A 60,948-nucleotide genomic window follows, 5' to 3' on the forward strand; every position below is an offset into this window, starting at 1 on the left:
CCGCATTCCGACTGCCCATGTTGGCTGCATTATGATCGGATCTTTGCCTACGATCGTATAAGACGATTGGATCAGCCCGATATTGCCCACCTCAATATCTCTACGTGTACGGCCACCTTAAAGCAATCAAATTGCAGGCAAAAAGTGGCTGCAAGACCCTTAGTAAATGAATCTCTCCTCTGTAGAGATTAATAGGTGTATGGGGAAATTAAAACAAATATTCATTCTGATGGATTACATAATACAGAGTCACATTAATTCCAAGACCCCACGGATCACATTCTGTCTACATTTTTTAATCAAAGCTCCTCATCCATTACGGCTTTTAAAAGTTGCCTGCAAACTGTTTAATCAAAAGCCTTTTAGCGTAGCGTAATGTTATTACAAAGCCCATTGGTTTGCTCTACATTGTTACTTGAGAAAACATAATATTTTATTTTTCAGTTTATTTATGAATTAAATGACCATTTTTCTACAGTAAGATCAAATGGATGGCTCAAACCAGGAAACCAAGTATAATATTATCTTGATGGGGTGCCATAGAAAACACAGGTCATTAGCAGACATTTCCTGACCAGAAAAAGTTATTAAGGTCATTCATTGTCCTTAAATATCCCCATTGTTATTACAGCAATGTGTAACAGCGGCCAAACCGTCATTCACAATTTAACCTAAAATCAATGCAGTCTGTGCAATCATTCCTGTTAAACACCATTACCAGCCAACCAGACAACAGTGATTTATTAGAAATAATGATCTTCAACCAGCACATTTTCTACTTCTTTTCTAAATTCTGTCAGGAGCCACTAGCTAAATGCTTTCCTAAAAGCAGCAGACTTTTAGTCCCAGCCGGGGCTGGTGCACTTATCTGTAGGAAGGGGTACAAAGGTACACGGCGGCCATATCTGATGCACACAGGTCTGACAGTATTATCTTCATTGCCAAGACTGATTTTCTAGTTTTACTTGCTATATACAATGCATGATCTCAGCTATAATAGGTAGGACACATCATGAACATTTCCACATATTTCCACATTTAAACAGCTATTAACTATAAAAAAATGAAGCATATTTATTCAAATTGACATTCATATTTGTTATAGTCAGTACATCTAAAACAATTTTTTTTAAATAGAGTTTCTGGTTTTATAATGATGTGTTTGGTATTAGTTCTGCTCACAGATCAGCCAATATTCATAAGTTATCTAACAAAAACCCATCCCAGTTTATGTTACATCAATGACACATTCATGTGTACACCATGAAAGGTAAAACAGCATCAGAAATTTGCACCTGCATTGGGAAATGTATTTATAAATGTATTTTGCAGATGCAAGCTGTTATTCTGGAATTCTGAGAAAACACACTGTACTTTGAGAAAAAAAACAATGGCTGTATGTGTTCTGAGAAGCTAACAATATTGATGTCTCATTGTACTGTATGTTTATATGTGTAACTGGCATATTAGTGTTCATCAAGCATCATCCATAATCTCTCCATAGGCTGCAGGGAAAAAGAACTGTTCAGTGATCTTCAGACAAGGTGGTTGAGTTGCTCTCCCACTGCATTTTCCATCACTTGTGAAGAGCTTTCAGCTATAAAAATGTCAGCTTCATCATGTTCTGCCAGTAGGCCTATACAACTCTGTTTTTTATTGTTAGTCTAGGGCCACATATAGCGGATCTTGGCCTGAGGAGAAAAACAGCCCGTGAATCCGATCGTCTGCTGCCACTGGAACACATTGCCTCAGGTCGGGTATAGACAGACGTAGCAGATTTTGGCAGGAAATGCAAAATCTAGTATTTCAGTGCTAAAAACCACCTAGTCTCTCTGTACCCAGATGAAGGCAATGTATTTGAGTGTAGGCACATGGAGCAGCAGAGCAGCCTTAGAGAGAAACATTTTCAAAATCCTCAAAAACATAGTTTGAATTCTGGTGAACTGGGAGTGCCCAAAATACCAAGGACTGTGATTCATGATGATTATGCCATACAATTTTGTTGAAATTTTTTCTAAGTCCCAAAAAACGCAGGCGTCTTTTACTTTTTATAGGGTGATAGGCTGAAAAAGATAGAATTTTTTTTTTTTAGGGTACCCTCCTTCCCCCCTACATTTGATAACATATGGCGCCTAAACTATACTGTGGGCACATGTGTAGGGCATTAGAACACATTTATTAAGGTTCCCTGGCCTTGTGTAGTGTAATGTGTTTGCTGCTGCATATACAGCCATTGTACTTTAACTGCACGCCGTATGCAAATTTGCCATCGCTAGCGTAACTTCGAACCACTGATCATAATATCGCTAGTGAAACTTCGCAAACGATCTGTAACTTGTGAGCAACTTTGGATCTTCGTCAATTTGCACAGCCCTGGCGAATCTACGCCTGGCGAAGTGCGGCGAAGCCAACGCTGGCGCAACTTCGGAGGTAAGTAAATTTGCCCACATGTCGGATCTCTAAGACTGGGGAAGATATAGGTTGGACTACAGTGGACAGTGGAAATACAAGTACAATTCCAGCTGCTTAGACCCTAGTCAAGTGTAAAACCAAAGTTGGTCAGACTGCATTTCTATGCTGAAATAGCCCATGCTTCCAAGTTTTCTGATAAAATGATTCACTGGAGGATATTCAGCAAGCCTCTGAGCAATTACAGGTCTAGACAAACCTGCATAGTTAGCATAGTTCTTAATAAAGTAGAATTTGTTGGGTTTGCATATTCATTACAATTAGCCCAATTCCCTATATATACTTTATATGCATAGAAAAGCAAATAAAATATGAAACAATACAAAATTATTCGGGAAGTTATTCTCCCTCTGAAATATTGTATGGAGAAAACAATTTACTGCCTCCAAGTCAAATTATTTCATTTTATTAAACTACAGGAAACAATTTTTTTTTTTGCTGAGGTCAAAGCTCCATAACCTTCATACGTTTCCCATGCAGACAATGCGCATGTTAATCTGGCAGCATTTCTTCTCCAATGCTTGCAAGATGTTTCCAAACTAATTTCCCTATTGCTTTTTAAGACAGATTTGTTTTTATTGATTTTACAATGAACAAAACCGGCAGCAAAAAAAAGACAAATATTTGCCAACTGGGCCTCTTTATGCCAGTGAACTAACTGCATTAATTTTAAATTTTTTATGTACTTTTAATTATAATTTTTTCATATAGCCAGACTCTGCCCCAGTGTTTGTTTTCAATCAGCTGACCATAAATATTACCTGGTGATTGGTCAAAATGCATTAGTAGAATAGCATCAAGAGAACATTATATATATTTCAAAGAGAACTTTATTTGTCATCCTAATCTTCTTGCCTGTTAGAATTTTTTGTGGGAGTTCATATAAATGGTCATATTAGGTGAAACTCAATCTTTACAAAGGTTTGTCATGTTCCTAGATATATTTACTATATCCCACACTTATAAGTTTTAGGATTTTAGAGTTGATTTATCAAAAGAGCTGGAGCACTATGACATGCAAAATGGCAGCCCTTACATAAAAAAATCCTGCACACACATGCAAAGACTGCAACACGTTGTGCCTCAGTACAAAACCTGTATTGCCAGGAACCATTCTAAAGTAACCCTGAATAATTCTCAGATGTACACGACTTGAAATTTTGGTTGAAAGTTTCAGATCAGAAACACCTTGTGCCTTTTCTTGCTGTCCTTATATGTGAGGGCATCCCTTTTGGGCATTTTTATCAAAATATGAGTTTAGAGCTTAATAAATAAAAATAAATACGATTCTAAAAATGCCATAGGAATGAATAGAACGTGGGCATGTCTTTATTTTTTAAGATCTGAACTCACATTTTGATAAATTTGCCCCTTAGTGTTCCTGCAGAGAGCATCTCTGGTCGGGGTCTGGGTACAATCTGCACCTTGCACTGGATAAAAAATCTGATGCGAGGTGCAGAGCACAGCATCTGTGGGTGTAGCCCTGTCAATACTGCCTGCCACCACTTGTAGTGTACAAAGAGTGTTCATAAGTAAATATATAATAATAACAGTGTCACCATCATAAAACATATACTACTGGACACATGACCCCAAATTTGATCCTGTGGTGTCCCGCATGCTCCTGCATCCTGTGGATTCACCTTGAACCCCCTTTCTAAAAAATCATGACAGCCAAGTTCTGATTGGCTAACAGTAGCATTATGGTGTCACTGTGTCAAGTACTTTTTTTCCAGATCCAAGATGAGAGTAAGCCTTTCCTGCACCTCTGATAATGAAACAGCTGAGAGTAAATACAGGAATGATCATGTGGAAAAGTGGCAGAAATGATGGAAGAGTGGCAGATGTGTAGTAGTAGAAGAAGCACTTGAGGTCAGTGAGTTGATGTCAGGGAGTTGAATATGAAGTTAGACAGGAGGTGAAACCAGGAATACAATGCAGATCAGATCCAGGGAACAGGCCAAGTTCAGAAACCAGTATAGTCAAACAGGAGCACATGGCACACTTTTAAACTGGTAATCTACTTAGCTGGTGCTTTAGCATCGAAGTGCATAAATAAGTAGGGAGCATCATGATGCAGGTGGATACAAGTGCCAGGAAGGATGTGAGCATGATGTAAACACCAAAAAACAGTGTGTAACTGTTAAGATGGACACCTAGATTGTATCTGGATCTCAATAACATCCCATCATGCATGTAATATATAACTGCCAAGTGTTCAGAGAGCAAAGACATTTGCACAGCGGCCCACTATTAAACTGCTGATTATTGAACCAGCTCCTTGCCTCTCCTCAACCTTGCTGTCTGTGGCTAAACTCCTTGGCCCACCTCTGATTGCAGGTATCCATCTGCTCAGTGCCCTTCTCTGGTCTTTCTGCCTTGGCCCCCCTTGTGTTTCCTGCTAGTCTTGCACCCTGACTGTTGCAGGGGGTTCTAGTAGTGTATCATTCCAGGTAATCTGCCAAGCATTATGAATTGAAATGAAAGAGGTTCTTTGTGCTCTATTTACATTTTTTTCCATTTTCAGTAATTAGAGCATGTTTTACCTACATTTTATAAATGAATCTTGATTTTTTGAGAGTCTCCATGAAAAACATTTTACTTACATTTTATGCAAATACTGTGCAATAAGTTAAGTGCATCACAGTTCAGAGAAATGACCACTCATTCCATCCCCTGCACAAATGTTGATCACTTGCCATGAAAGGGACTCAAAATGTTCTGAGCACTTAAACTGCTAAATTGTGCTCAATACAGAGAATTACTTATGCTAGACATGGTTGGATGAGTGTACAGAGATGAGGTTCAGCAGCTGACGGTCTGGTGAAGTAAGAACAACCTGTCACTGAATGTGGATAAAACGAAAGAGATGATCGTCGACTTCAGGAGAACTCACCCTGCTCACATACCACTGAACATCAACCGCTCCATGGTAGAGACAGTAAAGAACACCAAATTCCTGGGAGTCCACATCTCTGATGACCTCACTTGGACCACCAACACCGCCTCCATCACCAAAAAGGCTCGGCAGCGTCTTCACTTCCTAAGGGTTAGTCCTATCTATCATAGCAATATTTTTTTATTAAAGAAGTAATGCTTTTTCTTTCAGGTTTTTAGCGACTGGACAGTCGTTTGCTTCTTTGTATTTCCAATTCCTAATTGGTCGAAGTACTATAGGCAAGATTGTAAGAGAAACTTGTCTGCTTATTTGGACTGAGCTGCAAAGAATTGTGATGCCACCCCCAGATGGAAATACATGGATTAACATTGCAGAAGATTTCTACAAAAAAAAACAATTTTCCTAATTGCTTGGGTGCCTTGGATGGAAAACACATTAGAGTTACAATGCCTTTCAAAAGTGGGTCAAAGTACTTTAACTACAAAAAATACTTTTCAGATTCCAGATACTTTTCATTTACTATAATTGATGTGGGATCCTATGGAAGCACAGGTGATGCCAGTGCTTTCCGGAATTCAGCAATGGGACGCAGATTATCAGAAGGGGCACTTCGTCTACCTCTTCCTAAACCATTGCCTGGGACTGCTGTACCTTCCATGCCTTATGTTTTTGTGGGTGATGAGGCATTTGGTCTAACAGAAAATAATGCGGCCTTACCCAGGGTCACAAAGGGCCATAGAGAAACGTGTTTTCAATTACAGATTATCAAGAGCACGCCGCATGGTAGAGTGTGCTTTTGGCATTCTCTCAAACAAATGGCGTGTATTCCATACCACTATGCAACTGGAACCCGATTTTGTGGATATTATAATAAAAGCTTGTTGTGTCCTACACAATTTTGTTCATCTTAGGGATGGGTATATCTATCAAGACACCCTGACCGATGATATCCCAGAAATTGATTGGGCCCCTGTGAGAGGTCCTACAGGAGGAATGAGAGTCAGAGATCAGTTTGCTAATTATTTCATGTCTCCAGATGGAGCGATACCATGGCAGTTGAACCGAATTTAGTCTGCATACAGTTGAATTGTGTTGTATTAATAAAATACTCTTTATTTTACAAACTATTGTGTACTCTGTTGTTTTTCATAAAATGTAACTAAATGACAATATCTAAATCATATAGATATATATGTATACACATATACACTTACACCCAGGAAGTAGAAAGTATTTTTAAAAAAATGTTTTAGGGACTATAAATTAATATGCAAAGAAATATAAGGAATATAAAGGAATAAAATTGTTGCCATGCGTCAACTCACAGGTGTCAATCACCATTTCGACAATTGTGGGATAGCCGCTACGACAAAGTTTATAACATTAGCCGATGCGACAAAGCGCAGAGTCGTGACGTCATGTGGCGTGCGTAATGCGTCATTTTACAGCCTGCGACGTAGAGTTTGGTGAACATGGTGGGCATCAACTCACAACCAGGCCTGGGAGATTGACAGTTTTCTGCAGGCAGAAAACTATGATAATCTCGCCCTGTGGATACCCAAATAAAAGGGCACACAAGCAAAGCCTGCTGCGCAGGTTGAGGCTCAGATTGAGACACAGGCACGGGGTTGCTTTTGACCACCACACCTTGCAGAGGCTGTGGTCAGATTTGAAGCGCCGGGAGCCTGAATTTGTTATGCAGGTACATCTGCATGAAAACTGTGAGTATTTAGTATTTCGTAACTAACCTTAAAAAATTACATTACTGCCTGCCCTCCCACTACATTCCAGACACACCTGAACTGTGAACTTAACTTTGTGAACTGTTAATTTATTTGCACAATTATAAAGGTTTACACATGTATATATCCAATTATTGCACATTTCAAATGTTTACATATTTATTGTGTGTTCTAAGTGCCTTTTTGTGATATGTACTAGCTGGAGCCACGTCGTCTCGTCTCACTGTATATTCGTATACTGCTGAGATGACAATAAAGTTTACTTTGACTTTTGACTTTGACTTTGAAAGTGGATTTTAGGTGGTCTTGGACGTGAGAGGACTTAGGGGTATATTTATCAAAGAGTGAAGTTAATAGTGAAGTTCCACTAGAGTGAAATTACACCACTCTCCATTCATTTCTATGGGATTTTTATAGGGGTATTTATCAAAGGGTGAACTTTCACTTCACCCATTGATAAATACACCTTTCAAAATCCCATAGAAATGAATTGAGAGCTACGAAATTTCACTCTAGTGGCGGAACTTCACTCTTTGATAAATTTACCCCTTTAAATGAACAGTAACACCAAACAATGAAAGTGTTTTAAAGTAATGAACATATAATACACAAAAGCCATGAATATCTTGTAAATTATATCCTCATAATTGGTGACTAGCGATGTCATAAACAGTGAGTAGTGATGTCATTTTTGTCACCTGGCTCACTAAAACTTGTGTATTATAAAAAAATAAAGTACCCCTTGTTGGAAAATACCTTTGGAGTTCCATGACCTGTATAAAAGCACTCGGCCTTCGGCCTCGTACATTTATATGGTCATAGAACTCCTCTGTGACATATAATATCCTTATATTTTACAATAGGGGGTACTTTATTCACTATATCATGTACTGTTGCGCTTTATTGGTATAACTGGTGTGTTTGCTTCAGAAACATTATTATAGTTTAAATAAACAAGCTGCTGTGTAGCCATGGGGGCAGCAATTCAAAACTAAAAAACGAGAAAAGGCACAGGATACACTCTGTAGTATAACAGATACGCTCTGTAGTATACAATGGGATTCTTCTGCACTTATCTGTTATCTTTTGTGTGTCCTGTGCTTGAATGGCTGTATCAGCTTATTTATAAAAACTATAGTAGTGTTTCTGAAGCAAATACCCCCGTTTTATCAATGCATGCTAACAGTATATTATATTGTCATTCCCCTAAAAACACTTTAATTTTATTGTTGTTACTGTTCCTTTAAGGGGCTGTTTCTGTTGTACATTTCCCATTTTGGAAATTCATAATTTTGTTTAGTGACTTTCCGTGGGAAAATTCACTGAAATAAATGGCCTGTGGGTGATTCTACTGGTTTCATTGCATTGCAGTGTCCTTTAACTACTCAGACCTGTAACTCCATCAGACTACATGGTACTAATGGCACACTCTCATAGCCAGGTCCCTTGATGACAGAAGGACTTATACAGAGTTGATGACATACTAGAGAAACATTAAAAAAACACTAATATTATTATTACATGTATAAAACATTAGTGCTTTGTTTTCGACGGACTTCCAGTTAATGTATAATTTGCTACGGTGTACACTAATACTAAGTGCTATCATCTTGAAACAAAACATTACAAATGGTTGCAGAACGTAGCAGGGATATAAACAATAGAAATATGCTTTAATAAATATCTCTTAGACAAAGTATAAAGTTATCTCTGGGAACTTTATGGGCCTCTCTGAGAAATAATTCTTTACAAATTACATTAAAAAGCAAAATATTTACAATCTTTTTATCAATATGTCTTATCATGTTTCAGACAGCAGATGTCACTGTTCTTTCACATTGTACTAATCCAAGGGAATGACTAGAAATATGTTTTTGATCTAGAACAGTAATATAAAAATAAGAAAGAACATAGATTGTTTATATGTTTATTGTGTGATTATCATCGTTGTTCTTGATAATAATAATAGTTTAAAACAATAGCATCGTTTGGTATCTATTCAAAAATAATCACTAGAAATGCTGCTTGGTTTACTCTAGGCTGCTGCTATAGTGCTGTGTTTTAGACCCATGCAATGTACAGAAACTGGGATAGTATTTTTTCACATAAAACCAAAAAGATCTTTTAGTTAATAAAGTGATAGCCCTGGGTATTGTACAGGTATGGGACCTGTTATCCATAATGCACAGGACCTGGGGTTTTCCAGATAAGGAATGTTTCCATAATTTGGATTTCCATACCTTAAATCTACTAGAAAACAATGTAAACATTAAATTAATCCAACAGGATTGTTTTGCTTCCAATAAGGATTAATTATACAGTATTTTATTTGGGATCCAGTACAAGACACTGTTATTATCAGAAGAAGAAAAAAATGGAAATTATTCTTAAAAATTATTTTCTTATAATAGAGTCGATGAGAGTTGGCCTCAGTGTAATTCTGAGCTTTCTGGATAATGGGTTTCCAGATAACGGATCCAGGGGCGTAACTAGAGAGGAAGCAGGGGGGCAGGAGATGTAGGGGCCCAATTAATGAGCATTTTAAATATATGCTGGTAAAACAGGATGACCTCTAGATGTGTTGGGGGCCCTAAAATTAATTTGAGGTGGGACCCAGTAACATCTAGTTATGCCACTGAACGAATCCCATACTTATATACCATTTATCTCCATAGGCTGCAGTTCAAGAACTAGAGTAAAGCTTTGCAAACACAAGTAGATCCCAGCACTAAACACCTGTATGAATTTACTTTACTTTTTACTGCGGGGAAAAAAAGCTCACTACACAAACTCCTCTAGCTAAATAAAACACAAATCTCTCACTATCCTGCTCTCTCTAACCTCTGCCAAAAACTTAATGGCCGCCTCTGCACTCCTTATATGGACAGTGGGAGGGCTCTGCGTCACACCTTGGCACGCGACAAAAAATTCGACACAAGGTGAAATGAGCCGTGCGGGAAATTTTTGCCACGGTTTGGCGGAAAAATTTGCCAGCACCGAAACGTGGAAATTTGCCGCAAATTTAACTATGGCAAATTTATTCACCCATCACTAATCATATAGAATGAAGTACAATTTATGGTACCGGTACTGCTACTCCTTAACTCTTTAAATGATTTTCTTTATCATTAAGAGCTCAAGCTGTTTTTCCATTAGATCTCAGAAAATATGTGCAATCTTCTCTATGACAAGACTGCACAGGAGAAAGTGTCACTGGGTAAGATTTAGGAAGTCTATTCCAGATGGCAGACTGAAAATGTCATTTCAAGCAGAATGTCAGTCAGCCAATGCAAAGTTAATCCAAGTTATAACTTTTATGCTGAGGGGAGAAAAGTCTATGAAAGTGAAGTATCAGATCCAGTGTCCTTAACTGACTGAGAACTTACAAGAAACCCATTATATAAGAGCAACAAATTACTAAAGAGATTGGCCAACCAAGGAGGATTCGAGAGATTAATCAATGCAGAATAGTTTAACCAACTAGTTGACTCCCTCTATGCCCTGTAATGCATTCTCCTTTATTGCTAAAATATCTAAAAATGCAATGCTATCAACGTTCTATTTATGAAGATATGATTAGGAAACTGGAGAGTAGTGTTATAGACAATAGGGAGAATGATCCAACTGCCATTATTGACTGACTGCCATATTTGGAAGTGTCAGACCATTTTCTTCCTCTGAATCTGTAAAAATCAAAGTATTACACACAACAAGCGATGGTCTGCTTTTTTTTGGTGTCATTCACAATAATCAAAGTGCAAAGAAATGAATTTAAATTTATTTAAAATAGACTAAAATGCAGCTCTATCAAGTTTAACCTTCCAACAAACTCTAAGGGGCAGATTACTAAAGGCCGAAGTGGCTAATGCTAGCGACTTTTCACCAGAAATCACATCCACAGTGACATTGCCAATTCACTAACAGGCTGTCAAGGATTAGGTAGGGGGCGTTGCAGAGACTGAAGGGAGAAGGCGAGTCCTTTAGGCAGGGACTGGCTGTGTCCACAGAACACAAAGGGAAAGGCAGGGACAGGGAGACAAGGGCGTAGTCGGACTGGAACAGGTGCAGAGTGAAGCAGGACGGAGCGGGCGAAGGTCAGGACTAGACTGGACAGGACGATGAGGGCGTAGATCGTAGGCAGACCAAGAGGATGAGACTGGACGGTGTAGATTTGGGGGACAGGACAGTGGGAGGACAGGACATTGCGAGGACAGGATACAGAAAGACACTGGAGCAGAAGGAGACTGGATAGCAAGATAGCAGGGGAGGACTGGATAGCAAGATAGAAGGGGAGGACAGAAAAGCGAGAGTAGACTGGAGCAGAGGGAGACTGGAGCAGAGGGAGAGAGACAAGGGAAGCTATAAGACAGGGTTTAAGGCAGAACAGGACAGGAAGCAGGAACAGGCAAGGCAGGGTCGGTACAAGGCTCTGCAAATTTACTAAATTGCAGATTTTACTGAACGTTAGCTCTTTCTCCAGAGTTTCCTTCATCCCCTCAAACCAGGCGAACTGCTGAAACAAAGCTACATCTTCCTCAATCGGATGTCAGTGACATCAAATTTTTTACCCCTGAAAGTCATAAAAAGTGTAAAAAACGCAGGTGACTTTTCTATTTTTAAAGTGGGATTGCCTTCAATTGTTCGAACTATTAAAGATTTTTTTAAGACATTTGAGGGGCATGCCACATATATTTTAGGGTATTTTTAGTCTAGGGCATTAGAGGAGCTATTATCAAATTGACCTAAGCGTAAGATTACTAGCTAGTTTTCTCTAGGTACAAACGCTAGCGAATCTTCGCTATGAAATGCTCGCACTGAAGAAGTATAGCTATAGGAAAGTCGCTAGCGTTCGGCATGCAGGGCACAACCTCGTATGTTAGTGAATTATCGTTGTGGTAACGAATTAGCACCTTGCGAAGTGTGCAAAGCAGTCTCTAACATCAATTCGCCCCTATGAATAAACACAGACACACAGTAGGCCATATACAGCCTTCACATGGTGAAAAACTAATTTTTGACACCTTTGTTAAATAATCATAAACATTTACAAATTGCTTTAATAGAAGTAAAATAAAAAAGCTGATTTAATACACCTTTTACACATATATTTTTTTTATTATTCTTTATTTATATAGTGCTGATATTTTGCACAGTGCTCTACAGAGATCAGCCCCATGCCCCAGAGGAGCTTTAGGAGAAAACATTTTTAATTATTTGGATAAAATGGAGTCTATAGCAAATATCCTTCCTGTAATCTGGAGCTTTCTGGATATGAGTTTCCGGACAACTGATCCCAGACCTGTATAACCTGCTAAACACATTTGTACAATTACTGCAGCACTTACATCTAATCTAAAATTTTGAAGGGGACATATTGACATAAATCATATGCATTCTGTAACACATTCTAGCAGAACTAAAAGCCTCCCAACAATAGGAACACAAGCAAACCAGTAAGAATACAGCCATAGGAAGAAACTCCAGATACGCTTTTGCTGCATATGATTCCTATCGCTCTCCTTTATCACTTTACACTCACACTTCCTCGCTTATTGATCGGGTAAGATTTACGCAGACATACAATATGGTTTCAGCAATTCTCTGATTTTACTCTACGGACGAGTGGAGCAGAATTTTAATTCGGATCTATCCCGTCACTTTTAATTATAGTAGTCATCAAATTATCTAATGGAAAAAGGGACAGCGTATCCTCCAAAATAAAAAATGATAAACCAAAGGCTAGCCAATATATACTATTTCAGTGCAGCACAAAAATAATTACAGGACATTGGGCGATTTACTACTTAAATGTGTGTGTAGTGTAACAGGCAAATGATGCATAAACATCTAAGAGACACATTTATCAAAAATTGTGCAGTTTCACATAAAAGGACGTGCAAATTAAATTGCACTTAATCATCAACATTTTCCACTATACTACACATATTTATGAATAATCACGAATTGGTTCATCACAATTACACAAGATCATGGGAAAAATTTCAGAAAATTTTGTGGATCCAAATTTTCGATGTATTTTTAAGAAATTCAAGATTCACAGCTTTTTACAACTGTATAAACTCTTAAGCTACACTTTCAGTTGATTTCTATGGCTTCTCATCAAAAGGTAAGCTGTGCTGATACCATATATTCCCTAATTATTGAACTATGGCATGAAAGTCTATATCCAGCGTTATTGAATACGTCTACAAAAAAATAATTTAAACATTAAATAAAACCCACAGGTGTGTTTTGCCCCCATTAGGGACTAATTACATTTTAGTCTGGATCAAGTACAAGGTACTGTTTTATATTATTTTTAAAAGGGAAATATGTGGATAAAATGGGACTCCTGTAATTTGTAATTTGGCGCTTTCTGCATAACAGGTTTTCAAAAAATGGATCCCATACCTGTAATAAATAATTAATGCTTTTTAGGTTGTATCCAATCCATACAAAGTCTCATTTTGAAATATGATATTTTCAATATATACACAGTAAAAGTTAAACATTTTGTGTTGCCCTCTGATCTGATAAAATTCATGGTGCCAAATAGTCATTGTCCATACACAAAGAACTGATCCTTTTTGGTTTTTTACATAAAAGGCTTAACTTAGAGGCATGTCATTGGAGGAAGGTTGTTTTTAAAAAGGGTGATTTGGTTTTATAACTCAATTATGTTTCAAAACAACCTGTAAGTAAATTAAATTGACAATAGTACTGCTGAATTGATGTAAAATAATGCTTTTCTAAAATGCATTTATTACTCATCCTCACTTTTGGTTAAAATAAATGAAATTTAAATGCTTTTAAACATTGTTTATGGGGGTTGGTTTTTGTTTTTATTGGTCTCATGGCCATTGTAATGCTATGTTTCCGAGAAATAACACAATGCAGTTTTAGCTGTTTTCCCTTATTAAAGACATTATATATTTTAGAAAACAGCCTAATTTAAAATAAAATTTACATACTAGCAAAAGCTAGTATAGGTATGGGACCTGTTATTCATAATGCTTAGGACCTGGCGGTTTCCAGATAAGGGGTCTTTCTATAATTTTGAACTGCATACCTTAGTCAACAAAAATATTATATAAACATGAATTAAACCGAACAGTAGTGTTTTGCCTCCAATAGTGATGACATATATCTTAAGCTGGCCATAGACACAAACATTCGATCGTTTGAATCCTCCAACGATCGGACTTCCCCATCTCCCGACCTGCCACTAACCTTCAGTTTAAATAAAGTAGTAAAAGAACAAATCAGCCCCTAACAGCAATCGTACCAAAATTTATGTCTGATAAAGCTAGTGACAGTCTCCCACTCAAAATCGTCAGATCGGCAATACATGCAGAGATATTATCGGCAGACGACAGAAATCTTTTAACCTGTCCGATTGACTGAACGACCGATCTCTGTGGGACAAAAAATGACGGGACACTCCACATATGATCCGTAAAACGTACGAATCGAGGATTCGTACGATCGGATCTTTGCGTCTATGGCCAGCTTTAGTTGCGACTATGTATAATGTAGTTCAATGCATTCAGTAGTTTGTGGAACAAATCCAGGGCAGCAACTTGTCTGCAAAGTTCTTTATTGGGAAACTGAGTTACACAACATGTTTCGGGCCTACGCCCTTTATCAACTTGATAAAGGGCGTAGGCCCGAAACATGTTGTGTAACTCAGTTTCCCAATAAAGAACTTTGCAGACAAGTTGCTGCCCTGGATTTGTTCCACAAACTACTGAATGCATTGAACTATTGGGTATTATACACAGAATACCTGTGGAAGAAGCCAACAACGAAATTTGGTGAGCTTGCTCTGAATATTATATTTGTATGTATAATGTAGTGTTTTATTATTATACTGCAAAAGGAAATCATTTTTAAAAATCTGAATTATTTGATTAAAATGGAATCTATGGGAGATAGCCTCCCCGTACTTTGGATTTTTTTGGATAAAAGGTTTTCGGATAAGTGATCCTACACCTGTACAATAGCTGACATTTTCTGAATGTCTGCTGATAACAAAAATGCTTCTAACAGAATAAGTGCAAATGCAAGCATCAAAGCTATTTAGGTATAACAGATGGATATATACAAAAACAAAATCTTTCTCCTCGCTTCACCCTATGGGGCTGATTTACTAAAGGGCAAAGTGACTAACACTGGAGATGATTCGTCAGCGTTACAGCATTCAGGGACATTGCTGATTTACTAACGGGCGCAGGCGTCACTTATCTCGCGAAGGAGATAGACGCTAGTGGTGATTCGCACACTACCGCTCGCGACTTTTCACTCTGGCGAATGGACGTTACTCCGCAAATTCACTAAAATGCGGATTTTACTGAATGTAACCTCTTTCGCCAGACTTGCCTTCACCAGTTCAGACCACTGAAGTGCAATGGAGTGCATAGAACTGGGCTCTCTGTACTTTGCTAAGATACTTTTTGTGGTGCCATTTAAAGTAATGTGTATATATATATATATATATATATATATATATATATATATATATATATATATATATATATATACAAACAACCACTCTAAACCACAGTCTGAGACATACATCAGAATTTCTTTCAAAAGGAGCTAATGGCAGAAAAATGGAGCAATGAATGGTTAATATTTACCCTTTGTTTTGCACCAGTTTGTTTCCCATGTAAGAATACATTGGCAAATCAAAATCTTTCTGTATTCCACAAGTAACTTCTTCAACTCTTCAAGATCTTTTTTTCTTTCTTGTGGGCAGATTATTTTTTTCCATTCTTTGAGAGTTGCTTTGAGGATCCCATGCTGTCACTCTTCAGATGAGAGTCAAACAGAAGCAGAACTTGCAATTGGTCACCTTAAATACCTTTTCTCATGATTGGACATACCTGCCTATGAAGTTCAAGGCTGGACAAGCTAATCCAATCAATTTGGTGTTGCCAGTAATCAGTATTGAGCAGTTACATGCATTCAAATTAGCAAACTTACAAGGGTACCCACATTTTTGCACAGCCAGTTTTTCACATTTGATTTAATTTCATACAACTGAATACTGCTTCACTAAAAATCTTTGTTCAGAAAACACCCCAGTACTCAGATGTTCCTGGGAAATGAAAGACATACCACTATTGTCTTTTTTGTTGAAAGTGGAGTAAATTATTGGCTGATAGGGGTTCCCAAACTTTTTCATATGACTGTACAGACACCCCTAAAAATCATGCGGTTTGTGTGCTGACTACTACTTGTATGCAATTTATAAATGAAAAAATACAGATTAAAAATAAGAGTCCTTGGCAAAGAGCAATTATAAACACAGAGGGAATAATTTCCAACTATATTTTTTTACATTGCACAGGCAATGGTTGATTGGTATTTTCTATCACCCCTACTAATTGTTGATACTTTTTGGAGTCTAAATTTAAAATAATAAAACCTTAATTGTACATACACTGATATTAAGTTTTCCCTCATTTTACACTATTCTTATAATGCATTTCCAAGATTTTACATCATTTTTTTCTGGTCCCCCTGAAACATGTAAAATGGGGGTTCTATTGTACTTTATCTTTTCAACATTTGATATAATCCGTAGGTAAAATATAAATCCCCATTCTAGCTAACACAAGCTTTTGTGAACATTTGTCTAGAAATCTATTTCTGGCAAGAAATCGGCCTGATCTATTTGACCTTTTAAACTGATTTTCTAAAGCACTGCTAAAACCATTACGTTATATCATTGAATTATATGGTTTATTATGTCTAGTGTAGCAATTCTAGCCAAGCTGTGGCTCCACACAGCCATCAATAGGAAATTCCACTTTTCCAGAGTACTAATTTACCTAAAGCAATTGAAACTTTATCCTGAAACAATGCAGTTTTATGTAACAGTCAGAAATGTGTCCATGGCATAGATTAAGCTAAGGGCAAGAAATACCGCATAATAAAGCAATTTCTAAATAAAGTGTATTGCATTTAAAGACATGATACATATTAACATTCCAGATTATACACTTTTTCTCACTTTATGGGGGTTATATATTAAATTCCGGTCCGGCAAAACTCAAATTTTTTCTAAAACTCAAATATATTGTCAAATAAAGTCAAAATTAAGGTGTGCATTCCAAAATATTGTGCACCAAACAAGTTTTCCAAATTTCACTAGTAGCAGAAGAAAGTTAACCTTTAGATTAACTTTTAGTACAATGTAGAGAGTGATATTCTGAGACAATTTTCAATTGTTTTTTATTTGTTTTGCTCTTCATTTTGCAAATTTAGCAATCTTGTTGCAATCATTCACTGATTTGAATAAGAGACTGGAATATGAATAGGAGAGGGCCTGAATAGAAAGTAGCAATAACCATACATTTGTAGCCATACAGAGCATTTGTTTTTTATATGGGGTCTTAACTTAAAGGTTTAAGATTCAGTTAAGATTCAGAAGAAGCCAAACCATTATCCGATCTTAAGGGATTGCTTCAGACTCTCATAGAAGTTACCAAAGTGACCATAAAATGGATAAAAGCCAATATAGGGTAATATATTTATTAATCATAAAAGTAATGCACAGACTACTTAAATACATTCAGTAAATCAGCACATTGGATTATTATATAATAATGTTCTGATTTACTGCCTTATCAATCCCTTAACATCAGATATTGATGATGAGTACAGACTCACTGTGTAACCAGTGGAAGAGGATTTTTCATCGCCTTTTACAAAGCACTCATTTTCTAATTAATTTGAAGCACTAATTATGAAGCACTGTCACTTTAAAAAAGTTGTTTGCTGGGTGTCATTTTACTTATATATGTATATACTTTTTTGTGCTTCCTTATAGATAGCCTTTTATCAGATTAAGTATTCTGCTTTCCTTGCATGTTGCTTACCAAGCACAAAAGGTTTTGATTTAAATTTAACAGCCTAGTAAATTTCAGTTTATGATTTTCATCCTAGTAAAGGTGGAAATGAAAAGGAAACTATGCAAGTGCATTGGGGTCAGTGTCACCAGCTCTAAGGTTCACTGACTATACATTATAGGTCATCAGTTAAGGTCACTGAGCTACTGAGGTGAAGTTTTTTTTTTGTATTTTGTTCCCTTGATGAAAATCGTTTTACGGTCGAAACGCGTAGGGTAAGTAAACTCATTATGTAACCTTTTTAGCTAATAAAACGTTGTTCTTTTTATATACAGAGTGTGCAGTCCACTTTATTATTTAGTTGAAGTTTGGTAATAGCCGGTTAAATTGCTAGGGTAAACTTTGCCAGCGTCTGTACATTAAGTCAATAACATTAATGTCATTACTCATTTTTGCGTTAGTGTTTATGAACAGGCAGATCTTTTGGAAAAATTGGTATGGTCATAATTGGGACCTAGAGAGACCCATTAGGGAAAAAAACAACATCAAGCTTGATAAAGGGCCTGGTAGGCTCGAAACATTGCCTTCTTGCATATGGGCTTAATAAATTTTCATCTTTGAACACTACTGCAACCAGACTCAGTATGCTGCTGGCATTTTTCTGGATATTGATTTGACCCGATGACAGGAGTGGGTCTCACAGTACAGCACCTGGCACTACAAAAGTGTGATTTGGGGAGGTGAGCGCTCCACATAAGTGAGCCTATATCTGTTGGGCAGGTCATCTTGAGGGCTCTATACATGTGTCAATAAGCTGCTGACTCAGTCTGGAGGCGCAAAGCTTTTACTTGCAATTGTATTGTATTTATATAGCACCACCAATGTAAGCAATTTTTAACACGACTTTAAGGGGTAGTTCATCTTTTAGTTAACTTTTAATATATTATAGAATGGCTAATTCTCAGCAAATTTTTAATTTACTCTGCTAATAACATGCAGGTGATTTTTCATGTTAGCATTCAGTAATTTGTCTATGTGGCCTCCATTTGGAAGCTTTCAGCTTCCTCAGTATGTTCAATGGTGCAGAACCACATTACTTAATCAAACGTGTGCTGTGTTACTTTAAGGGCATGCGAATTACACAGTATTTATCCCCCGAATGAATGAATGTTCATATGAATTCTAAATCTTGTATACTGTGAATCCATTTTATTGATCCTCTCTTTTGATAAACTGGATTTTCTTAGAAATGACTTTCAAAATCGAGTAAAAGAACATGCTTCGAAAAATACAGCTATAAGAAAAGAAAATAACACAAAATGATTTTATTTTATATCAGAGGTTTCAGGTTTGGTTCAAGCCCTCTTTCAGGTTCCCTTAGCTCATAAAAAAACTATATAAGCCTTCAACCAAAATACCACATAAATTCACCTTCAAGCTGGACGTCTAGGAGTGTCTTGGATAGCAAATAGAAATTGTAAAAAAGGGGGGCCCAACACTCAGGGGGTTATTTATCAATGTCCGAATTTATCTCAATATTTTCTGAAAAAAACTCTGACCGAATCCGCCAGGGTTTTTTGGGCTTATTTATTAATACAATTTCCCGAAAATTTTGTTTGCAGGAAAAAAAACGAAAAAATCGTGAAAAATCAGATTTTCACGTATATTTCAGATTTTTCACCTGTAAACTTTTTTTTTGAATTTTGCCTGAAAACTATTGCCAAAATCCCAGCACACATCAAAAAATCTTACTTATCTGACTTATATGCAACCTCGACAGGTCTGAGATGCCGGATTTTCTGAAAACGGTATGACAGCACAAGCCTTCCTTTTAGCATAACACATCTGCAGTGAGGAGCTTCAGAGAACAGACAAATAGCTAGCAGAACTATCAACTAAAAGAACATAAACAAGCAGAACATAAATGCTGTGCCTCCAGAACAATACAAACTATTCCCAAAGGAACTGTAAATGGGACTTGACCTGGCCAATCCCTTCCGTATAATTGGTACTGCAAAATCATTTATTGACTTGTAATAAGTATGTATTGACTTGTAAAGTATGTAATGATACAGTAATAACCTTTGCTTTCTAATACAAGAAGATTAGAGCTGTACTCTAAAATTATAGCTCAGAGTGTTCCACTGACTACTCTTATCAATCCACAAGTGACTTTGCATTAATCTTGTGTTGTCTAATAATCGGTCAGTTGGGCATTTTCCTGTTCTTAAATTCAGAAAGCAATAAATGTTAGTGAATATATCAGAATAACAAGGGGAGGGGGAGCTGAGGGTTGCATGTTAAACATTCCTAATTTATGTATGCTGTCCTCACCTTCGATTGGGCCACCAGCCTGTATTTTCTAAACCTGAGCTCTACTCCAGATATTTTGGAAGCAGAACTCCCAGCACCTCCCACTGGATAAGCTTGTTCTGGTATTCAATATATGGCAGTAGTACAGGCTGCCTACAACTGGCATAAGACAATGATCACAACAACGGGCATCACAACAGAACTGGCACCAGGGTATTTGTTTTTGATTGTAATAAAACAATTATTTTCTAAAATCACAATATTCCTGAGCATTCGAGCAATGGGCATTACTGTCTCCCAAGGTTTAATCTATTGACCGCTTATGAAAGTTGCTGCTAATTAAATGTTCTCTCCAAATGCTTGATTAGCATCAAGTGTCATTAACCTTTGACCGAGCTATCCAGACACAGGGAATATGGACAATCAGAAAGTCCTTTGGTCCTTCCTGTGAATCATGCTTTTCCTGCAAACTGTATAATTGGGCTTCTGCAAACAACATGCCCCAACATTCTGTAATCTACAAATGTTTTTTTCCAGTTGTAATTATCAATTAGTGCAACCGAAAGCAATTTGTTCCTGCATGACATTCAATTACACCTCTGCCCATAGTACTTTCTTCTATAATCTCCTGCCTTTAATTCCAATGGCATATTTCAAAATGACAGTGGCAATAAGGTGTTGCTCTAACTGACCCCTGACCAATTGCCATATATCTTTGACTCTGATCCAGGGATACTCAGTCACTAGCCTTACATGTGTTCATCTTCAAATCTCACCATACTGCAACATATGTAATTTTTAATTACTTCTGCTACAATATTCACATTTGAGATCCAGAAGCTGTATAAAAGTACTTAGCCCCTGCCATCGTGCCTAATTATATTCTCATGAATTAAAATGATATCAATCACTAAATAATAAAGTGTATCATAGTTATGTAAGGCACATGCTTCTGATTTCCTGTTGTAAGGCTAATGTGAAACATACCTGTTTATTCCACTACTGGACTAAGCTACCAGTATAATTATTGTAAACATTACAAATTGTTACATATCCTTTAACCATCCTATTCTCTTTTATTTAGTTATAGCCACTGTATGCTTTCCTTATTTTATTACAACCATTCATTTCTTGTAAGAACAAGCATACATTGTCCATATTTGATTTGCTTTATAAATTAGGTTGCTATATCAATGCTCCTTCTTTTTCTGTAATCCGATCAACAGGTAACCTTTTTATTTTGTCTTCTGGTTAATAATTTACTTTACGAATAACTATATTTGTTGGTTTAGAAATAGGGGAGAAATGACTGTGTTCCTTGACACTAATAAAGAAGTTTCCTGCTAGATATTATTTGCTATAAAAAACATAGATCTTTATGCCATAGAAGCAGCACATATTTTACTACATATCCAAGTATTTATAATGTGCACAACCTCTAATGTTGCTATCTTTATCCATTCTGACTCCTGTAAAATCTCTGCTTCTATATAATATATATATATATATATATATATATATATATATATATATATATATATATATATATATATATATATATATATATATATATAATATATGAATCATGCCTTTTTGTTATTGACCTCATCTGTAAAAGTAAGATAGAATGTCTTGGCCCTGACATAATAGGTTTGTAGCTTTCAGCTTGAACACAAGGGGGTTGGATTAAAGGCTCTAAAGCAGGAGGAGAAGGCTTCATTACAAACAGACCTCAGTTTCTTCTGGCAGGGGAGGGAGCACACCACAATGGCAACAGTGAGTGTATCTGCTGCACTGAAGCCTTCCAAGTCAGTGAAAAGGTATAAAAGTATCAGGAGGAAAGCCAGCATCTACAGAATTCCACCTCACAGGTGAGATTTTTCAATTGCTTTTACCTGCATTATCGCACAGTCTAATGCTGGCCATTTATAAATCACATTGACGTAAAGCTCAATAAAACTTGTCTTCGATTTTGAAAATTTGTAGTCAAATCCGTTGAGGGTGAATGAAAATGAGTAATTGTTTAATTATGTAATTATTTTTTAATATAAATGTGACCAGAGACAACTGGTCAGTTACTAATATGTCAGCACCCTGGACAGCAGCAAATATCTTAAATGTAGGACCACATCCCTGGACATTATCTGGTCCTGCTACAGGAACTAGATATGCTTGTCTGTCTATCTGTCTGTAGATCCATCATTCTAGTACATATATATATCTATATATATATATCTATATATATATATATCTATCTATATCTATATCTATATATATATATATATTTTTTTTTGTCCTTCTAACACACACACACACACGTATGTATTTTCGTCATATGGGCAGCACAGTGGTGCAATGGTTAGCAAGTAGCTTGTATCTTTTTTTCTGCATGCTACTTCTGCTTTTCCTTCCAACGCTCCAAAAAAAACCGCTAAATAAAATTAACCACGTTGGTATGTCATAGGAATTGTGAGCTTCACTGGGGCAGGGACAGATATAAAACATTTAAAAATAAATAAAGGATAATCATTTTTGTACTGTATGTATGTCTGACTTTTAAACTACTGGTAATTTCCCCAAGTAAACTCTTTCTAGTGAACTAGAATTGTCTAAAACACATCTAGGGGCAAATTTACTTATGGTCGAATATCAAGGGTTAATTAACCCCCGATATTCGACTGTCGAAGTTAAATCCTTCGACTTCGAATATCGAAGTCGAAGGATTTAGCGCTATTCATTCGATCGAACGATTTTAATCCATTGATCGAACGATTTTTGTTCGACCAAGACTATGGGGACCTTCCCCATAGGCTAACATTGACTTTGGTAGCTTTTAGGTGGCGAACTAGGGGGTCGAAGTTTTTTTTTAAAGAGACAGTACTTCGACTCTCGAATGGTCAAACGATTTTTAGTTCGAAGTCAAAGTCGTAGTCGAAGGTCGAAGTAGCCCATTCGATGGTCGAAGTAGCCAAAAAAAAACATTCGAAATTCGACTTTTTTTTCCTCTATTCCTTCACTCGAGCTAAGTAAATGGGCCCCTAATGTAGGTGCAGTATGTATTACTTGGCATACTATGTTAGAGGTTCACACATGAATAAGTAAAGGAAAATTAAATGTTTGCAAGTGATACAACATCATTCCCATTAACAATAACTGTCCAAACTGGATCCTGCTTTGATCCAGTAGAAGTGACCATTGAGGGACAGGCAGCCAGGGAAAAAGTGGGTAGTGCTGACTAGTAGTCTGAAATGTTATGTAATGATTGTTCTAGGCAGCATAATGAGTATTTCTGATTAAACTGATACAGCTGGGATATACAGCTTACAAGTGACTCTACCATTAGGGAGGAACTCCATGGGCGATGTTGGTGCGATCCGACGCGATGCACAAAAACGTAGGCGTCAAATCGGATGGGACTGAAATAAGGTAAGCAACAGGAACGTCGGATGGTGTCCCAGCTGCTTTAGTCCAACACGACTGTCAACTGCAGACGTTGCATCTGCATCCGACAGTCGACTCGTATCGGATGAACGCTGCGATTTCATCCGACATTTCCATCTCTTACCTTATTTTCGTCACATCTGACTTGACGCCTGCGTGTTCCGCAGTTCCTCCCTTAAAGGAGAACTAAAGCTTAACTAAAGTAACTAAGTAGCTAGAAATGTTGTACATTATGTTTTGTGCTTCTGTACCAGCCCAAGACAACCGCAGCCCTTTAGCAGTAAAGATCTGTGTCTCCAAAGATGCCCCAGTAGCTCCTCATCTTCTTTTCTGCTGATTCACTGCTCATGCTCTGTGCTGCTGTCACTTACTGAGCTTAGGGACCCACTCATATTATACAGTACATATAGAATAGAAATGTCACAATATAAGGCTGATTAGTAATTAATACAGATAATTACTACATGGCAGCACAGAAACCAGTGCAACTAGCGTCAGAATTTAATAATCAGCTCTGTAGCATCAGCTTATATTACAGACAAAGCTTATTTTCTGCTGAATAATTTGTGACAACCCCTAAGCTTAGCTTCTCAACAGTTGCTCAGAGCCCACTGAGCATGTGAGTGCAGCAGACACTTTCCAAGATGGTGACAAGTTTGAAGTCCTGGATCATTGCTGCTAATGACAAGCTGAAACTTTAAGCAGGTGCAATAAGTTCAGTATGTAAAATATGGCATTTTTAGCCATATTTAATTTTAGGGTTTAGTTCTCCTTTAAAACAGGTGTGCCAATAACATTCTTGTCCTGGTGTGATAGCAATTCGGATGAAGATGATGATGATGCCGATGGCAAGGAAGAAAATAATGACCCTGAAATGATCTTTCAGAGCATACAGATGCAGAAAGAAATTGTGGCAAATATCAGATGCAGACCCTGGCCAATGAGACAAAAGTTGCGTTCGCTCAGGTGTGTTGTGTTTGAGATTATACATTCATAGATATGTAGATATACTGTAGAAATGCACTGTGCAGTATACATGTTTCAAACATGAGTACATGGCCCGCCCGTTCATAGACTGACTCAGATGAGGTGGTGATTGATTATTTAAAGTTGGTGGAATATAACACCTTACATTTGAAAAATAATTTATAATAAAATGTAGAATTCTGTGAATAGCAAAGCAAAGACTTGGGGACATAATAAAAAGATCCGTGCAGGAAAAACATTTCTTTGCCACTTTTTCCACATCCCATTATCACATCAAAGGTTAATATTCAATAAGATAAGATGCGTGAAGCTATCAGTTACAATTTGTGCAAGAATCCATGCAAGACTAGTAACAGATAGAAACCTGTTTAGTTAGTAGAATTGTTTAGATTAAGCAAGTTTACATCCAAAGAAAACTGTAGCACACCGATCAAACTTGTCTTGTGAAGAAAAGTGTTTTGTCATGTAAGCAAGTTTACATGACTTGTGTTTATGCTTCTATGCACTGAGATGCATGACATGTTACCATATATTGTGATGTAACTCTAGCATACACTCGTATAAATAGCGCACCAGTTTATACTTACACAATTAAGGCCAAAAAGCCCAGTGTTATCTCCAATGCTATAGTTTATAGTATTTTAAATATTGAATTGATTCGTTTTACAGTTTAATATAGTGTACTATATACACATCATTATAAATATGCCCCTTGATGTCACCAATGTATGTAAATTTGAAAATTTGGCATATGATGGACCATATGAAGCTGTCCATTTGTGTGTATGTGTGAGTGAATGATTTATTAGATCATTTCCCAGGTTTCTGACAGAGGTTGTGAAATGCTCTAGTTCTATAGCAGTCTCATTAACAGCTGTGGTTCTGTTTCACAGGCAAGCTAAAGAAATTGTCTTAAAGTACGAAGGGAGATTAACGAGAACACGGGGTTACCAAGCGGCCGGAGCAGAGGTATTACAATTAACTGCCTTCTTATAACAATAATAACAACCTACAATATAGTTTTCTGTAAACCTTATTGCGCCCATGTGTGATTTTGGGTGTGTCTGTATGTGCGTACGCACAAATCAAATTTTGAAGACATGATATAGTTTGTAGTTATTCAGTGTGGCGGAAGTGATAACTTGGTTTGCATGATGGACTACAATACTACTAAATATACTGTGAGTACAACTAGATGAGAAATGTGTGGGCAGGCCAACCCATCTTCATTGATAGAGTATTGACATAAGACTTAAGGTCATCATGCTGCCTTCAGTTAATATGTAACCAAACAGCTAGGTTTCTCTCCATTATAGAATGAAAGGTCAGTGACCTATCAGTGAGAGCTAATTAATTCATTAGCTATTTAGAAGTGTTCTATTTAATAACCCTCTGTTAAAACCCCTTATGCAACTCTAGAAAAAGGCTTGCAAACTCATTTTTTCTAAAAAATGTTATGTATCAAAGCTGTATGGGTCAATAAATTGTGACATTCATTCAGAAAGAAAAGTACAACGGCATCACTCAGATGCTTCCCCAAGCATCAGCATTCTTGTGCCGTAATACTGGCAGTAACAATGAAGTAACTTTTATTGGGCATTAGCAAGGACATTTAGGGTAAATTGGTCCAAATGGTAAATAATTGAATAGTGGGATATTTATAATCATTATCCTTTATTTATATAGTGGCAACACATTCTGCAGCTTTTTACAGTTATTTTACATACATGATAACATTAGTCCACTCCTAAATGCAGCCTACAAATTAAGGTGCCTATCACATTTACACACACACACATACTGCGGTCATTTGTTTCATGAAAACAACCTGCCTCTATGATTTTGAATTTAGGAGGGAGTAGGAGTATCTGGGGAAAAGTCTTGCAAACACAGGAAGAACATATCAACTCCTTGATATTTTATAGATTTTTCTATTAAAAATATAGAAAAAATATATATATATCACACACACCCAATCATGTTTGTAGAGACGTGAAGCTGTTGGGCATAAAAAGCTAGTGGAGTTAGCAGCTGAACAGAATGGAAAACACTAAATAAAAACAGACATTCATGAATTAGATTAGAAATAGTATATTTTGATAGGCATACATCTATCCTTGACAATTTGAATTGTATTGTGTGTTATAAGAGTGCATCCCACAATGCTTGATATAGTTGATTAGCAAAAAAATTAGTTTTCCAGAGACGCAAGGCCCTGTATATGTTTGTATAAAGAGTTTGTGGTCTTCTTTGTGTGCCTGCACTCTAGTGCAAACATCCAAATACCTGTACTTAGACTGAAATATATTCTTGTTAATAACCTGGATGTTATTTTCTTCACTGTCAAGATAAAGCTTTACTAGTAGAGTACTGATTCTATGGAGCCATGTCCAGGCTTGCAACCCACATTTACACTCACTTGTTCTTACAACCCTGAAGAGCTCCCTGCATCCTGAATAAAATCCCAATTTTCTCAGTACACCAAAGAAATGTCTTCAGAGGAATAAGATTAGCAGGAGCTAGGATGGGAGAGATCTGAATGGATTGCCACACCTGACATAGTTCATTACAGAGCCAAACTGAACCTAGTTGACAATATCTACTTAACCTGTCATTCCTACACTAATTGTTTAGTTTCTACTGCTATGTGTAAAAGCAGTTACTTTTATTTTTACTGTGTTGTTTCACCTAAAAGTGATAAAGGGGAAGGAAAGATTGCCATCCCACTTACGTAACCTCCTATAAAGTTTGTGAGGCTCCAACCTGAACTGCCAGTCTGTTACCGTATACCAAGTAAACCCATGCTTACATTTTGTTCACTTATTTTCATTAATAATACAGAATATATTACCTGCTATTCTCATTCTGCAGATTGTAATCTGTATTATTCTTTTTATGTAGCTTGGTGGGTGAGTTATATGATGTTAACTACAGTGAGTGGTTCCCCTACTATTGCAAACTCTTCTCCGAACGGAGAGCAGGAGTGGTTTGGAAAATTGGTCTTTTTATACATAAAGCAGCTATATCTCATCTCATCTGCTGGTATGTCAGCCCTGTTGCAACCTAATGCACTCTGGATCTGTAACAGCTAGTGCTGCCCCTTTAAAAACAGAATCCGCTTCAAGAATCAAGTCTTGAAATTTATTGCTTTAATCAATGCTTTTCACCATTAAAAAAAAGCAATATAACACTTGAGGAAGTTATGGCTTTTCTTTTATCGGTGACACCATTCACCATTAGGAGAAGTGTGGAGTTTTTATCAGTGCAGGTCCAGGCTCTTCTCAGTAACACCAAGGTATAATTTATTTGGCATTCATTTAACCTGGTGACTTGCTTCCTTACTACAAATAAACAACAGCCAGAACGTATTCTGTTGTACTTAACACCCTCACTGAAGTCTCTACTTGATTAAAATACTTCAGTCCAGCAATAAAATCTGCAACAACACTGTAAAAATTAATTAGCCTCCCAGGTTTAATTTATGTCCCTGATACATAATCACAGCCTAGGCCGGGTTAGGCTCTAGTTTCTGTAATAAAATGAAATCATTTTCTTTACATTTTTTTTAATCATAGGACTGGTATAATATATGCTTTGTCAAGAAACAGTATTATAGGGTACTATGATGTACGTAGCTGTGTATATAAATATGTTTCTCTACTCTAACACTAACAGCATCCCCATACTGACATGCATATTATAGTATAGTCAATGTTCTATGAATTCTTTTTAAAGCAAAACTGGTGATTCCAGTCCAAGGGCATCATTTGATTTCTTACTTAACAACAAGGGTATAAAGGTAGTTGTGGTTAAAAAAAACAAAAAATTGTTTTTAGCTTACTACAGACCTGACACTCACCATAGTATCTAGGGTGAATGCCTTGTGTACTGAGCATCTCTATTCAAATATCAAATCGAAGAATAATTGCCAATATCAAGTGTAACATCATGGGGATCCTTGTTGCAGAAATAAACACATGAACGAGTCACTGAACATGACTGCTGTCATAAAATCACCTGTACCTTGAATAGCAGATTGAATGGATAGCCATTACAGAGTTTATACACTGCCAGTTAAACTACTCCACTACCAAAATGTGCTCAGCCCAATTCTCCAGCACCAAAGAGTCCATGGGCAGCACATCACATCTGTTCTGTGACATATTTCCATTGTTAGGACTTTGTATTACAGACAAGTTAAAAGCACCATCCAGTGCTAATAAGGTATTGATTGACTTCATTTTGACTTTTGGCAACAAGGGGAACGATTCATCAAAAGTTTTTCCCACTTAAATATGCTTTATTTTATTATACTGCAGAGTCTCCAAATAAAATTACATGAACATGCAAGAATATTATGTCCAATGTTAATGTTAAATATCAATTTTGGTTGAATCTATCAAATTATACAATGTATTCAATCAAAGTGAAAAGCTGATAAATGTATTTGGGCAGAACTTAATAAAACATTGAATGGCTAGGAATCCTGCAGGATTTCCCTCTTTATCATTGCAATTTTTCCCCTTAAATTTCACTTAAAGGGGATGTAAACCCCAAAATAAGAGTTTGTCTAATGAAAGAAAATGTAATTCTAACCAACTTTACCCTACAGGTATATGATCTATTATTCAGAATACTTGGCACCTTGGTTTTCCACAAGTTGGATCACCATTTAACATCATTTAAACAATAAATAAACCCAGGAGGATTGTTTTGATACAATATGAATTCATGCAGCTTAGATAACATCAAGTACAGGGTACTGTTTTATTATTACAGAGAAAAAGGAAATTGTTTTTAAATATCAAAATTATTTGCTAAAAATTTACTCTATGGTAGATTGCCTTCCTGTTATTCAGAGCTTCTGGATATTGGGTTCCCGGAAAAGTAGTCCTATAAATATATACATTAAAAAGGTTCTGCATGTTTAAGGTTATATGTAAGGGTAACTAAAATTGCAGCATCAGTCAGTCCCTTTTCTGTTTTTTTAAACAGTGTAGAAGTCAGCTCTTTTCCAGCCATGACAGGTCTGTTAATTAGCTGGCTTCTGCTACATTGTTACGTCAGAATTACCAGGGCAGAGAATAGTAAGGAACAGACAGATACTGCTTTCACTAGCATTTCTATGTACTGTACATTTAATGTAACTTTAATAAGATTGAAAATGCTTAATGAATGTTTAACATACAGTTGCTTGAAATTACATTTTCTTTCTTTCGACAAAATGTTATTTTGGGGTTTAAATGTCCTTTAACTCTGGTGTGATTCATAATAAGTTTGTCCTGATGTTTTTCTTTCAGCTTTGGAGAAAATTTGTTCGGGTTTCATATAACTTTGCTGTCCTTTTTATTCCTTGGGAAATGAGGATAAAGAAGATAGAGAGTAAGTATGCAACCAAATGTGTAATAGGTCCTCAAAAGTGTAAAAAGCAGATCAGGTTTATGTTTTGATAGAACTGAATATATAGGAGTAGTAAATCTCTGGATCATTCAAAGATCCCTACCCCTTAAGGCTACCTATTGTACTTATCACAGAGGTCCCATACTGTTAAATGCTCCAAAGCTTACACTCTCCTCTGCCTTTTAATATATTGTTTGCCTGTTAAAAGACCTGCAAGGAGTTGGCTGGTGCCTATGGCTCCATTTTTGGTCTAAAACGGATCATAACCTATTTCCTTTTATATTTCAGGTCACTTTGGATCTGGAGTTGCCTCCTACTTTATATTTTTGAGATGGCTGTTTGGGATAAACATTGTTCTTACAATCTTGACTGGGGCATTTGTTGTTATTCCTGAGGTAAGATTGGCTATGTCTTTTTTAAAAGCCTTCAAAAGATAAAGGAGCAAAGCAGGTTTCTTTTTATTGAGTTTTATTTCTAACTCTATAATTAAGTAATGCTATTGGCAAATTGCACAAATCTGTATTTTATATACGGTAACTGGGGGCTGAATTACTAAAACTTAAATTAATTTCAGTTTTTTTATGAAAACAAAGTCAACCAAACGCTCTTCCACGAATTGAACACATTTATCAATAATTTTACTGAAAAAATCGAATACGTTGGGACAAAATCAAGTGTCAATTTGTATCATACAATTGACGCTCCAAAAACGCAATTTTATCAAATTTTCGTTGAGAAAGCTCAACTTTTTTCGGATTATCCAGGCAGATCACAATGTCAAGAAACATCTCCAGGGACATCTGTCATTTACTTCAACATGAGCTTGAAAGGTTGGAGATACCTCCCAGGGTAGTTACTGCTCATAATCAAAAGAAATAACACATAAGGGCAGATTTACAAAGGTTCGAGTGGATTTTCGAAGTACAAAAAGTTTGAATTTCGAAGTAATTTTTTGGATACTTCAACCATCCAATAGGATACTATGACTTAGAATTTACTTCGATTCGAAGTAAAAATTGTTCGAATATTCGACCATTCGATAGTTGAAGTACTGTCTCTTTAAAAAAGACTTCAATACTTCGCCAACTTAAACCTGTCAAAGTGCTATGTTAGCCTATGGGGACCTGCCAGAGCATATTTCACATTTTTGGGTATCGAAGGAAAATCGTAAAATCGTTCGAATCGTACGATTCGAAGTACGATCGTACAATCATAGTACGATCGGAATACAATCGGAATACGATCTTACGATGAATGAAATCCTCAGACTTCGAATTCGAATGTTGGAGGATTCTATTCAATGTTAGAATTACGAAGTATTTTCCAATTAGTAATTCCACAAAAAATTTAGTTTCCCCCCTAATGAGCTTGAACAGAAAAAATCCAGGTTTACTAAAGGGGCCCCTTTTATTAACTTTTATTAATGGTCCCCGTTATATTAATTTGCTCTTTAAAAGCATTCTCAGACTAGTGATATATCCTCTCATTCTGTTACCCTGGTATTTTACTCTTGGAGAAATTGGATTGAATGGATATGTATTCTATCCATGGTTTAATTGATATAGATAATTATATCATGTTTTGTGAAAGGGTCCTGGGTGGATCCGAAACGTTGGCTAATTTTAAAGTTCACTTTTTCTTTAAAGACATATACTGTATGATAGTAAAAGTATGTATTTCTCTTATGCAGGTGGAGTTCCCAAGTTACAGTGCATTGTGCACTTGTGGTCATGAGCCTTGAGTTGAGCTGTGATTATAATGTATTTAATGCTCTACACACCATCATTTTATACTCTCAAAATTAAATCAGACATAGCCTTCTTCATCAAGTTATTATTTGAAATTAATGTTACATTTATTGAAATGCTGCAGTCACTAATTATCATAATACTATTCTTTAGATAAAATAACAGTTATGAAGAAATTCTAGCAATTCTAGCAATTCTAGCAATTTCTACCTTGTTGTAGCCTGAAGATTTACAACATGGAAGCCCACACACACATCAATAACGCTCATTTGAATGGTCCTATAATGTAGAATTAGTTCTTTTGGTTCTGGAAATACTAGAAAAACAATAACTAATCACGTAAATTGTGCCATGATTTATGCCGATCTTCAATAATATCCATTCTTCCTTGGAGTATCTGTTGGAACATATTATTTATAAGCAGCTTTTGATTTATGTTTTTATTTTTAATTTATTATTTTCAGATCCTTGCTGGTGCCCCATTTGGAAGTACTATCAACAAGAAAATTCCAGATAAGGAACTTTCATCAGCCCAAGACCTCAACACCATCTGGTCACTGGGGGCAAGTTGAAAAATGGAATTCATATTTAATTCAATAGTGTTAACCATTTTAAAATTCGTAATAAGCTCTAACTGTATATCATGTGATTAAGACACAACGATTTACCCAACACTGGGCAATTTTGCACCCAGGCAGTTTTTTTTCTAGCAAACTGGAGGTGGAACAATAAAAGCAAATGTGTGATTGCTTACCATGGTGTAAATAGGTGCAAATTTGCCCAGTGTTGCCCAGTATTCTGATATTTTTGCCCACAGACATTTTGTACATTTTGTACATTTTGCATTTGAAAACTGTAAGGGGCTGATTTAACAAAAGTTGAGTTTTCTTTTTATTTTATAATTTGAGAAAAAACTTGAGATTCTTGCTGGCATGCAACGCTTCTTAGAAAAAACCGTGTCCCAGCTTTTCTTAAATAAGCTAGCATTTGAAAAAAAAAGTTACATGAGTTTTGTTGCAGTTTGTTTTTGCGCTCACATTTTTTATCTCAGCCTCGAAAAATAGTAAATAGGCCCTCTTAGAGAAGCATTATTTGTAGTTATCTGCACTTTTCTATGAAGGAAAGTTATTTCTTTACAAATGTCTTTGCATTTTATAAAGTATCGCATACTGTATGGGGCTTTGTTTATTTTCAATAGGAAAGATGCAAAGTAAGCCAATTTTTTGCACTTTGCTCTAAGCTGGGCATCCTAACCACAACCTTGTGTTTATCAAACTGAGTGCAAAGAGTTTCTGACTTTCCCTAGCCCTAGGAAGTTCTGCAGTGGCATCTCAGTGGCATCTTGCGCATCTCAAGCTCTAATCACACAACCAAAGTGAGAGCAATGAGGTGTGGGCCACACATCTCCATCTTAATGTGCAAAATGAAGAGCTGCAAAATTGTGGTATTCTCTCCCTGCAGCAGATGAGCTGACAGTTATATTATGTAGTTCAATAAAAGGTTTGATAACTACTTTTATTTCTTCATTGATTCAGCTCTGTTTTTCTTACAGGGTTACCTGCAATACTCTGTGTTATTTTATGGCTATTACGGTCGAGAAAGAAAAATAGGGCGAGCCGGATACCGCCTTCCACTGGCATATTTTCTTGCTGGAATGGCTGTATTTGCCTACAGTTTCATCACACTGTTAAGAAAGTAATATATGCTATTTTTAATTACAGAACATCATCATACTATTCCTCATATATGTACAATTCCAAATGCAGATATAGTATTGAAAATGATAAATATTTGTTTCCTTTTTTCATTCCAGGGATATTTCAGTCCTCTTTAGTAACTAATCTATAGAGCCATAATCTTGACTCCTAAATACATAAATCCCAAAATCACTACCTGACACCTAATCCCAGCCTCTATGTCCAGACATGCCCCATAATTAGTTTCCACTTACCTAGTAATGTTTTCCAAACGTCCCCTATTCCTATTTCCTAGTCTAGCCATTGCTTCATTCTCTATAACTAAAATCTAGCATTCACTTTGTATGATGCACATTTACAGGATGGCAAAGAACTCTAGACTGAGCTTAGCAAGTGCTTCAGATGAAAACTATACCTTCTGCTGGAAAATCTTCTGTGCCTGGGATTATCTCATTGGGAATCCAGAGGCATCGGAGAGCAAGACAGCTGCCATAGCCAACACCATTCGAGTGAGTATATATCTTTCAGAGACCATAGCATACAACATCATTCATTTATAGTATTGTTCTATTTTGTTTACTATGGGAAAGTGCACTGTTTAGAGAACTAGAGAAATTATAATACCACAATTTGGACATTTATGCATTTGGACATATTATGCATATTCTGGGCATAACCCTATTTTTGGCAATTATTTCGGGATGCAGCTGCCTAAATTCCTAGCCTAAATTGGGCTGCTCCCATAAAAAAATAGATAGCACTCTGGTTTTCAGAACATCAGAGCAACAAAGATGTCAAGGAGGCTGTTTCCCTCTGTAAAAAATATAAACCTCTAAAAAATATAAATGCCATTCATGGCATATCAATCCTGATGGCAGAGCTGAAAATTCACATTGTATTGGCATCCCTTTAAACTAATATTATTTAGCATATTTCGATTTGTAAACCTATAATATGGTTTTACACATAAAGATGTAATTTCATATGACTGTTTTGTGTTGCATTAAATTAATTTCAGAAGAAGTACAGAAACAGGCCTATGCTATTTCCGTTTTCAGCCACAATGCTGTGTCTTTCCTCGTTTCTGCCTAAAATTGCTTATTCCATTAGTAATAATCTACAGAGACAAGGAAGGAGAAAATTTCTTGATGATTAAATCACCAGGCTTTGACTAGGTTTGTTTCCTGGTAATGGTTCCTGTGTCAGTTCTTTTTGACAAGCAAAATGTAATCAAGTTAGTGCTAAACCTCCGTTTTTAATTCCCATTATTTCTTATAGGAAGCAATTTTAGAAGAACAAGAGAAACATAAAAGCAAAAATTTGTAAGTATGTAAATTCCTTTGGCTTTAAATGGCATGTTTACAAGTGCTGCTGTTAAACTATACAATAGTATGCAATATAATTAAATCTAATAACAATATTAATACTATCAATAAAATTATTATGGTTTCATAATGAAATCCTTGCACTAAAATATATTTATGGTTGAGGTTTGTGTCATTAAAAATCTGCTTCATTAATAAGTAGTGATGGGTGAATTTATTCACCAGGCATGGATTCGTGGCAAATTTCTGCACATCGCCGCCCGCTAATGTTTTTGTGGAACTGATGCGAAAATTCGCTTTGGAAAAAATCACTGAGACAAAAAAAAATATTGCGCGTCAAAATTGTTGCAGGCTTAAAAATTGTCAAGCGTCAAAATTATATGGACGCCTATTGACTTTAATGCGTTTCGAGAATTTTTCGGCGAAACAGGACAGATTCGCCCATCACTATTAATAAGTGGATCAAGGTAATAGACAGAATTTAATTTACAGAAAACCTGATCATAAAAATATTATGCGAAGTACAGCATATTGCATCAGCCCTTTATCTGTAAGTGACTGAAATGTGCTCCTCTTCTGAACCCAACCAATTTCAAAATAAATGCTGAAAGGACCAGGAGCTGAAAACTTTAATGGGCCTATTAAACAGAAGGTTTTACAAATCAGACTGAGCTAGTACATCACGCTGGTAACATCTATAATTTGGAGAATACTCTTGTCTCTTGGAGACTATAATCTGCACTGCAGGACATGTGTCCATTAGTAGTAGCAGCCCAATAAAAGATGCAGCCCATATGTTTTCTGTAGGTAAGATGAATGCATCTATTTTAACCACCTTGGTTGAGACACATCTTTGTAACAACACATTAATTTGACCACTTTAAAATATATTTAAATGTTAAAAATTGGACATTTTAACTGTAAAAAAAACAACACAATTAATAATATATGCTGCCTTCATGAAGTAGTGTAAGTATGTAAAGAATAAGTTGCATAAACAATGCTGCAGTTTACAGAAGGGGATTGTGTACTGAAGCAATGTTTATATTCCTGTATAAATGCATTTCACTTGCTGCCTTGTGCTGGTATATGTTCCCATAATTCTTCAGTGATCTCAGTTAAATCATTAGCCGAACAGCCTCCTGCTCAGAAAGTGAATTTTAAAATGTCATCTGCACCTGCTAAGGAAAAGATTAAATTATGTCTAGAAGCGGAACCATTTCCATAATGATTTTAAATGCTACAATTTGCTCTATCATAAAACAGAATCCGGGGTTTTAACTATAGGTTTCCTTTAATAAATCCCACGGCTGTTAATTATCAGCGTTGACTGCTATGAAAACGCAATAAATCCCGTACACACAGGCACATCCCAGCAGTGAAACCAGCCAAGCACTGTTTCATTACAGCAGTTTTTCTCTTTCTGCTTTCCTAGAGCGGTTACAATAAGCCTCCGGATTCTTGCAAATATCCTCGTTCTCCTTTCACTGGCTGGAAGTATTTATATTATTTATTTTGTGGTGGACAGATCCCAGAAATTGGAGAGAACAAAAATAGAACTGACTCTCTGGGAAAAAAATGAGGTAAAATGAATAAATCAATGTTTAAGATTCGGATGGAATGTCATTTCTTGAATAAAAAGTGTCAGTGAGGCTGGATCCACAATCTGACAAACATGGATCTACGATGTTAATTAATTTATTCTTGATATTATTACTGACCACACTAACCCTATTGCCATTTTATATGTCTTTATAGGCAAAATAAAATTTCTGTATCTTAGAAAGGGGCATACTCAATGAGTCAAGCAAAGAATCTTGGGAAATGAGGCACCCTGAATTACAGACAGTTCTAAATTTGATCATCCAACCAGTTCAAAATGGCCTTCATTTGCCACAAAAAAAACCCAGTAATTTCAATAAAATAATATTGAGACATATTCAATGACTTTATAAAGGTGGTGCAGAGTTACCAGGCCTTTTCTACTGTATAATTATTACATTCCTTATAGAATAGTCATATGAGCCATGTTGCCAAGTATTTAGTATGTTTCTCAGGGTTCCTCAAATTTGCATAATTCATTTCATTTACAAAATCAATCTTTTATTGTGGGGGATGACATGATTTCCCTCTTGATAAGACCAACAGTTTTGCTGTATTAAACAAATGAGGCTCTGTGCTTAACAGAAATAAAAGGACATAGGCAGGGTCTCTTGGGCTTTCTTCAGCCAAGAGTTGTCTGACTATGAGGGAATGAACAATGCCAAAAATATGTTCATGGCTCCCTACCCCATCAGCAGGCATTAGTATTTTTAAATTAAATTTTGAGAAAATGTGCAATACAATTATGTAAGAATGTTATCATTTATGTGTTGTATTCTGCTGCTTCAGGAGCTTTAAGACGTTTTGTTGCCAGCCTGATCCTGCCCCAGTTGGCCAACCAAATCCATTGACCACACTTTTATGTATGAAATAGAGGAGAAAACAGTGGTTAGCTGCAGCAATTTATTTACTTGAAATATAACATGCCTCGGTGGGGGGGGAGGGTTGTGAACACTAAACTCTAGGCTAGGGCCAGACGGGGCTAAAATCAGCCTGCTGAAATCTGACAACCACTAGCAAAATCTCCTTCTCTCTTCATGTCCAGAAGCTTTTTGACGGCTCCGATGCAAACACTCTCTGCAGATTTCGGCTAAAAATGCAAAGTCTTGCATTTCTTCACTGTAATCCACCCAGTGTGTTCTCGCCAGAGCCAACACAAGGCTTCTGGATGCTAACACTGAAGAGGATAAGAAGAGGATTCTGAAATCAGCCTGCAGATTTTAGCAGGTTGATTTTAGCACTGTCTGGCCCTAGCCTAAAAGTATGGTGTGAGTGCCTCCACAGATCATTTGCATTTACTTTTGAAATTTGACATGGGGCTAGACATATTGTCAGTTTCCCTGGTGCTTCCAGCCATGTGACTTGGGCTCTGATAAACTTCAGTCACTCTTTACTGCTGCACTGCAAGTTGGAGAGCTATCCCCCCCCAGCTGCCCATCAGCAGCCTATCAAAGGAACAATGGGCAGCTAACCAGATAGCAGCTCCCTGACACCTCTGCCTAAGGGTTCAACTGCGTGAACTGATACAGCCTCCATGAGCTAATAGGCTAATAGCACTATTACTATTCTATTACTATTCTGAATTTTAGCAGGGGGGGCAGACAAAACTGTCTCCCAATAATTTAGGGAGGCTTCAGGCATTTATTTTCCAGCTAAAATACACTATGGAAAAACTGCCCCAAGTGCCATTAGCCTCAATTAGCTGCTACAGTAAAGGATATATAGATATAAACACAGTATTTAATTGTAAATAATGGCACACTGGTTTCTATGAACAATAACTCCAGATCCTAAATACATTATATAGTAAGGGGCAGAAGAAGTGGTACCCAAAATACATTAAATACAGTGAAAAGTAGTAGGAACTTTAGCTTATCTACAAGCAGTTCTATTGTGTGGTGAAAGCTCAGAATCAGGCATAATGCACTGAGATGGCTGCCTACATAACAATATTATAGCTAAAAAAATACATTTGTTGGTTCAAGGATAAAATTTGTTGGTTCAAATGGCAGAGTAAAGTATTTGAAATGTAAACAATGCTAATTTAGAAATACAAAGAACACTAAAATTGTGACAGAATCCCTTTAATTTTGCTCTGATGAGGCAGTCTGGGTAGGTGGCTGATGTCTCTACCAAAAAATACTAGGTACTTTGATATTTGTATTTCATTCAAACTTTTTTCAGTAAAATCTAATTGCAGGAAATATCAATGGATGTAAAAGAATACACTCCAAATCCTATTAAAAGAGGAATTACAGAAACTGTACATATTAGTCATACTATCACAAGACAAAATATTTGTATGAAATAGCAGGATTAGGCCACCCTCCCTGAACACTTCATCAGATTCCTCAAATGCTATTCTGTAGCTATGCTAAAAGTTGTGGACAGGGGATGGGTGGTCAATGCTGTGATTATAAACCAGGAGCATGTTCAGGGAAAATCAGGACCAGGTCAGCTTTCAATCAAAAGCTCCACTTTGTAGTAGTAGAAAACGCATGGTGTGATGTGCCAAACATGAAGGCTGACTGTTTAATTCTGCTTTAGGTAAAGGTATGGGGGAGTGAGACACATTTCAGGAGTCTGATGGAGTAGTTGGGGAGGCTGACTTGCGCAGGGGTTCTCTTCTTTATAAAAGGTTTTACTTCTTTAAAGAAAACTCATAAATTACAAAATACAAGTGATCTGAAATTATTATGTTGGAAAGACAATTTAAAGTAATAATCAATTAACTCTTAAAGGGAATGAACACCTACCTCATTCCTGGTGGAACAAAAAAATGTTCCCTTTTTCCTGCATGGGGCCAAGAGGCAATAGTAGCTCTTGGGTTGCATCCAGAAGCAGCAAAATACAGCATGTCTGATTTTTCCACACCTGTATATCCTCAAATTATAGTGACCCTTTAAGACTTGTAGTTATCAGTTATTTCAAAAGTGTTAAACTCATTTGCATAATTTTTCACACTAAATTGTGTATATTTTTTATAGGTGAGTGTTGTTGTCTCTCTGATCACTATGATTGCCCCTTCTGCCTTTGAGCTTGTAGCTGCTTTGGAGATGTATCACCCAAGGACCACATTACGATTTCAGCTTGCTAGGTAAGGAAATGGAAAATGAAATGGGCAAATTAATTATCCCAACTAATAAACTGGAAAGAACAAAAGAACTGAATCATTTTTTATGTTTTATTTTATATGACCAAAGTACTCTGTGCTCCGAAACATAGCCTTAGACCTGGGACAATTTATTTAAGCTGAATAGTAAGGTGTAGGTAGAATTTTGTCCGTTTTTTGCACTCTGCACTATTCCTGTCAGCCTGTAAATGACCCAAGGGTGTTTTGACTGCTTCTGTGTTCAAATGGAAATCAGTATGCCGCTGAAAAATTCTTTTTAACATCTCAGAAATTATACTGTACTTTTTGAATAAGAAAAGGAAATTAAGCTACATGAGTCAAATAAAGTACACTAAGGATGTTATTTATCAAAGTCCGAATTTATCTCAATATTATCTGCTACAAACTCCGATCAAATCCACTTGGGTTTTTTGCACTTATTTATACGTAGGTAGAATTGCGTCAGTGTTTTGCCCACTGCACCATGCCTGTAAATGACTCAAGAGTGTTTTGACTGCCTCTGTGTTCAAATGGAAAACAGAGGGTATCAGTATACCACTGAAAAATTATTTTTGCATCTCAGAAATTATACTTTTTGAATAAGAAATTAAGCTGCATGCTTAATAAATACACTAGGGGGTTATTTACTAAGGTCCGAATGCCCGAAATTCCCAGAAATCCAAAAAATTAGTGATTTTTTGTGTTATAATAGGCTTACAAAAAAATCACAAATTTTTCAGAATCTATTAAACCCCAAGGGCTAAAAAGCCCGAATATAAAAACACGGCCCATTGATTTTTGGTTGTGTCGGGGGTTTCGGGCAATTTCACAATGTTTTCGGAGCTTTTGGAGGAAAAATTTTGATAAATTCAGACCTTGATGAATAACCCCTAAGGGGTTACAAACTCCTATCAAATCCGCTTGGGTTTTTAAACTTATTTATTATTACATTTTCCCGAAAATTTGCTTTGCCTGCCCGGTAAAAATGATGCTTGATGCCAATGTTATTAATAGGAAAAAACGGCAAGAATATAGGAAGGCCGGTATTTTTTTCCAGAACCCTACCTGTATCACATTTTTAAGATGCACAGTCAGAAATCAATAGAATAGAGGGCTGCGTTTGGAACTTACAAAACTGCACTTACGTAAGTTGGTTTAAAAAACATATAAACGCAATACAGGTATGGGACATGTTATCCAGAATGCTCGGGACCTGGGTTGTTCCGGATAATGGATATTTCTGTAATTTGGGTCTTGATACCTTAAGTCTACTAGAAAATCATTTAAAAATTAAATAAACCCAGACGGATTGTTTTGCTTCCAATAAGGATTAATTATATTTTAGTTGGGATCAAGAACAAGGTACAGGTATAGGATCCGTTATCTGGAAACCCGTTATCCAGAAAGCTCCGAATAACTGAAAGTCCGTCTCCCATAGACTCCATTATAATCAAATAATTAACATTTATAAAAGTGATTTCCTTTTTCTCTGTAGTTATGAAATGATACCTGGTTCTTGATCCAAACTAAGATATAATAAATCCCAATGGGGTGCAAAGCAATCCTATTGGGTTTAATTAATGTGTAAATAATATTTTAGTATATATAAGGTATGGAGATCTAAATTATGGAAAAATCCCTTATCCCCAAGACCCCAAGGAGCAAATTCACTAACCTGCGGAGTTGCGCTAGCGCAGGCTTCGCCGCACTTCGCCAGGGCGCCGCTACTTCACTAAAATCCGAAGTTGCGCTCAGGGAGGCGAAAGGTAGCGAAGTTGCGCTAGCGTTAATTTGTCAAGGAAAGCGCAGTTACGCTAGCGATGCCTAATTTGCATACGGCGCAAAGTTAAAGTACAATGGACGTATATGTAGCAGCAAATACATTACACTACACAAGCCTGGGAAAGCTTCATAAAATAAAATAGAGGTGTTATATTGCCCTACACATGTGGCCACTGTATAGTTTAGGTGCCATATGTTAGGAAATGTAGGGGGGAAGGAGGGTACCCCCAAAAAAATGTACGATCTTTTTCAGCCTATCACCCTTAAAAAAGGAAAAGACGCCAGCGTTTTTTAGGACTTAGAAAAAAATTCAACTTTTTTGAAGCAATCCCTATCTACTCTATTGCACTTCGCCTGGTCTGAGGTGGTGAAGGCAAGTCTGGCGCAAGAGGTAATGTTCAGTAAAATGCGCAAATTAGTGAATTAACGTAGTTACGTCCCTTCGTCATAGTGCAACTTCGCCTGGCGTAAGGGTGCGAAGTAGCGCTAGAGTAGGTCCACTTCGCTAGCGAATTTACGCCAGCACCCGTTAGTAAATCGGCGAAGTAATGAAATGACGTCACGCTGGCGAATTTGCGCTAGCGTTAGGCGCTTCACACTTTAGTGAATTTGCCCCCAAGTACCAAGCATTCTGGATAACAGGTCCCATACCTATACTGTTTTATTATTACAGAGAAAACAGAAATCACTTTTAAAAATTTTGATGTCTAAAGGAGACAGCCTTTCCGTAATTCTGAGCTTTCTGGATAATGGGTTTCCGGATAACGGATCCCATACCTGTATATGTGTTTTTACGCACATAGCATTTATTTGTAAATGCATTTAAAAACTGCTTGTGTGTAAGAGCCCTAACCATTTCAAAGTGTGACATTGTTTTTAAAAACAAAACACCTTGTTTTGTGGGAATAATAAGGTTATATATTTTAAGATGGCTAGAAGAAATACATACCTTCTGGGTGAAATTATGTCTAATTAGCCACTTAGGTTCTTTAATCCCAAACAACATTTGACTCAACATTCAGCAACTAATTTGGTGCAGATAAAAAAAGTGTACATCTTATCTCTTTTAAGTACAGATGCAGGCCCAACTATAAGAACAAACTATTGTATTTATATTCTAATGATATTATTCATTTTATTTTCAGGGTGCTTGTGTTATACCTTGGTAATCTCTACAGTTTAATAATTGCCCTGCTGGACAAAGTGAATAGCATGAGTGTAAGTAATACACGATTATAAAATATTAAATATTTTTAAGTTATGCATCCATGGCATATATTGATTAAAAATCAACTGGAGAGGAAACCTCAAATCTGAAAATTCTGCTATAGCCAATCTGACCAAGCATAGGATGGTGGGTAAAAACCTGGACAGAAATGTATATTTATGCCTCCATGATGTATCATGAATGTAGTTAACAACATATGTTTAGAAATAGGGACAATGGACACAACTCTTTCTGGTTCTTTTTGGCGAGGGGGGGAGCTTTTAGTAGCAGAGGCTTAAACATTCTAGTTCAAGTTTTATCATTTGTTTCTTGCAGTTTGTAAAATATAAATAAGTCCTTGATTTCTCAACCTTACTTTTTCTCCATACTGCAAATAACTCAACCATGCTATGTGTCAGTAGTGCCCTGCAATTAGATGTTAGAGCAGGTGAAAACTGTCAGTGACTCACAAAATGAGCATGGAGGTTGCATCTGGGAAAAATATATTAGGGGGATTTGCTAATAAATTTTTAAATGTATAAACCACGTCACAAAAAAAATAATAAAAAAATATTTCTGAAAAGTTGTTATTAAACATCCAATACAGGTTGGGGATTTTAAAATAGCAATGCCCCCTTTAAAATGTTGCTTAAAGTAGATTTGGACTTAAAGCATATCATGTAAATCCATAAAAATGTGAATATATTGCAAAATGAAAAACATGATCTAATATATATAATATATCAATCAGGGATTAGTATATTTTGATTATTTTTTCCACTATGTGATTGCAATATTTAATGTATTTTTCAGAACAGTACTAATGATACCTCCACAGACTTGGCCCCAATGTATGCCACAAAAGCATACACCATGTCTTCTACAGTTGATCCTGCCTGGGACATGAACAGGACCGCAACCCTTGCTTTAGAAATAGATCTGAACATGACAAAACCCATGCAATCAACCAACTGGACATTATCTCCTGTTGCCTCAGTCATCCCAGCTGCAAAAAATGAGTGTTGGGAAACCTATGTTGGACAGGTAGGACCTGAAATTCAAGCTGTGACTTTTTAAAGTGAAAAGTCTGATATAACAGCAAATAGTAAACCGTGTTTTCATCACTGAAAACTTTACTTTTGTTTATATAGGGTAAGGAAGTTTTCTCACAGACAGCAGTCAGTGGATCCTTAGGCTTAAACCTAGCCTTTCAGAAACGCAGGGTGACTTCTCTGCCCAACTTCTTAACAAATAAATATATATTTCTATACAATTGCAAATATCTTTGTAAGAATATCTATCAACATTGCCGGTTTGTATCCAAAAATATTTTTCCTTAATATGTTAAGATCATTATTAAAATTATATATTAGACTATTACCCAGTTGGGATATAAGGCAGGCTTTTAACCTTCTACTGGGTAACTATACCCCAATTATGTGAGTTGCTGACATGCAGGCTCAATGTTAATTTTAGAAGCACCTCCTACTTAATTTATTACTCCCAGCATTTGCATTGGTCATACCCTATAAATTAAAATAATTATATATAGAACACTGTTTTGTTTAATATTCAAAAAAGCACGAATGCTGACTTATTTTTAAAAAGTCATATAAAAATTGCAATATAATCACTAAATAATTGCTGTAAAAAATATAATACAGGAAGTGATGTGATGTATTCAATCTACTTGTCTAGGAATTATATTTTGACTCCCACAGGCTCAATATTGGTCATACCAACATAAGGCGTTTGCACAGCCTCAGTTAATGCTTTAAATTTCATATTTGGGATTTCCAATTCCTTCAAAGCTAAAAAATATGAAATAGCATAAAAATCAGTTTATGCTAGCAGCAGGACCCTCAACAGAAACCACAATTACATAATCCACCAGTTACAATACAAAGCATGACACATAATTCAGAAATGAGAGGAAATAAAATCCAGATCAAGTCCCACAAGGCTAATAAAGTCAATAGCATTGAGAGCATATCTGGAAAATGAACAAGTTATCTCATTTAGGAACTAAGAAATAAATAAGATTTGCTTAATAATGGAGATATAGATAGATTACTTTATGGGGCAAATTTACTTATGGTCGAATATCGAGGGTTAATTAACCCTTCCCCATAAGCTAACATTGACTTCGGTATGTTTTTAAAGAGACAGTACTTCGACTATCAACTAGATTTTTAGTTGGAATCGTTCGAGTGGAAGTCATAGTTGAAGGTCGAAGTAGCCCATTCGATGGTCGAAGTAGCCAAAAAAAACATTCGAAATTCGAAGTTTTTTTTATTCTATTCCTTCACTCGAGCTAAGTAAATGGGCCCCTATGTGTCACATGCAAAGCTAACAAGTACAACCAGTAGTGAAATATATCCTGATAATTCCAAGACTGTGTAGTTTTTAATAGTAATATACTAGTGCACAAGAAAAGTAAGGAGTGCAATGGTGCTTAAAGAAGAAGAAAAGGGGTAGCTAAATGTTAGGCATGCACAGTTGAACAAAATAGTTTACTTTTTAGTTAAAGTTCGGCAAGTGCAGTTTTCTGCTGATAGTATCACCAGCCCGGGGTTTCAGGTAAGTCAATACAATCACTTGGGGTTGCCTAAGATTTGGCATCCCCAAGTGCTGCAAGCCTTTCCTTCTCCTTTAAAGGAATTGTTCAGTGTAAAATTAAAAACTGGATAAATAGGCTGTAAGAAATAAAAAAAAATTCAATATAGTTTGCCAAAAATGTAATCTATAAAAGTTGGTGTGACCAGATGTCTAACATAACAGTAGGTTTGTAATCATGGATGTAGAAAGTATGGAGCAAATGACTAAGTACACATTCTTACAGAGCACCTGTATTTAGTATAATAGTATTAGAAACACAACTACCAACTCTCACCAGCTGTGATCTTCCCATTAAAACCCCACATACACAAGTGACTATTTAGTCCTAGATCTATCAACAGTTTATATGGAACTATTGGTTTAAAGGCTGAAGCACTCAATAGTAGCCTCCAATCATTTCCAAGTTTCTTGTTCACATGTTGAGAGTTGAATGTCATAAAACATAGCATCCTCTGTGGATCTATTTGAGCAATAAGCAAAATGCATTGGGTCAGCATTACAAGGGATGACAGATGTAATAACATTCTTAATAAGACTTTCAAACACCAGGCACTAGATATCTATTTGAATTAAAATTCAATTACACTGTTAAATCCACAGTTAAACTTTATGACTGATTGCCCTGAAGTCATAAAAATATTCCATCTACAGTATATATGTATGCATACAATTTTAAGACCCAAGGAAGCAAAAGGTTGCTTCTTTGATGCTTATTTGATATAGGACAGCCTTTTATTATTTTCAGGGTCAAAGGTCGGCATTACTATCTAGCGTTTCCCTTTCAGGCCCAAAACATGGTTTATTTGCAAATACTAGGCTGATTATTAAAGAAAGGTGCCTACCATATTCCCAGACCAGCTGAAATAGCATCTTATTTGAGATAGCCCCATAGAAGGGGCTATGATTAATCTAATATTTTTTTCTGTTAATCTCATATATTTTATCAAATTAGGTTCAATAACAATTAGTGCTCAATCCCAAAGAGATTGATTCAGAACAAAACCAAAGGAACACAACAGATGTGTGCCTTTTAGGACTAGGGTTAGGTAGGCCACAGCATTCTAGATGAGTCCACAGTTGCTTTGATTTTAGACTTGCCAACCTAGAAAGCAATTCAAGGTGTGCAATTATTTAACTTCAACCTATGTTTACTCCAGGAAATGCTGAAGTTATCAATTATCGACATGATTTTCACAGTAGCGAGTATACTTCTGATTGATTTCTTTCGTGGACTGTTTGTGCGATATTTGAGTGATTGCTGTTGCTGGGATCTGGAGAGCAAGTTTGTGAGTACTAGATTTTATTTAAAAGTGTTTAATATTTAGAACTAAATCTGTTCTCTTCATTTAGTCATTAAGGGGCAGATTTATCAAGGGTCGAAGTGAATTCGAGGGAATTTTCGAAGTAAAAAAAATTGAAATTCAAAGTAATTTTTTGGATACTTCGACCATCGAATAGGATACTATGACTTCGAATTTACTTCGACTTCGATTCGAAGTAAAAATTGTTAGAATATTCGACCATTCTATAATCAAAGTACTGTCTCTTTAAAAAAACTTCGACTTCAATACTTCGCCAAATTAAACCTGCCGAAGTGCTATGTTAGCCTATGGAGACCTTCTACAACATTTTTCTAAGTCTTTACACATCGAATAAAAATTCTTCGATCATACGCTAAAATCGTTGGAATCGTTTGATTCTAACGATTTAATCATTCGATTGAACAATTTTTATTCGACCGCAGGATTGCCAAATTTGCTGAAAAAACTTGGAATTCGATATTCGAATTAGAAGTTTTTTAATTCGATGGTCGAATTTCAAAGTTTTTTGTACTTTGAAATTCGGCCTTTGATAAATCTGCCCCTAAGACTTGGCACTACTTAATAAGTTAGACAGTAACACACAGTCATGCAGCAAAGTACCTGTTTCCAGTTTACACTTGCTTGTGTAATCACATTGATACTGAGCCCACTCAGTTTTGGTGCCTGTCTAAAGCCAGCTTTGGAAACAAGGTGTTTCAAGGATATGTTTATACATGTATATAGTAAATCTTTTCCATAAGGTTTGTTTGTTAATGTTATTAGTGGTTCTTTCATATAAGGTATATATATATATATATATATATATATATATATATATATATATATATATATATATATATATATATATACAGTATAGATATATTTTATATTTCTGATCTAGTCTGACTTCTCATCTTTTAAAATACTTAATTTTGTAATGTTCCTGCTTCAAATAAAACATATTTTTGCCTATTTTTCTTAATTGTGTTCAATACACTTAGCCAGAGTATGGAGAATTCAAAATTGCTGAGAATGTCCTGCATCTAGTCTACAATCAAGGAATGATTTGGTATGTTTTTGCGTTGCAAACATAGATAACTAAGAAAATAATGTTTAAAGTAACTTTCTCAGACAGTGGCAGCACCAGCCAAATGTATAGCTGTTATTATAGTTACATCATTTAAAAAAAGACCAAAGTCCATCAAGTTCAACCTCTCCAAATGAATACCACTGCACATATAGTCACATACCTATACAGACCTAGCACTCACATATACAAACTACATATACAAATACCTATACTAACTAACTGTGGATCTTAAGATAGCCTTGTTCAAGAAATCATCCAAGCCACTCTTAATGGCATTAATAGAATCTGCCATAACAACATCACCAGGCAGGGCATTCCACAACCTCACCATGAAGAACCACTTATGCTGCTTCACGTGAAAGTTATTTTCCTCTAGTCTAAAGGGGTGGCATCTGGTGCATTGATCTCTTTTATGTGAAAAAAGATCCCCCGCTTTCTCTCTATAATGGTCTCTAATGTACTTGTAAAGTGTAACCAAGCCCCTTCACAGGCACATTTTCTCTGGAGAAAACAATCCCAACATTGACAGTCTTTCCTCGTAGTTTAATTCTTCAATTCCTTTTTCCAGTCTCTGTACTCTCCAGCTCATTAATATAATTTGTAATGAAACTGTTAGCAGTGTGTAAGATCAGATAAAAGGAAAAACTAATATTCTTTAACCTTTCAGGATGGGTGCTTTTTTTTCCCCCTGCCTTCCAGCATTCAACGTTTTCAAATTAATAGGGTTGATGTATTTGAGAAGCTGGGCGGTACTGACGTGCAATGTTCCACATCAGCAAGTCTTCAGAGCTTCAAGGTCAGTAAGACGAACCATAGTGTAAAAAACACATTTCAGCAATATCCATGCACAGTTATACTGAGCCAATTAATAGTCATTTGAGATATACAGTATCTTAACACAACATCAGCTTGCATGGAAGTCTTATATTTTTTCCATAAAATAATTGCACCAAGTGTTAAAAGTAATACATTTCAAGATGCAACATCAGGTAGTGATGACTTTACCCCAGAAGATATTCAGAATATATAAAGACATCTAGGGGCAGATTAATCAAGGGTCGAATTTAGAACTAATTTGAGTTTTTTTGAACTCCCATAATTTTGAATAAAAAAAAGACCAACTGAAATTTATTTAAAGAAATCAAAGTTTTTTATAGGGTGAATAGGCTGTATTCGATCATTCGAATCGAAGTAAGATCGTATTCCATTCGAAGTATTTAAAAAAAAAAAAACTTTGATTTTTCAAAGTCCACCAATTGACTCCAAATAGGTTCTAGGAGGTCCCCTCAAACAGCAATTCGGCAGGTTTGAGATGGTGAACGGTCAGACAGTACATGATAAATTTCGATATTCGAATTTTTGCTTTTTGTTTCACATTCGAAACAAATTTGGACTATTCCCTAGTCGAAGTACACAAAAATAGCTCGAAATTTGAATTTTTTTATTTCCAATTTTCAATTTGACACTTGTGGGCAGATTTATCAAGGGTCAAATTTCAAAGTTAAAAATACTTCCAAATTCGACCATCGAATTGAAATACTTCGACTTTGAATATCGAAGTCTACGTTTTTTTCATTGAATTTGGGTATCCTGCGGTCGAAGTAAAATTGTTCGATCGAACGATTCGAAGGATTTTAGCGATCGATCAAGCGATTTTTACTTCGACTTCCAAAAACTTAGAAAAATGCTCTAGAAGGTCTCCATAGGCTAACATAGCACTTCGGCAGGTTTAATTTGGTGAAGTATTGAGGTTGAAGTTTTTTTAAAGAGACAGTACTTCAATTATCGAATGGTTGAATATTCGAACGATTTTACTTCGAATCGAATTCGAAGTAGAAGTCGTAGTATCCTATTCGATGGTCGAAGTATCCAAAAAATTACTTTGAATTTGAATTTTTTTACTTCGAAAATTCCCTCGAATTCACTTCGACCCTTGATTAATCTGCCCCTTGATAAATCTGCCCCATAATGCACAAAAGAGAGGGCAGCATAAAATAGGGAGACATAGGTGGTTAGTACTAAACCTTGAATGCAAAAATCACAAAAAATGTGTGTTTTTTTATAAAATCTGACTTTTAAAAAATCACAAATTTTTCGGAATTTATTAAACCCCAAGGATGGAAAAGTCCAAATCTGAAAATCCGGCATCTCAGACCTGTTGAATTTGCATATAAGTCAATAGGAGAAGTCCCAATGATTTTTGATGTGCGCTGGGTTTTGTGCAATACCCCAAAGTTTTCGGGTGAAAATTCCAAAAAAATCGTGAAAATCGGATGAAAGAAATCCAAAAAAAACCTGAAAATCTGATTTTTTTTTCTTGCAAAGCAAATTTTCGGGAAAGTTTAATAATAAATAAGCGTAAAAAACCTGAGCGGATTTGATCAGAGTTTGTAGCAGAAAATATTGAGATAAATTCAGACTTTGATAAATAACCCCCTAAATCTTTGCACCTCTGTAACTTGGCTGAAAATTGTACATAGCCTTCAAAATATAGTTTAAGACGGATAAGTGAAAGGAAAAGTGCTGGACCTAGGGGAAAATTTAAAAATGTGACCTATGGAATTTTAAAGCACTCCAAGTTGTTTGAATTGTTTCACAAGTTCCACTGTTTTTATTATGTGTAAATCAAAACCATTCATCACATTGTGCAAATTTTTTAAGTTAAACTTTTGTTTTTTAATGCAAGCACTAGAGGATTTTGAGTGTTTCCTGCATCTCTCATAAAAATAAATTGAATAACATATTTTGAGTAATTGACCCACAGGGATTCCACATTGTGTTGTGTCTGATGACAAATCTTTCATATGGTTTACACATCAGATTTTTGTATTGGTACCATTATTTTTCAAAGCTGCAACTACATCTAACTTGTAGGCCATGATCTGTCAATCCAACACCATTGTACAAAATCTCCTGTGTAGTTTAGCTCTTACAAAGTTAATAGTATGAGCATTGATGTTCAGTAGGGATTAGGACATGACCTTCCATTACTGATGTTTTCAGCTACCAGCTAACGTTATTAAACACAGAGCATGCATCCCCAATCTATTCTCCCCAGAAAACACATGTGCCACTAGCCTTAGTTAGCAGCTGCTCACTGCTTTCCAACTGGAACAAACTTGGAGCCACTTCACATGTAGGTGCAGCTCTGAAAAATTGGAAAACAGCACCTTTTCTGATAAATGTATACCAGTTCCATTAGCTTGCACTGCATCATAGAAAATATTGGATCTTGTTTCAAATGTACCTTAAAGGGATTCTAAAATGCATCAGTTAATAGAGCTCCTCCTGCAGAATCCTGCACAGAAATCCATTTTGGGTTTTTTTATATTTAATTTTGAAATCTCACATGGGGCTATATATGTTGTCAGTTTCGTGACTTTTGCTCTGATAAACTTCAGTGGCTTTTTACTGCTGCTGCACTGCAAGTTGGAGTGATTTATTCCCTCTCCCTTTCCCCCAGCAGCCCTTCAACAAAACAATGGGACAGCTAAATTGCAGTAGTGCTTTCAGTTAAATTGAGTAAGAGAAAGAACATCCTGTCTGAAAGTAGTTTCATTGTGAAGTGCTTTCTGAAAGCACAGGATCAGGCAAAATGACCTGAGATGGCTGTCTACACACCAATATTACTAAATACAATTATTTATTGGTTCAAGAATAACATTTTAAATAGCAGAATTAATTACATGCAATATAGTAATAAAAATAAAATCATGACAGTATCCCTTTAATTCACAATTTGGTACCTACTCGGCATTGCCAATGGCTCTGATTATGGCTTCTGGTATCATGTAGTAGCAGGCTTCTGTATTTAGCTATTACACTTACTTTTCTCTACTAGGTTTTGAATGCCAGTGCATTATACATTATACAAGTATTGTCAAATTGTATTGGTATAGTGTGCAATCTAACATGTAGAAAAGTAAAAAAAAAAAATAGGTTAGGGCTGCCATCAAAGGGTATGGGGGCTGTTGTTATTTTTTTTAATTATTATTACAAAAGATCTGAGCCCATTTCACTGACAAAGGATGCTTTGCAGGAAGGCTGGTTAGCTAGTGGGCAGCTTTATTAACTTAGGTGACTTACATATAAACTTAAGTAACAAGTTATGTAACAAACAATTACACATATGTTGAGCACCTTGTGGCCTTTATTAAAATTTATTTTCAGTGGCCTACATTACATCAAATATAGGATTGAACAGAGATTGTGGTCTGGCCTGACTGTGGGGTTCCACTGACCACCAATGAATTCACAACTATTAATACGAACTACTTATTATGGAGTAACATCAGCTGTTTGTATTGAACTTTTCAGCAGTACAATAACATATTATTGGGCCCAACAACAAGATCATGGGGGTTCTAAACTTTGGGAATGAGACAATTTCCATGAACATATTTTATCAGCCAAAGTCCCACTAGGACCCATATAGTTTCCAGAACAGTTGCAGTGTCTATTTACCGTACTCTATAGTTACATCCCTAAATTTGTATCATGATAGCTATGGTTGAAAAAAATCCATCAAAATGAATCTTTTGTCCTAGTAAAACCTAAATTAGTACTCGCTAATATTTTGGGGTGTGGTCATTAACTTTTGGTACTATGCGTTTGTGTTCATGAGGGCAGTGGCGTAACATGTTACTGGGCCCCACAGCAAATTAATTTTAGGGCCCCCAACATATCCATAGATTTTCCTGTTTTACTAATATATGTTGAAACTGCTAATTATTTGGGCCTCATGGGGCCCCAATACCTCCTGGGCCCCCCTGCAGCCACAGTGTCTGCTTTCTCTGCAGTTACGCGCCTGCATGAGGGTGCTCCAGACAAATAACTTGTATTTCTGATGGTGGCCCTGGCTTTACACGCCAGGGCCACCTTGGCCCCTTGTGCCAAGAAAATGACAGTGCTCTTACATGAAGAACTACAAATGTCCTGGTAAATTACTAAAGCTGAGCAGGCCTTTAAATCCTAGTTGCATATTCACCCTGAAGCTTGCATGGAAAAGTTATTCTTTTTTTTTTCTTTTGTAGATCTAATAATTTTTATTTGGCTATGTTGTTGTTCATGCTGTTCCTGTGTATGCTGCCAACAGTCTTTGCTATAGTAAGATATAAGCCATCGATAAACTGTGGGCCATTTAGGTAAGTTAGCATTCTTATTATAAATTATTATTATTTTTTTAAAAACCCAAGATATTGCGCAGTGTAGTACAATAAATGAATGTATCCACCCACAGGTAGTATATGTATTCCAGTTCAGACTATTAGACTGTTAAGTCAATTGGTATTGATGCACTTGTTTTGAGATCCAGCAGCTTGATGTGATTTCAGTCCATTAGACTACAATTGAACATAATCTTCAGTGTGCATAAGTCCTTGGTATTTTTAAGCATGGTAGTTTGAAGTACACTAAACTGTTTTTGTTGTGTTGCTAATAAACTAAGGGGACTGTTATTAAGATGGTAGAGTATGAAAAAAGATTTTATTTTATTTTTTTACTGCCTACCAAAGAATATCAAAAAGTATTGCAAGTCTTACTATCATTATGAAATGCCCAATGTACAACATTTATAAAACAGTAATTTTACAATAAAGTCTTTACTACAACTATAAGGGCACAATCATATCACAGGTACTTAATATATGCCAGCATGTGCCAATATACCTCTACACATTAGGTTTGAATTACATTAATTAGTGTTTTCGTGCCACATTTGTAAATGCCTTCCTACACTGAACATTCTAGTCAAAGCATGGCATACTAAAATAAATTTCTTTGGTGGGGGGATTACAGATCTGAGTTATATCAGTCCCAAACAGAATACACACATTGTATACCCAATTTACAGTATTATTTTGAGAAATTAAATATTTAATTTGAAGATTTGTTAATCTTAAAATGAATAGGCTAATTTAAGGATTGATCCATTTTACCTATCTAACCACATTCAGTGTCTGTAAACATGTATTTGTATCTTAGAAATATTAACAGAAATATTAATTTACATAATTTCACCTACTACTCTCCAACAGACATCAAATTGTACACAACAGAGTTTTATTAACAAAAATGTATAATCGTAATTATTTATAATGGATAAAAAATGTTACTAGTAGCTATGAATTTACTCAGAGATCTAAGACCCGTTTCTCTGCCTGAATGGGTAACTCCATTCATCACACAAGGTGTTCTATTCTCAAGCTATTTCATTTCTTCCTCTAATCTCTCTGCAGTGGACAAGAGAAGATTTATGATGTTATTTCAGAGACCATAGAGACAGATTTTCCAGCTTGGTTTAACAAAGTTATGAGTTATGTCAGCAGCCCAGTTGTGGCCCTCCCCGCATTGCTGCTTCTTTTGTAAGTGTTACTACTTCAGCTATACCATCTTTTATTTAATTTGATTTTTAACAGGCAGAACCATACACTTTCATATAAATATGTACTGTACTTACAAAAAAAACTCTCTACACTGTATTCTTCCAGGATGCGGCTAATTCAGAATTTGGTGATTTGACCCAATGCCAAATCCTAAATATAAATATTGGAATTGAAAAATAAATTTAATCAGAATTGCCGGCTGGCACAATACCCGCGTGACCCCATGGGTCAGACGCGTTCGAGCCGACCTCGCTGCTCCTCTTGCGGGTCGCAGGCGGATTCGGACTCTTCTGCCTGCTCTCCCTGCCCAAGACCTTAAACTGCCGACTTACAACTTCCTGTTTTATAGGCCGTCCCTTTTGTGATGTCATCACCGGGGCTGTGCAGGTCTATAAATGGATGCGGGAAGAAGGTGAGGGTCGGGTGGGTGCAGGTCCAGGTGGAGGTTTTCTTGACTCGCACATCACTATTCCCCAGGGCTTAGTAAGCTTAGGTTTAATGTTGTCACATTTCCAAGAACTGATTCTCCTCTAATACTAGTCCATTTGTTTTGCTATTAAATATCTGTACAGTAGCTGTTTAGCCAGCTAAACATGTTAAAATGAAAGCTCAACTGCTGCACTTAAAACTAAAAGGAGAGGACACAGCCACCTTGCTGGTTCTGCACTAAGCGCAGTCCTTGTATGGGGCTGGAGCAGTTCATAAAATACACTTTCCTGTATAAATGGTGGTGTTCAACAGATCTGATTAACTGTTTAATTATGTCTTATTATTTCAAACTTCTTACACAACAAGACAGCTCTAATGTGTATATCTTATTCTAAGAACTGCTTAATGTATTTTTTTTTCAGTATGTTAATTTACTACCTTCAGAGTATTGCAAGATCGCTGAAATTCACTAACAATCAGCTAAGAACAAAGCTACACACTGTAAGTACAGGACTTTCTGCCCAAAGCACAGCAAGAGAAATGTAATGTTATCCCTCTTTTCTTTTTTTAAAGGAAAGAATTGAAGACAAGAAGAAAGTTTTCCAAATGGCTATAGGTAGGTTTTATCTGAAGCAATATCTACCTAATTTATCAGGACAGTTTACAGTCACTTTATATTTCTATAAGGTAAAATATTCTGCCAGTTAAACATTTGCATCACAGATTTCTGTTTATTCCTGTGTATAGAAACAGACTGCTCTCATGAGTAAACCTCTTTGGAAGACTCAGTGAATCTGTACATTCTAGTGGCTTAGTAATCACAAAAATTGCAGACTACTTTTTGTAAGGTTTACCAATAGCTCCTCACAGAATTTCATATGTTCATGTTTCAAGTTCCATTTTATATAGACATATTTATACGGGGACAAAGGGAAATACTCTCCTTATAAAAGATCAAGGCAAATTAGCAATATTTACTACTTCAGCACACATTGAAGGTTACCAATGTTTTTATTAGATATTTATACGTTTTTAAATCAGCAGGACAAGAAGGTAATTGTTGAAAGTGCCATGGAATGTAGTGGAACACTGGAATTCCATTATTTCAATTGGATTTCAATATTTTACAAATTATAATGTGGTTGTAAAATATCACAATGAAGAGCATACAGTATGTGTTGACCATATCTGAGACAAATAATAAAACTAGGAGTCTATATGGAACACTAGGTTAAGTAGACAAGGAGTTTATAAGGACCACTGCACATGTACTCTAGCCCACAATAAATTATTTGAAATACACATACTCTCAAGGTTTACCTTATTAAATATAAAGGGTAGAATATTTGGTTGTTTTTCAGAATATACATGGGGGATCAATAGCATAATCCCAGGATTGTGCCAGGACTGTTTTTTAAAGGGTTGGATTTGGTTGGCTAAACTTTTTAGTCTAAGTAAACATGGAATTACAATACTTTCAATGTCTTTGTATCCTAGCCCGGCTGCAAAATAAAGATGGAACTGAAAAAAAACTAGAACCAGACAGTGATATAATCAGTCAGGAATCGTCTGCACATTCATCAACTCCAAGAAAAAATGGCAGTGTGGTGAATTTTGAATCTCCTGTTAGCAAAGGCGGTAGAATACAAACAATCTCACAGTCAGCATCTCGTGTGGATGTTCCTCAAGCAGCAAGTCTAAATCAGAGTCCTTCTATATCTGGCATGCACAAACAAAGGACAGAGCATTTTTCAAACAGGTATTTGTAATGGCAAAAAACATATGCTGTACAGAAAAGCCAATAACCCAACAAATGCTCCAACCTATGCTTTTTCTAGATAAGAGGTCCTTCTTAATTTGGAGCCCCATAATAAATGGCTTTCAGATAATAGATCCACTTCCATAAAAAGACAAACTGGGACTTTTTTGTAGTGCATTGAGTGGTTTTATTATCTTTCTTCATGAAGACTAGGGAAAACCAGCAATAAAAAAGAAACTTGAGCAACATACCATTTATACATTATATTATGACATACTGTCCTTGGCATCACACTATTAACTAAAGGTTACTCCTTGGGCAAACTCAAGTTAATATTGCACATGAAAGTTCTGGCACCTATGTGGCAGTGACAAATATTGTAAACTACAACACTTAGGGGCCGATTCACTAAGGGTCAAATATCGAGGGTTAATTAACCCTCGATATTCGACTAGGAACTAAAATCCTTCGACTTCGAATATCGAAGTCGAAGGATTTAGTGCAGATAGTTCGATCGAATGATCGAAGGATAATTCCTTCGATCGAACGATTAAATCCTTCGAATCGAACGATTCGAATGATTTAAATCCAACGATCGAAGGAATATCCTTCGATCAAAAAAAGTTAGCCAAGCCTATGGGGACCTTCCCCATAGGCTAACATTGACTTCGGTAGCTTTTAGATGGCGAACTAGGGGGTCGAAGTTTTTTTTAAAGAGACAGTACTTCGACTATCGAATGGTCGAATAGTCGAGCGATTTTTACTACGAATCCTTCGATTCGAAGTCGTAGTCGAAGGTTGAAGTAGCCCATTCGATGATCGAAGTAGCCCATAAAAAACTTCGAAATTCGAAGTTTTTTTACTTCGAATCCTTCACTCGAAGTTAGTGAATCGGCCCCTTATACTCCTATTTCTGTCGGTTAGTTACCAACTTATGGACATTGCAAGCTCTCTCTTTAATTGTAGCTGTATTGTGTGTTTATATGTATTTTATTATTGTATTGACCACTGTTCTATTGTACTACCTGTACAGTGATCCATGCACAAGTAGAGCTATATAAGTATATACATATGATCAATCCACTAGAAAAAAATTCTGATACTCCAGTCTAGCTTCTTGTACCGCCTGTTAAACACATCTAAATTAGGTCTATTCTGCCCTACAATAGTAAAGGGAGCCTGGCCCAGGAGGTAATAAGCCACTATCTATCATCTATGTACAAGACTAAATGATCAGTTTTGCCTTATAATTATCACTTCCTCAAGATAAAAGATCTTCGGAGCAAAGGGCTTTCACAATATCTACATGTAGTTATTTATATATATTACAAAGTCTCTCCAATATATTATCTAGGGAAGCTGATGGTACAATGCATTAATCTATCATTCTTCTTTGTAACATTGTTGTATTTACTATGTTAAGATTTTTCATTCATTTTTCAATAGTTTTTATTGGCATTGATAAATAAACAAATCACCAGAATAACATTATGAACATATAGGATCATGTTACACATATAAATTGAGTTCAAGTTGTATAGGTCAATGTAAAATGTAATATGGTCAATGAAAACTTGTAGTGCCAATAAGGTAATGCAAGTAAACCTTCAAAGTATTGAAGCAGAAAAGAAAAAAAAACAAAAAGAAAAGTAAGAAAAGCAAGCACTGCCATGACTGTCAAAAATAATCTTAAAGTTAATTGTTAAATCCATATTACGATTTTTGCAGGCCCTCAAGTATCAAGCAGAGTACAGTCCATGATGTTGATCGCCAAAAGAACTACAATCCAATATCACATAAAAAGCAAGATCACAATGTTTTCTCTGAACCGCTATTCAGAAAAGGAATAAAGCACAGTAGCCCAAATCATGGAGCTGGAGCACCAAGTTTTGTGGCCAAAAGGCCTCCCACAAGATATTTTATTGTTAATGAACAAGATTCTCGCATGAAGCTTTGTACAACTTCAAAGTTACCAAGACATTTCAGAATGGAAGAGTCTGGAGATATTGTGGAGCTATACCCAAGAAATATCAGAAGATATGTTGTTCAACACCCCCGTCGGCCTTACTCACCCTATTTAAGTGAGGATGAAGAAGATGACTTGCACAGAGTTCTAATGCGTAAGTCTAACAGGCCTCATTCAATGTCAGATCTCCGACATCCACCTCGATTCTATATTGGGGATCGTACAGACAATCAGATATTACCTGGCAGAGATGCATCTAAAATGCAATATAAATCATGGGAAGGCGGCTTCCACCATGAAGGAGAAAAAACACACAATCGCAAAAAGATAAATCATAAAAACATAGATCTTGCTGAGCACTTTGTGGAACGCCACCGCAAAGTAAAATCAAAACACAAGCTTGAACCATACCTAACTGAGTCCGATTCTGTCTCCAATGCATCTAGCAGTGATCAACAAAACAGCGATCAGTACATACAAGTTATCCATAATAAAGACAAATATATAAAAAACAGTGGGAAGCTAACTCGAAAGAAGGCAAAAACTGTGGACTTTTCCCCACTGAACGATCTGATTTGTTCAAATGTCTAAAGCAGTTGAGGGTAAATGTTAAATTTAACTTAATATTCTACTGTAAATTATTGAAAATTCAGAGCTGTTGGTTTATACAGACTCTAAAGCTGGACCATACAAAGGCCAATAAAAGCTGCCAACTCAGTACCTTCACACCAAATTCGGCAGCACCAGCGGGCCTGCCAGACTTGTCTAACCGAAAATTTGCTGGATATCAATCGGGCACAAGTCTCCAATTGGCCTATGGCCAATGATCTGATCAACCGGATTTGGTTCAGCATGTGAGTGGCCGAATAAGTCCCGGAGCCACATGTCTGGCGACCTTGTTTGGTGGCCAGTAGATTGGGGCAATTTAGTAAAGAGTGAATTAGCTGTAAAAATAATTGACAATTTTTTGTCGTCACTCCTCAAAAAAGTACAAAATACAAGTAGTCATTAGGGCACATTTTAATGAAGGTCAAAAAAGCTTTTGTGAAAATACCCCAAAACCTAATTTACTTGTATACATTTTTGTAAACTTTTCTGGAGAACACTGTTTTTACTATATACTGTAATAACTACATCCCATTATATTGTTATCAATTTCTCTTTATTGCAGTATCAGCGTATAACATGACATTCCTGCACATTTGATTTTATTATACCTATAACAATGAGATTTATCTTATTGCTTGCCTCAGCTAAAACATTGCTCAAAATGAGATGCTATTTATGCTGAGATTTATGAAGAATGCTAAAACATCATAGCATATATAATGCAAATAACATGGCAACTATTGGTATGACTGCACAAAATAAAATCTGCTTTTATATTTTACTATTTCTATGGGTAAATAGATGATATTCTCTACATGTAGATTATGACATACAACAATTTTGCACTAAAAAAAATTTGATTTTATATTTTATGATATAAGGGTAGTTTAAGGGTAAACAAAAAGGCCAATAAACCCTACACATTGATACAATAAATATTATTTTTTATAAATGTTCTTTATTTTTTTCTTTTGTACCTTACTTTTTTGTATTAATATTTAAAATTGCCAGATGAACCTTGGATCGTCATGCAGGTAACGACCAATGCTAGAAACAAAATCTTTAGACTGAGACCCTACCAATCAATAAATATTCATTATTCAAATGATCGTAAATCAGAAGAAACCCTCTTCGGGTAATGGCCCATGGGGAGATTTGTCAATCATTGTAAAAATGTGATACCACAGGCGATAAATCACCCGAAATTTTTTTCCCACAGGATATAAATCGTCAGTTGCAATAAATACACATCAGTTTGTTTTCTGAGGTTACCCGAAGTTTCCTTACGAAACAACTTTGGGCGACTTTGGAAAGCCAAAGCGACTTATAAAGCATTTTTATAGAGAATTGTAGTGAAGATTTAATTTCCCTGTGCGCCATTGCCTTTATAGTGCCTGTTCAACATTCAAATGGTAATGATCAGTGTCCACCCCTCTGTACTGCTTTTCACAATATGTTTATCCTGGAGTAATTACTAGTATAGGATCTATTATCCACAATTCTTCGGACCTGGGGTTTTATGCATAAGGGATCCTTCTGTAATCTGGATCACCATACCTTCCCTCTGCTAATATTAAATATTGATTAAATAAACCCAATAATATGGGTTTGACAATATGGATCCATGCAACCTACAGTAGTTAGGATCTAGAACAAGGTGTGGTTTTATAACTGACAAAATAATATTGTATTATTTGCTTAAAAATTTACTTTGTGGGAGATAGCTTTTCTGTCACTTACCACTTCTCCAAATATATTAATGTAGTACAGGTATAGGATCCCTTATCCGGAAACCCGATATCCAGAAAGCTCCGAATTACGGAATGGCTGTCTCCCATAGACTCCATTTTATCTAAATAATCCAAATTTTTAAAAATGATTTACTTTTTCTCTGTAATAATAAAACAGCAGCTTGTACTTGATCCCAACTAAGATATAATTAATCCTTATTTGAAGCAAAACCAGCCTATTGGGTTTATTTAATGTTAAAATGAATTTCTAGTAGGCTTAAGGCATCAAGACCCAAATTACAGAAAAGGATCCATTATCCGGAAAACCCCAGGTCCCGAGCATTCTGGATAACAGGTCCCATACCTGTACTGTGGTTTTTAACATGAAACCCTTTATCAAAGGGCAATGGTTAGCACTGCTGCCTTAGAGTGCAAGAGTCTTTGGCCTTTACCACAAGCTAGAACAAAACAACACACCCAAG

The 60,948-nt window shown here is 36.2% G+C and overlaps 1 protein-coding gene across 1 annotated transcript; it reads left to right on the forward strand.

Moving 5' to 3' along the window:
- Positions 1-22,046: 22,046 nt before the first annotated feature.
- Positions 22,047-60,119, forward strand: tmc3.L (transmembrane channel like 3 L homeolog). The gene is made up of 22 exons (XM_041585582.1): positions 22,047-22,150; positions 24,537-24,686; positions 25,601-25,676; positions 30,008-30,089; positions 30,396-30,502; positions 32,320-32,418; positions 33,408-33,550; positions 33,914-34,061; positions 34,831-34,874; positions 36,313-36,460; positions 39,467-39,576; positions 42,519-42,591; positions 43,394-43,624; positions 46,357-46,485; positions 47,502-47,569; positions 48,258-48,386; positions 52,624-52,734; positions 53,827-53,952; positions 54,825-54,903; positions 54,976-55,018; positions 55,900-56,161; positions 57,890-60,119. The coding sequence occupies exons 1-22, from the start codon at positions 22,047-22,049 to the stop codon at positions 58,716-58,718; spliced, it is 3,291 nt and encodes a 1,096-aa protein (XP_041441516.1). The 3' UTR covers positions 58,719-60,119.
- Positions 60,120-60,948: the final 829 nt, after the last annotated feature.

The sequence above is a fragment of the Xenopus laevis genome, chromosome 3L (assembly GCF_017654675.1).
Source record: "Xenopus laevis strain J_2021 chromosome 3L, Xenopus_laevis_v10.1, whole genome shotgun sequence".
Lineage (NCBI taxonomy): Eukaryota > Metazoa > Chordata > Amphibia > Anura > Pipidae > Xenopus > Xenopus laevis.

Excerpts from the sequence above, each read along its gene's own strand:
- tmc3.L (XM_041585582.1), top strand. The coding sequence starts at position 22,047 with ATGGCAACAGTGAGTGTATCTGCTGCACTGAAGCCTTCCAAGTCAGTG. Across the intron at positions 30,503-32,319 it reads CATTTGTTGTTATTCCTGAG|ATCCTTGCTGGTGCCCCATT; the intron begins GTAAGATTGGCT and ends TATTATTTTCAG. Across the intron at positions 42,592-43,393 it reads ACAAAGTGAATAGCATGAGT|AACAGTACTAATGATACCTC; the intron begins GTAAGTAATACA and ends TGTATTTTTCAG.